This window comes from Lotus japonicus, chromosome 1 (genome assembly GCF_012489685.1).
Source record: "Lotus japonicus ecotype B-129 chromosome 1, LjGifu_v1.2".
In the NCBI taxonomy this organism is placed as follows: domain Eukaryota; kingdom Viridiplantae; phylum Streptophyta; class Magnoliopsida; order Fabales; family Fabaceae; genus Lotus; species Lotus japonicus.
This window is the reverse complement of record NC_080041.1, coordinates 122088939-122153590: the sequence shown is the minus strand read 5'-3', so window position 1 is coordinate 122153590 and position 64652 is coordinate 122088939. Positions and strand designations below refer to the sequence as shown.

General features: G+C 34.9%; 5 protein-coding genes across 20 annotated transcripts; 3 read left to right on the top strand and 2 right to left on the bottom strand.

Moving 5' to 3' along the window:
* The first annotated feature begins 13018 nt into the window (after positions 1 to 13018).
* On the top strand, positions 13019 to 14041 carry LOC130732574 (transcription factor RADIALIS-like). The gene is made up of 2 exons (XM_057584590.1): positions 13019 to 13302; positions 13722 to 14041. Exons 1-2 carry the CDS (start codon positions 13058 to 13060, stop codon positions 13744 to 13746), a joined length of 270 nt encoding a protein of 89 aa, XP_057440573.1. The 5' UTR covers positions 13019 to 13057; the 3' UTR covers positions 13747 to 14041.
* Positions 14042 to 17073: 3032 nt separating this feature from the next.
* On the top strand, positions 17074 to 21261 carry LOC130730051 (putative SWI/SNF-related matrix-associated actin-dependent regulator of chromatin subfamily A member 3-like 1). Its single transcript, XM_057581936.1, has 3 exons — positions 17074 to 18550; positions 18956 to 19250; positions 20367 to 21261. The coding sequence occupies exons 1-3, from the start codon at positions 17186 to 17188 to the stop codon at positions 21149 to 21151; spliced, it is 2445 nt and encodes an 814-aa protein (XP_057437919.1). The 5' UTR covers positions 17074 to 17185; the 3' UTR covers positions 21152 to 21261.
* A 9090-nt stretch (positions 21262 to 30351) lies between these two features.
* On the bottom strand, positions 30352 to 31132 carry LOC130722979 (uncharacterized). The gene is made up of 2 exons (XM_057573889.1): positions 31006 to 31132; positions 30352 to 30914 (listed from the first exon to the last, which is right to left on the bottom strand). The coding sequence occupies exons 1-2, from the start codon at positions 31130 to 31132 to the stop codon at positions 30352 to 30354; spliced, it is 690 nt and encodes a 229-aa protein (XP_057429872.1).
* An 11394-nt stretch (positions 31133 to 42526) lies between these two features.
* LOC130722967 (intracellular protein transport protein USO1-like) lies at positions 42527 to 50940 on the top strand. Its single transcript, XM_057573868.1, has 9 exons — positions 42527 to 42718; positions 44714 to 44769; positions 45169 to 45218; positions 45305 to 45411; positions 45532 to 45559; positions 46462 to 48296; positions 48389 to 48482; positions 50488 to 50678; positions 50767 to 50940. Exons 1-9 carry the CDS (start codon positions 42527 to 42529, stop codon positions 50938 to 50940), a joined length of 2727 nt encoding a protein of 908 aa, XP_057429851.1.
* Positions 50941 to 58118: 7178 nt separating this feature from the next.
* On the bottom strand, positions 58119 to 61500 carry LOC130730050 (uncharacterized). Of its 16 annotated transcripts, none has more exons than XM_057581934.1 (7): positions 61310 to 61490; positions 60997 to 61077; positions 60611 to 60720; positions 60468 to 60517; positions 59805 to 59872; positions 58753 to 58869; positions 58119 to 58510 (listed from the first exon to the last, which is right to left on the bottom strand). In XM_057581934.1, exons 3-7 carry the CDS (start codon positions 60658 to 60660, stop codon positions 58436 to 58438), a joined length of 360 nt encoding a protein of 119 aa, XP_057437917.1. In that variant the 5' UTR covers positions 60661 to 60720; positions 60997 to 61077; positions 61310 to 61490; the 3' UTR covers positions 58119 to 58435. The 16 variants fall into 16 exon arrangements, 5 of the variants coding, with proteins under 5 accessions (XP_057437917.1, XP_057437914.1, XP_057437916.1 ...); XM_057581931.1 differs by having other exon boundaries at positions 60479 to 60517; positions 60674 to 60720; XR_009016214.1 differs by having other exon boundaries at positions 60479 to 60517; positions 60611 to 61077; positions 61310 to 61494.
* Between the last annotated feature and the right edge of the window lie 3152 nt (positions 61501 to 64652).

Sequence of the window (64652 nt, the reverse complement as noted above, 5' to 3'; positions counted from 1 at the left end):
GAATAGACTTTGATGAAACCTTTGCTCCAGTGGCTAGGTTGGAATCCATAAGACTTTTGCTTGGTGTTGCTTGTCTTTTGAAGTTCAGATTATTCCAAATGGATGTTAAAAGTGCCTTTCTAAATGGTTATCTGAATGAGGAAGTTTATGTTGAACAACCAAAGGGATTCACAGATCCACATCATCCTGAACATGTCTACAAACTCAAGAAAGCCCTGTATGGATTAAAACAGGCCCCTAGAGCTTGGTATGAACGCCTTACAGAGTTTCTGGTGAGCAATGGTTATTGCAAGGGAGGAATAGACAAGACATTATTTGTGAAAAATGAAAGAGGAAAACTCATGATTGCACAGATATATGTTGATGATATTGTGTTTGGTGGGATGTCGAACTCGATGGTGGAACATTTTGTCCAACAAATGAAGTCAGAGTTTGAGATGAGCTTAGTTGGTGAATTGAACTACTTTCTGGGACTTCAGATCAAACAAATGGAAGACTCAATGTTTATTTCCCAGAGTAAGTATGCTAGGGGCATCGTCAAGAAATTTGGACTTGAAGAATCTGGACATAAAAGGACTCCTGCTGCTACACATATCAAGCTGTCTAAAGACAATCAGGGAGAGGATGTTGATCAAAGCTTATATAGAAGCATGATTGGAAGCTTGTTGTACCTCACTGCTAGCAGACCTGACATTACCTTTGCTGTTGGTGCTTGTGCAAGATATCAAGCTGCTCCAAAGACCAGTCATCTCTTACAAGTGAAAAGAATCATTAAGTACATAAATGGTACTTGTGACTATGGGATTCTTTATACAAATGATACTAATTCTTCCCTTGTAGGGTATTGTGATGCAGATTGGGCAGGGAGTGCTGATGATAGAAAGAGTACATCTGGAGGGTGTTTCTTCTTTGGAAACAACTTAATTTCTTGGTTTAGCAAGAAGCAAAACTGCGTGTCTTTATCCACAGCTGAAGCTGAATATATAGCTGCTGGAAGCAGTTGTACTCAGCTTATTTGGATGAAGCAGATGCTCAAGGAATACGAAGTTGAGCAAGATGTCATGACATTGTACTGTGACAATTTGAGTGCTATCAATATTGCCAAGAACCCTATACAACATAGCAGAACCAAACACATAGATATCAGACATCACTTCATCAGGGAATTAGTGGAGGATAAAATTGTTACTTTGGAACATGTCCCCACAGAGAGACAATTGGCTGACATCTTTACCAAACCCTTAGATGCTGCTACATTTGACAAATTAAGAGGAAATCTTGGGATTTGCCTCTTCGAAGAAGCATAGCAATTAAAGCCCCTTTTCTGTCTAACGGCTAGTTTCCTCGTAACTACCATTAACTGCCGTTGGGACATCATTGCTTCCTTCTCACTCAACTGCTATATAATCATCACCAATGACTTCATCACATTCTCACCACAAGTTGCCAATCTTGCTCTAACAATTTCTGATTCTCATCACTTACGTTTCTCTCAATTTCTTGTTTTTGTTCGTTTGCTTTACCAGTTCATCATGTCTTCAAGCAAGAAAGAGTCTGTGAAAGGAAAGATAGAGAGAACTGCTGGTGGTGCTAGGGTTATGGGTTTGCACACAAGTTCTTCCTCTCAATCTAAGAAGAACTCAAGAACTCCTTCCAAGAAGCACTACAAGTCTCGTGCAACCCCAATGCAAAACCCAGAAGCCCCTGTGCCTGAGGAAGTCTCCAATACTTCTGTCTCTGCAAATGTTGAAGACGATGTCGCGACATTGTCTGATAAGCCTGCCAAGGAAGTTTCACTCTCAAAGGATTCTTCCTCTTCATCCAAGAGTTCTGATTCCAAGGCTGCAAACTCAATGGATGTCTTGTCAGAGGAATCGATGAAGACCCCTCCCACTGTTCATGATGTCTCTGATGATGAAGATTCAGAGGATGTGCCTCTGGCAAGTGTTGCTGCCAGAATGCTTAAGCGAAGAAGAGCATCTGTTGAAGAAATCCCTGTTGTCAAGAAGAAGAAAACCAAGATCCCTACTGGATCTTCAAAATCAAGGGCAACCGATGCGTCACGGAAAGGCAAGCAGAAAGCTGTGGAATCATCAGGGAAGAAAGCCAAGAAGACTACTGGGAAAAAGCATAAAGGTTCCAGAATCGATTTGGAGACTGAATCAGATGTTGAAGGCGATGTCCTGGACATCACCGCCTCGGAGAAGAAAATGTTCTCTGGTAAGCGTATTCCCTCAGATATTCCTAATGTTCCTCTAGATAATGTGTCTATTCATGCTCCAGAAAATGCCTTCAAATGGAAATATGTCTATCAAAGACGTGTTGCTAAAGAAAGGGAGATTGATTCTGATGTGTTAGCCTGCAAAGAGATCATTGCCTTGATAGCAAAAGCAAGGTTGAGGCAGACTGTGATGAACATAGGAAAATGTTATGACAAGCTTGTAAAGGAATTTATTGTCAATCTCTCTGATGATGTTAATAATTCTGCCAGTCCTGAATTCAGGAAAGTGTTTGTCAGGGGTAAGTGTGTGAATTTCTCTCCTGCTATCATCAACCAAACCCTTGGAAGAAGTGTGGTTGAATTTGTTGAAGAAGAACTTTCTCTGGATACGGTTGCTGAGGAATTGACTGCTGGAAGTGTAAAGAAGTGGCCTGCTAAGAAGCTTCTGTCCACTGGGGTTCTGAGTGTGAAGTATGCTATTTTGAATAGGATTGGAGTGGTGAATTGGGTTCCCTCTAACCATACTTCTGCTGTTTCTGCTATGCTTGCCAAGCTTCTCTATCGCATTGGGACTGAAATTGCTTATGACTTTGGCAACTTTGTGTTTTCCCAAACTTTGAAGCATGCAGATACCTGTGCAGTGAAACTCCCCATCTCTTTTCCTTCTTTACTGACTGCTATCATTCTGAAACAACATCCTAATATCCTCACTGTTGATGATGTTCCTGTGCCTAAAGGCCCTCCCATCACCTTGGACCAACGGTTGTTCCTGGACCCTCATGTCCTGGACATTGATCTGCCATCCAGTAGGACATCTGTTCCTGCCTCTATGTCTGCCTCAGGCACTCACAGTGTCATTGCTGAACTTGAGGCCATTTCCAAGGAACTTCAAGAGACGATCAGGATTGCTGCTGCTAGGAAGATTAAGGTGGATGCTCTCATTCAAACTCTCAAGGAGGAAGCTGGTCAAGAGGGTGAGCATGCAGCTGATGCTGAGAGGGAAGGATCTGCAGAAAATGATGAGGAACACTCCTCTTCTTCTGGTGTTTAGTGCATTTCCTTGTTGATTTTTAGTTGGCCTTGGTTCAATTCTTTCCATCTTTGCCAAATTTGTGCTAAAAAGGGGGAGTAGTAGTAGAGTAGTAGTTTGTTGTGGTTGTTTTTTTTGAAGACTTGGTATTCTGGTTATGTTATGTAATAAGTATGCAGCTTTGTCAAGACAAGACCAGTTCAGGAGATATTTTAAGTTAAAGTGTTCAAGTGCTACAAGCTAGCTTCTGTTCAAGTAGTACCAAGTGTGCTTGCTTAGTTTGTACTGTGTTGCATATGGGTTCTATATACTTTATGCAGTGTTTATTTGGATGCATCTTTTGAGGGGGAGTTCCTCCATGTTTTGGCTGTTGTGGATGCATTGGTTTGAGGGGGAGTATTCCTGCTGCTGACTCTGATGATTTTGATATTTTTTCCCTCTCTGGTAGTGAAGTTGTTTTTAGTCAAAATTTGACAAAGGGGGAGATTGTTGTTCCTTTGTTGTCATCAATTTTGTAAAAAAAACAACCTGATGTCCTAGCCGATGTTGTGACATCTGCCTTGATGAAGGCCAGGACATCCGCCCCTGCTGGCATGCAAGTGGGTCCCTTGTGGTTATGCTTTATGGTATGATCTGTGCTTACTTGAAGGTCAAGTAACTGTGTGTTGGGAGCCAGTTGCGGGTTGTAATTGTTGAAGCAAATCTGTGATTAAAAAGATTTGTTTCTATTTTTACTTGTTGATCACTCATATCAGATCTTGAAAGATTCTCTGCTGATATGAGTTGGATCAAAGTGTTCTTCAGCCCAAATAAACCCTAGCCGCCTCTGCTGAAGTATATATATTGACAAAGACCTGAAGCTTGATGTTGATCGAGAGAATTACCTTGAAGATCAAGTGTTCTTAAGAGTGTAAGTTGTTCTTTGTCTTTGTTAGTTGTGAACTCGTCTTGCTCACTGATTCTATAAAGTGAGACTGAGTTCTGTGTTGTATTTGAGTGTCAAACAAACTCTGTGTTATTGTTGTTCACCAATCACTGTGGCAGTGATTGAGGAAAAGTGAGAGGGGCTCTCATACTTAGGCTGTGGTTCTAAGTAGAATACCACTGGGTAGAATAGGTTAAGAACAATGAACTTGATGTGTTCATGTGGGTCTGTAATACCTAGTTCTTGAGATAGTGGAATTCCTTTTCATTGGGCGAAAGCTAACCAGACGTAGGTGTAGTTTCACCGAACTGGGTTAACAACTTCCTGTGTCTTGTTTCCTTTTAGTTGTTTGTTGTTTCGTGTTCAGGTCTTTCAGTTGTATGATGTTCTAATCGATTGTCCCAGCATCGTGCAGGACATTTGTTCTAAGGGATCTAGAATTTCAAAATTTACTTAAAGTTGAACACAAGACCCAAGTACAAAATCATTATATCAACACACACACACACACATATATATATATATATATATATGAGAGTTTTAGTATTTTATATATTAGGTGGGTATCTATGAGTATGAATATCTCAATATATGTACTCATCTCATTAATAAATAGATAGTGAAAATATCTATTTAATAAATTCGTGGATATTTATGGGTGTCGGGTTATTTTACCCATAACAGATTTTTATCCACCAGTATTTATGGACGTGGGTTATTTTAACTTCTCTAAATGGAGCTTTTCAATTTAGGGATGCATGAAGGCATTTATGGTTAGGTCTTTGTTTTGTAGGCGTCGTGCAACTTTTACCGTTTTTCAATTTCAAATAGAGACCTTTCTTAGTGGTGTAGATTATAAGGTTTTCAAGAGGTTTGATTGTTGGGCTGAGTTTTTATCAGCTTTTTTGCTGACTTGATTACTATATATACCCTATTAGGAACAGTTGTTTCACAACTGAAACAACTCTATCTATTAATATACATATAATAATAATAATAATAATAATAATAATAATAATAACCACATTTTTATTTGATAGACAAATGTTAGTTGTTAGTAATGTTAGTAAATTAGTCTCTTCTTAGGGTTCGAACCCTTCACCCTTCACTCTTCATCCCACCCAACTCTTATGTCTCATAACTCTTACCACTTGAGCAAACCTAGACATATGTCAAAATGATTACTTTGATGTCAAAAAAGATATAATAACCACATTAACACACGTATCTCTTAATGATCAATCCTGTGAAATTAATTAAATCAACCAATTAATTGCATGTCTGGAATGACAATTAATCCCCTATGTTAACAAATGGGCTTTGCTCAAAGATGAGAAACCTTTTTTGTTTTTTTAAAAAAAACCTTTTTTATTTACTTGTTTTTACTTTTAACTATAAAAAATATAGCCATCTCATTAGATACGCTAGATATTGAAAATATGGTAGATACTCTTTGAATAAATATGAGTTCAACTTTCCTTCGGGGTAACAAAGGACCACTAGAAAGGAATTTTCCAATGATGGTGGAATAGTGCATATATTACAGTGTAATAGAGATAGAATGAGAGATAAGGATTCTATATATTGGTGATGAGGCAGATGTTCAACCATCAGTTTTTCTCAACGGTCCTTAAATTAATTAATTTCAGGATAAAACATGTATCAAGTTCTTTATATTAATTTCATCATGTTTTCCAATTATGTAGTGAGCATGTGTTTAAATTTTTTTAATTTAACAATTAAGTCTTATTGAATTTATCATTTATTTTTAAAAATAAAATTCATTTGTCATCGGTTAAACAGAGAACTTAACAAAATAGCTATAAAGAACTTGATCTAAGTTTTTTTCTCAATTTTAAATCAATGATATTCATTACTGATCATTACTGAGAATCCTCTTTCTATAAATAGTGTTTTATTTCTTATTCTAACCAAAGAAATTATGATATGTTAATAATAAAATGTATGATATATGACATTCTTAACCTTATAGAGTAGTGTTTAATAGACGTGATGTTATAGTCTGTTTGACATGTTGCATAGTATTAGTCTCGATAAAAATTCAATATTATACATCGTTTGATCATACACTATATAACTTATCATTTTATTTTCAAAAAAAAAACTTACCACTTCATTTATATTAATATAATCATATATTTTGTAAAATATTGAATAATAATAGTTAATATAAAAATGGGGATAATGTTCGTGGGTGGTGAAGATAGTGGTGGCAGCGACGGTGGTTGCAATGGTAGTGGTGGCGGCAACAGTGGTGAAGTTGATGGTGGTAATGGCGATGGATGGTGTTGGTGAAGAGTATTGTGGTGGTAACATTGTTGTAGGGTGGTGGCGGTTGTTTGGGTGGTGGTAGTGTTGGAAGGTGATGGTAATGATGATTGTGGTGGTGGTAGTGTCGGCGATAGCGATTGCGACGACAATGATGGTGGAAGTGGTGGTAGTGGAAATATATTAAATATTTTCATGCAACTTATACATCATACTTTTATCACACCTTATTCATCACTTATATGATGGATTGAATAATCTATCATTTTAATGTATAAGAGTTGATTGATGGATAAATTTATTCGATAAGTCCATAATGTATTGTATAAACTAATTATACCATGCCTAATACAGCGTACCAAACAAGCCCTTGAAAGCAAAATGAGTTTCAGATCGAGAACAATGTCGACCGCCACAACCTATAAAGTATGTAAAAAACAGGAAAAGAACATTTTCTGATAGCTTTTAACAGCTATCTAAACCACCACAAAGGTGCACGTATATTTTGCGAGGATTTCAAAACTCCCACAAAACTTAGCATAAACTTAGCTCATCACAATTCAAACAAATATTGACTTTCTAAAATATTGACTATTGAGCAATGGTCTTGGCTACTCCTGAAGAATATACTATACCAAAGCCTAAGCCTAGTTGCTAGGAAAAAAAAAGGTAATTCCATAGGGCTGGGGCATGTCTAAACCAAGTTGATACCTATGGCCATGGTATCTTACACCGACCTGTACAATTAATGCTTTTCTTTTCTAAGCTTTACAGTTATTCCAAATTCTGAATCCATAGAAGAAACACGTTACCAAAGAGCAAAGGCATTCGTTGGACGTATGACACTCCACAGCTTGTGTGGTGTAGAATGTTCAAATTTTTACAACAATTTAATTTCTACTTGTCTAATAGTAATAGCATATTTCAATATCCAATAAGTATCGGTGGTTAGAACTTAAAAGTAGCTGGTTGAGCTCATGAGATTAAATCTTGAAGTTGAAAGTTTAATCCTTACAAGACACACTTTTAGAGTGAATTTTGACATTTTCAACATTTAGGTTAAATAAAATTGTCTCAATAAATAATACATGTGGTTAAACCAAAATAACATGTTTCAATATATTTTTATTTCTTCATAACCAATTCTAAAATAAAATAAAAAGTGGCCAAGGCACATAATTGAAAACTAACAATTACAACAGGTGCATAAGGCTGGTTAATCTTAGCATAATATAATGTACTTAAGATTATGGCTCAATCTAGTTTCCATTAACTTCATCAACCTAGAATTGGGTGAATGGTCACTTTCATCCCTAAAGTTACAAGCGTCGGGCATATTAGTCCCTATTCTATGGAAATGTCGCCCGTAGTCCTTAATGTTGCAAAACGTCAAACACGTTAGTCCCTGGTTTGACTCCCGTTAGTGAACGTTAACGGAAATGATGATTTGACACGTTATGTGCCCCAGTGAAATTTCCACATGGATTTAATATTGGAGAAATTTTGAAAAAACTTAAAAACTTCAATTTAGTCCCTAAACAAAATTCTTAAATCAAAAAAACTTCAAATCTCTCCATCATCTTCTTCCTTAGAATTCCAGAAACATCTCCACCTCTGATGCATCTTCAACCTCCTCCTTCCATCTTCTTCAACCATACCCATAAAATTCATCCCCCTTATGAGGAGACATTAATTCGTTTCCCAACAGCTTCAAAGTAACTATCAAGAGCCACCTTCTGCAATATGTAAGAACAAGAAGGCTTAGGCTTAAAGGTTGGATTTTTAGGGCGAAAATGGGTAAAAAGTGAAATCCCTTTTAACCTGGAAGAGCGGGGAGTGGGATCTGAGGGTTGGAGTGACGACCCACTTCACTTCCCCTTCCTCCTCAATCTTTTTCTTTTACCCATTTTTCATTTCATTCGAATTGGTGAAATGGGTTTTTGTGCTAAATTGTTGTTTGTGGTGGTTAATGGTTCTTCCACTGTTTTCTCCCTTTTCAAGTTTTAATTCTTTCAGTTAGATTTGATGGTTATTGAAGGTGTATTTTCCTTATTGTTTTTAGAGGTGAATGAACTTTGATGGTGGGAAAAAAAACAGGGAAGGGGTGAGGCGAGAACGGTTGAGCAGACATGGTGGTGCACTGCTTCAAATGGAAGAAATGTCAAATCCTTCTTCACAATTCCTGGAACTTCAAGGCCAAATTTAAAAATTTTCTTTCTGGAATTGATTTTTTCTGGGCAAGATGTGAGGAGGAAGAAGATGATGGAGAGTTTGAAGCTTTTCTGATTCGGGGATTTTGGCCAGGGACTAAATTGAAGTTTTCTAAAAAATTTCCCCAATATTTAAATCCGTGTGGAAATTCCACAAGGGCACATAACGTGCCAAATCACCATTTCCGTTAACGTTCACTAACGGGAGCTCAACCGGGGACTAACGTGCTTGACGTTGTGCAACATCAGGGACTACGAGCGACATTTTCAAAGAATAGGGACTAATATGCCCAACACTTATAACTTTAGGGACGAAAGTAACCATTCACCCACCTAGAATTCTTTTCACAATCTCTGATGTAAAAGAGATTTACAATTGATGTTTTCCCTCCCAACACATTAAGCAAGCGAACATTGTAAATAAGTTTCCAACTGTGGTCCATATAGTCATAAAGAACTTCAACGATACTTTTATTTTTCAATCCATTGCAGGATATGTTTTTTTTTTGGTTGAAATTAATTACTTGTAGTCATTGCAAAGGAATTCCAAACACTGTCATACAATTAGCCATTCGAGAACAAGGTTCTGGTTTAATGTGTCTTTAGGTAAAGATTGCGTAGCCACTCGAGAGTCTACGGTGACTCGTGAATAAACTTTCATCTAAATTCATAAGAAGTATTTCATTCAGTTTTATCGTAATGTCCAAATGCAACAGGTGCCAACATGTATATAAACATAAATCATCTCAACTGAGGTTGTCAGACTCGCGAGTCCAGACTGACTCGATTTGGATTTGTAGATCAACTCAAGAGCCAAAAAATGAAAAACAAACTGCCATGGTGTATTAAGCGGTGGCGTGGCGATTCCAAACAACGACAGAAGATTCACACAACTGCACGACATTTCAAGCGGCGGCGCGCGCAAACTCATGCGGTAGCGTCCTCCTTCTCTCAAGGCGCGCAACTATTCTCCTCCAAACACAGCTAGGGTTCGCAAAAGTTAGAGAAGAGGAATCGATTTATGTGACGAAAAATATCCCGACGCCCAAAATACCCTTTTCAATTTGGGAATTAGGTCATATTGAAATTTTGCCCAAGCTCACAAACTCGGACTCTCACTCGCAAGTCTATCGATTCTGACCATGTTTGCTCGAGTCTGTGGGCGAGTCAGCTCGATTTCCACATATGAACGCCGGTACAATTGTACGAGTCAGCTCGCGAGTTTGACGCCACTAATCTTTACATTGCAAAGCTACAAGTGTTTCTAGAAATAAGGCTATTGATGGTTTCTGTCACTCACCTTGCTGTCTTTCTTTTTCCATGACCCACAGTCCCACACTATACATGAGTTAGAAAGATATGATTGTGGATGTTCTAAGTATAAAAGCCAAATAAATAAATAAAGGCTAGCTAGACTCAACCCATGTGCTTACTCAGAGGGGCAAAACTCCATATATGATATAGGTATCCTGTTTTCATAAACCTTGACAGAACTTGGCAGCTAAAGATAATTATCCATATACTATAACTAGTACTTAATGGTGAGTGGGCAATCCCTGAAGCCTATGTCTTATTAATTATTCTGCTTCATGACGCTAGCATGAGGTAACAATAGCAAAAGACAAAGCATTATACCACAGAGGATGTTCTTCAAATCATTTTTTGGTATTTTAGACATAAGAACAATTGAAGACTGATAAAGTATTATTAGATATTCCCTTTATCAAATTGCTTTCTCTCTTTTCACCTCACATGCAGATTCCTGTAAATGTTGTAATAAATTGAATTATTTGACCACTTGCATGGCACTTAATTTTCAGGTTACCTATAGTGGTGGTGTATTTAATTATATGTGGATCATTTACCTACATGGCCATGCTTGCTTCAAGGTTATATGGCTCTTACAAAATTGAAAGACAGTGCCTAAAATGCCACATATACTGAAGTTATTGTCATGGTTGGAAGACTGATTCACTTGCTTAAGTAACCTTTTGTGATAACATCTTGATAACCAACATTTTCATTTTGCCATCTAGTTATATATCAATCTAAAACTTTATCAGATTCCAAATTTCCAAGTCATCAGAAGAGGGGGAAGAGGGCTTCAACTGCTAGAAGAGTGGTGAGGAACCTATTTATAGCATGCTTAAGTGTTTATGCACGATGAAAAATAACTCGTAAAACTAAAATTACAATAAAAATAAGTAACTTTTCTTAACTTTTACGACTAATCATCATAGTTCATATTTTTGATATCACTGTGATTTTCTGCCCTATATTAAAAAACATTTCCTCATAATAACCTAAAAACTACATACAAAAGTTTCTACTCATAACTGATTCAAGCTTTAAAATCAATTGTATAAAACTTTTACTAAACCTGTTCTCAGGGTAAAAAGTAAATGAACAACTCAATAATTGTACGGACACAACTTGCCAGCTATAGTGTTGGAATGTTGTTAAGGACAAAGTACAGATACAATATCGCCAAGCAATGATGAAAACAAAAGGCCTTTCATATGCAATCGAACAGTGTGTTGTACAAGACACTGTGGATGTTTGTGCATGCGTGGTAGTGTTTGTACTAAAAAATAATAGGATTGTCTAGCTTATATCAACTATCTAGTATTAAAATCACATAACACGTGAATGAGTAATGTAATCGGAAATGATGTTCAGACATACACTTTTCACTTACATCATTTTAACACACAATTTAGTTGACTGTCGCTAATATTTGCTTAATAACTGTCACTGAAGTATGTGTTGATTGATTATCAGATATAAAACGTATGTCCATATATCATTACTCATCAAGCTAAGTTAGAGAACCACATAAATAATACCTAAACAAACTTACATACTCACATAGTCACATGTAAATCAATGGATATTTAACAATTTATCTCGCTCTAACTCTTTATTTAAAGGTCAGAATGATGCACTCAACTCTTGCAGTTTGTTTACCTGTCCTCGAGTGTACCTGCTATGGATTCAGTGGGTTGGAGCAGGACCCACTTAAGAGACCCTGCAAAGTAAGAGAATAAAATCAGGATAGGCTTTAGCTGACCTAGCAGATAGGGTGTTCTGTGTATGTTCTTGTGATCTGAGCCACAACCCAAATTTATTCTTTAATGACAGGTTTGGATTCATGTTTACAAACAAGTGTTAACGTTGGGATACACAATTGAAAATCATTGCGAATCAAAATTATCATATCATCTATTGGGATTTAACTTATTGTAATTTTTAACTATGGATCTAAACATGCACAAAATTGATTTTCTACTGAATTAAGTTTTGAGTATTTGGGTAGTTTCTTTCATAACTAATTCTAGCATGAACTCAATTTTGAAGTGAAGCTACAAATCTTCTTAACTTTTACAGTAAACCAACATGAGTTTCACAACATAATCAATTAAATTGGTTTACAGGTACTACTTTGTTGAACAGTTTATCAACAAGTAATGAGTTTTCATTACCTCTTAAATTCACAAGCTTGAAACTTGTAAAGGTGAAATCTTCACTTGATATTTATCCATATAAAGAAAAAGAGTGTGGGAAGTGGGCAGAGGGAAACAAAATAAGTTTTAAAAACTTTTGGGTGGTATATATTTCGTCATTAACTTGTTTTCACTTTTTGAAGATACTGATTCTCTAATATTGCTGCTCCTGCCCAACTTCTTGGGCCTGTTCTTTTCCGTGGTTCTTAAGAAGACAAATCATAATAATTTTACTTCATTTTTAGCAAGATTTTGAAGCCAACTGGCATCACCCCACTAAAGGATTCAAAATAATGTGTCTCTCAAGTGTGATACAAGTTGCAACATTCCAATTTAACCACTAACCATACAATAATAACACGAGTCTTCACTCATGTGTTACTTGGAAAAACTTGTTAGAAAGTCACCTATGACATACTACCCCAAAGCTAACACACTTAAAATCTGGACTCACGAAAAAAAGATACATTTTAGTATTATAAAAAGTATTTGTCAAAAACTTACAAGTTATCTTTAAAGCTCGAATCAGTAAGATTTTAACATCTCAATTAAGAATCAACATGTAAGTTTGTAAACTACTCACTCATGTATTATTTAATTTACATGTTAAATTTAATTGATGGAACAAGAAGTTAAAACAGCGTTTGGGACAGATGATCTTGATTCTCTCCACCTCACCCCTCCAACTTCTGATTATAAAAGGAGCCAACATTGCTACCTCTCTCAACATATCTCAGCTCTTCCTTGGAGTCTTCACCTTTAGACTCTCTCCAACCTTCTTATCATTATCACCCTTTGCTCTACTACTCCTTTGAAACCTTGGACCATTGTATACATTGATTCTCAAGCAAGAGTTATTATTATTCCTGTTTCTTAGCAATGGCATCAAGCTCAATGTCAGCATCTGGCTCATGGAGTGCTAAGGACAATAAAGCCTTTGAAAGAGCTCTAGCTGTTTATGACAAAGTTACCCCTGACCGCTGGTACAATGTTGCCCATGCTGTTGGTGGCAAAACTCCAGAGGAAGTGAAGAAGCACTATGAGCTACTTGTCCAGGATGTTAAGCAAATTGAGTCAGGGCAAGTTCCATTGCCAAATTACAAGAAAACTGGAGAGGAGAAAAGGTATCATAATCTCTCTCACACTAACACAGTATTAACCACCTCTAAATTGATAGCTAGCTTCATTTTCCTACATTGTTGAAAAGTCCCACACTGCTTAGATATATGATTAAAATAGTCTTTATAAAGGGTAGAGCAACTCTGCGACTAGAGCTAGCTTTTGCGAAGAGTTAAACATAAATTAAATTCTAATTCTGATATACGTGTTAAACAATGCTATCTCTCTATATCTGAATTTCATGCCTATATATGCTTGTTATGCACAATACCGATCAAAGGCTACTAAGAAAGTGCGAATAATCTTTCAACAAAAAGATGAAGTTCCTGAAGAAATAGTCAAATATACTTACTAACTCTGCAATCAACTTTTTATTTGATATTCCTGAATCCACTGTTTGATGTAAAATAAAATCCATTTGCAGGCTGAAGAACCTGAGTCTCCACTGATCACCAACTGCTATCAACATTCAAGAACTACACAGATTTTCTTATTCTCATCATCAAGCAACAATTTCGCCAGTATCCTCGTAGTTATGCCATACATAAGTGCTATTGCAAAAGCATTAGATTATTAGTCATAAGAATCATATTACCTGTGATTCCATTAATTACTTTCTTGTTGTTGAAGCAGCCTAGAAGAATCAACATCTGTTTCAATTCCTAGGCCTGAATAAAGTTGTAATTTGATGTGCTTAATTATGACAACTTTTGCCAGTTCTTAAACAACAGAGAGCAATTATTTTTCCTATAGGAATTTAATCACAATCATGCAGAAACAACTACTGGTGGTAAAATAATTATCAAAGATAAAGAGATACATAAAGTTTTTTTACAGGGCATTTGTAAATCACTGTGCTGAATATATCATATTGAAAACATAGTACATTTGTAATTGCTCCTACATGAACCTTATGAAATCAATGCCATTAACTCATTACAACCAAAATTGAAAAGAGGCGGGAAAATTTACTCTGAAGGTTAATTGTTTAAGGAACCAATCATATGTCACACCCTCCAGCCGTTTTTTTTTTTTTGATAGGCAAATGTTAGTGGTTAGTTGTTAGTAAGTTAGAAAATCCCTTCAAAGTTCCCTTCCAGGATTCGAACCCTGGACCTTCCCTTATGACCCTTAGCTCTTACCACTTGATCTAACCCTCGGGGACACACCCTCCAGCCGTAATGATGCCAATTCTACTGCTCTGGTTTGTGAGCATCCCAATGCGCTTCATAGTCTCTCCTAAGCATCAATGAAAAATTAGTAGATTTAAGTTTCATGATGTCTATCAATGAGACCTCAATCTCTCTAGCTAGGGGTAAAGGGTACCACCGGTTGCTGATATGATGTTCCTCTCTAACTGCTACTCATTAGTTGTGTGTGATGCTGGTTCCCTTATTGCTGCCCAGTAAGAACTACAATGTAAGCTCAGCCATTCTTGGATTACCTCACCTAGCTTTATACACACTACAAACAAATGCAATAATAAGCGTGGCTAATTTGGCGGTAATAATATTTTTTTGGACCGTTTTACTGACTGAATAAGCCATCAATAATTTCAAAATTTGAAATTGGCGCTTACCAATGACTTGAGGTCTAAAAAAAATGTATTACCGACACAAAAAAGTCGTTGGTTATTTCAAAATTTGAATTGCCACCTGCCAATAACTTGGTGGGCTATAAAAAATTTGAAAAACTATTACTAATGGTTTTACCGACAGAAAAAGTCGTCGGTAATTTCAAATTTTGAAAATACCGCCTATCAATAACTTGGCGGGCTTAAAAAATTTCAAAAAATTATTACCAACAAAAAATGTAGTTGGTAATGTCAAAATTTGAAATTGTCGCTAACTAGAAAGTTGACGAAAAAATTCAAAAATTAGTTACCGATTGCTCTACCAGCAGCCAAAACCGTTGGCAACGTATAAATATATCCTGAAAAAAGTCATCAGTAAGCTACCAACGGATGAAACTGTCGGTAACCTATAAATATCATCAAAAGGTCATCAATAAGGTATTGGCGGATAAAACTATTGGTAACCTATAAATACGAGTTTGCCGACCTTCTTCTTCAAAATTGTTGGTAAACTATAAATATGAGTTTGCAGACCTCCTCTTCCTCCTCCTCCTCCTTCTCGTCAGGAATATTAACGACGAGCCAAATAGCGACGGCTTTTTTGGTCATTGATAAGTAAGTATAACCAACAGTTTTTTGGGTTTACCGACGACTTTTAGCCATCGGTAAAAAACATTTTTCTTGTAGTGACACTTGAACATTTGCTACATTAGCACCTAACCCTCGTCCGCAAGCCATGATTCTTTGTCCAACTCTATTGTGATGCCGACCATGACCCTTTGAGGAGGGTATTGAGGCTGGGTAGCTGACTTAGCAGATTTTCCATATCTAATTATACTTCCTCCATTCCACAAAGTTTGTTGTTTTGGACCTTCTTTCAATATTTCAAAATGTTATTAATAATGAAAATTTTAATTTATGCTAGTCTCACCATTATATCACTAGCATCCTACTACTTATAACATCTCTAATGTTAGTTCTTAGTTCTTAACACTATTCATGTGGGCCCGTACTGGCACATGTGCTTAAGCAACTTTTTGCAGATTTTGCTCCAACCATGAGTTCTTAGTTCTTAGCACTGTTCATCCGATCTCACAATACCATTATATTAATATTTTTTATTTCTATATAATTTTGATTTATATTTAAATGCTAATTCAATACTTAAATTAGATGAATAGAGAGAAAAAGTTAATTTTTTATGCTAAGAACTCATTTAGTAAAACTTCTTATATAAGAACTTAGTTCTTATTTTTAAGAACTAAGAACTCCACGTCATCCCCTCTAGTTAGGGATGACACTCGTGCGGGGCGGGGGCGAGGAGTGCCTTCCCGCTCCTCGCCCCCACATCTTACTTCTGTCCCCGTTCCCATTCCCCGCGGCGGCGTGAATTTTCAACCCATCCCCATTCTCCATCTCCCCACGTGCCTCCGCGGGGGATCCCTAACATGTCATTAAAATTTTAAATAAGTATGCAAAATACACAAGTTTTTAAGCAATAAATTTAAAGACTATAAGTGATAATGTAAATATATCAAATTCAACATAAATATATGATCCAGTTTAAATAAAATTCATCACACAATGTGTGAAGTCTACAAAATGAATAATATGAACCGTAAATTACAACATTCAAACTCATAAAAATCTAAAGTCCAACACCAAAAGTATTCTCTCGAGCATTCAGCTCATCTAAAAAGTAAAGTTTGTATTGTAAGTAATTCAATATTTATAAGTGTATTATTGCATTTCAACTTATACTGGGCGGGAACTCCGCAGGGTGGGGAGAGTGATCCTCATCTTCGTCCCTAAATTCTTATCGGGGGTATTTCATCCTCGTTCCCATCCCCACAGGGAAAAATTCCTCAAGGTCGGGGAAGTTTCCACTGGGATTCCCATTTTCAAGTGGAAATTGTCATCCATACCTCCAGTGGTTAAGAAATCAGTTCTTAGTTATTAACTTTTAAAAAATAAGAACTAAGAACCTTGCATTGAAGATGTTTTTAGTAGTCTACAAGTCTTTTTCTCTATTCTACCATTTTTTTAAAAGAAAAAGAAAAAGAAAACCCACCAAAAAGAATGCACTAAATGAAAATGTTAATTTTGTTTTTGGAGGCATTTCTTTATGGGCTCCTCCACGACCACAAGCCATTAAAGAAAAAAACGCACACCAACAAGTAGTAGTAATGATTTGTAAGAAAAGTTTCGTCGGTTTCTTTTTACCCGCCCATACGCCGTCGTTTGAAACCGATTCAAATTACAAAACACAAACGGCACATTCAGAAATCAGAACTCAGAAGCAAATCAACTCTCTCATGGATTCCGAAGAGGACTCATCACAGCAGCAGCACCACCTTTCACAGTGGGACACCTACCTAGTCGGCTTCGTCACCGCCAACATCGTCGGCCTCAAATACTACGCCGGCACCATCAGCGGCCGCGAGTTCGTCGGCCTCATCCGTGAACCCCACAACGCCTACGACCCAAACGCCATCAAAGTCCTCAACACCCGCGCCCTCCAAGTCGGCCACATCGAACGCGCCGCCGCCGCTGTCCTCGCTCCTCTCATCGACTCCCACCTCATCACCGTCGAGGGAATCGTCCCTAACCCTCGCTCCGCCGCCAATAAATTCCGCATCCCCTGCCAGGTCCATGTCTTCGCTCACTCCTCCGCCTTCGCCGCCGTCACCGACGCCTTCGCCAACTCCCCTCTCCACCTCATTTCCCAATCTGATCCCTCCTTCACACTATCCGACTCTATTGCTGTCAAAGAAACCCGCGCTGAGAACAAGTTCAAATCGTTAGACGCTGTGTTCAAATTCGTCGAGGAGAATGTGAAGAATCGTGTTCTACAACCGCTGCAACCTCCGCCCAATGTGATTAAAACTGAGCTTCTGCAGCATCAGAAGGAAGCCCTAGGTTGGCTTGTTCACCGGGAAACCTCCGGCGATTTGCCGCCGTTTTGGGAGGAGAGGGATAATAGCTTCGTTAACGCGCTGACGAATTATCAGACCAACACGAGGCCAGAGCCTCTCCGTGGTGGGATTTTTGCTGATGCTATGGGGTTAGGGAAGACTCTAACATTGCTTTCATTGATTGGTTTGGATTTAGATAGAAGGGAGAATGCGAAACGGGGTAGGAAAAGAACTAGAAATGGAGGTAGTGGTAGTGGTAGTGGTAGTGGTAGTAGTTCAGAGGATATGGAGAGTGATGCAACATTGATTGTGTGCACTCCTTCTGCAATGTCTACTTGGGTAGCACAACTAGAAGAGCACACTTTGCGCGGGGCGTTGAAGACGTATATATATTATGGGGATAGGAGGACTGGAGATGCTGAGGAACTTAAGAAGTATGATGTGGTGCTGACTACTTACTCTACTTTGGCTAATGAATTGCGGTTGGCCGAGGCTCCGGTGAAGAGAGTAGTGTGGTGGAGAGTTGTTTTGGATGAAGCGCACACGATTAAGAATGTTAATGCTGGACAGAGTCAAGCTGTTATCGCGCTGAAGGCTAAACGGAGGTGGGCTGTAACGGGGACGCTGGTTCAAAATGGTTACTCTGATTTGTTTTCTCTTATGGCATTTCTGCGTTTTGAACCGTTTTCTATAAAGAACTATTGGCAGAGCTTGGTGCAAAGGCCTCTTAGTCAGGGCAATGCGAGAGGGTTAAATCGCTTGCAGGTATAATAAACTAACATGGCTGTTATTTTTGTTCTTTTTATTATGGTACTTGCAAGTGTACACTAGAGAATTACATGAATAACGGTTTTCTTTTGTTCGTTGATAGCGAGTTTGGAAAATTAATCTTCTCACATGTTAGCACAGAATCAATTCTAATTTTGAGAATCTTCTGGAGTAGCTTCTAAGCAATGGAGTCGATTGTGGTTTTCTAGAAGCAAAACCAAGCTTACACTGAGTTGAATGAGATTTTTGGTGCTTCATTTGCCAACCTCATGGGAAAATATTTTGATTGTTGTGATTCTTGTTCTCATGCTTCATTTCAGTGTTGATTACTAATTGTTCTAATGTGTTTCTTACATCTTATATTTTTCCGTAAGCTTATTGTTTTGCTTGCTTATTTTGTAGGTTTTGATGGCAGCGATTTCATTACGAAGAACAAAAGAGATGTCATCAGTGGGGCTGCCACTAAAAACCATAGAGACTCATCATATTGAACTTTCTGCTGAAGAACGTAAAATGTATGATGAGGCGAAGGAGGAAGCAGATGCGATTTTGTTACGTTATGGCAGTAGTGAGGGTCTAGTGTACAGTTATTCTGCTGTAATAAGTATGATTCTAAGACTTCGGCAAATCTGTACTGATTTTGCTTTGTGCCCTTCAGATTTCAAGTCGCATCTACTCCCTTCAAGTGATATTGAAGGTATATTATATTTCGCCTTTCATATCAGGATCATGTACATGCTTGATAGTATCTTCAAGACTTCAAGTGGATCCAATTAGGTTTCTCCTGCTTTCTTTGCCAGTTCCATAGTTCCTGTAGGCTGAATTTAGTTTCATTTCTTTTTATCAAATTCTCTCAGTTTTTTCTTCTTCTTTGTTTTGTATATGTTCTATAAATCAAAAAGTAACTAGGAAGTTGTAGCTCTACAACTCATATAGTTAGAAGTTTTTTAACATATGTTCTGCATGTCAATTCTTTGAACTTGAAAGGACTTCAATACATCTTGGCTTTTCTCTTCTCATTGTTTTGCATCTTTAAATCTGTCATTCATGTTTATGTTCCCTTAAAAAGAATTTTATAGATTATACACACTGCTTTTTAGTTCCCTGTTTTATTTCAATCTACTAGCGAAATCAGAAGCTATTCTCATAAAGTTCAATGACAAAACTATGAAATGTTATTCTTATTATATCTGCTAAGCACACATATTCTATATTGCGGGAAAATTTGTTATCCTTATATATTTTTGGTTTGGTTTGAACTTCGAATTCTAAAATACTTTCAGTACACTATATGAGCTTGAGGGTAACACCTGTTTCTTCATGTTAGCCTCATGTCCTAACTGTAGTCTTTTTAGCTAAAGGTCAAATACTTATGCCTTTCCATTTGCCTATTTACATTGTAGTGTTTTTCTTTGACTATCTAACTATCTGAGATTCTTTTCCTTACTTAGTCAATTCATTTTCTATTACATCTTTCATGCAGCATAGCTAATTTGCTACAGGTTTCATTTGTTATCATTTAATAGACTTGTGGTTCTTAAATCTTAATGCATTTAATATCATTCATCAAGATATCCAAAGCATAAATTGCCTTGAATTTTCATATGCACAATCCTTAGAACTTGCATTGCTACATTTCTGTTGTCAAATTGTGGTGCTAGAGAGGGACAGCATCTGCTGCAGACTTGTGCGGCTTTTGTCTCTAGATTGTTCTGAAAGCCAGTCTCTGGTTTGCCTAGGCACTGTGCTGCTGTTTTCTCAATTTTTTGATAAATTATTTTCCTCTAACCATACATGGTTGGTTTTTATGCAGATGTTTCCAAGAACCCTGAGTTGCTGCAAACATTAGTTAGAATTCTGCAAGATGGTGAAGATTTTGAATGTCCAATTTGTATATCTCCTCCAACTGATATAGTAATTACATGCTGTGCTCACATTTTCTGCCAACCTTGTATTCTGAAAACTCTACAACGCAGCAATCCCCGTTGTCCTCTTTGTCGTCGGTCCCTCTCCGAATCTGACTTGTTCTCAGCTCCTCCTGAATTGTCTAATGTCGATACCACTGAACTGTGCTCATCAGAAAAAGGGTTATCTACCAAAGCTTTTACTCTTATAAAACTTCTTACAGAGTCGAGAGATCAGGATCCAACTGCAAAATCAGTTGTATTTTCACAATTCAGTAAGTTGTTGCTGTTGTTGGAAGAACCTCTAAAAGCAGCTGGTTTCAAGACTTTGCGTCTCGATGGGACAATGAATGCTAAACAGAGAGCTAATGTTATTGAGCAGTTTCAAGGCTCAGAAAAGGATGGACCAATGGTTCTCCTTGCAAGTCTCAGAACTTCAAGTACAGGTATAAATCTCACTGCTGCGTCTAGAGTGTACTTAATGGAGCCATGGTGGAACACAGGAGTTGAGGAACAGGCAATCGATCGCGTTCACCGCATTGGACAGAAAGAGGCTGTGAAGGTTGTTAGATTGATAGCTCAGAACAGCATTGAAGAGAAAATTTTGATGTTACGAGAAAGGAAGCAAGCAAGAAAAGGTTTTGGGATGGGTATGGATATGGTAGTAGATGATCTGCGTTTCCTTTTGGAATAGTAGATGGTTTTAGTGTGAACCTGTGGGATAGTAGCAAATATAAATTTGCTAACTTGTTTTGGTACAGAGCTTTTGCTTTGGCATTACAGTAATTATTTAAAAAAATGTTACGCTCTTACCTTTTTATATATAAAATTATGTGTCGTTAGACATTTTTTTAGGTTTAACCACATTTTTTTTTTTGATAGGCAAAGCATAATATATTGAATAGAAGTACAAGGGGTACTTCAAACCTAATACAAAAGAGAGAAAGGAAAAGAGATAAGCAACAGAAATATGATGTTCAAGATCACAACCCATCTAAAAATAATCTAAGAGCCCCACCCACACCTTGAAGGGAGATTATAGATAGTATGCCTCATTAAAACCTTATCAGGATAAAACCCCCTTGGGAAAACCTGATAAGGAAAAAGAGTACAAATTAACTATAATCAAGGAAACCCTCCAAAGACAACAAACAAAAGGAGCAAGAAAGAAGATAAACCCAAACTACAAATCCAATCCAAAGCTGCCCAAAAAATGCCAACAACCAAACGCCTCCATCAAACAAATAAATATAGGTACTATCAACTGCTACCTTGCCACCAAACCCGCTCATCAGATATCATCAAGGCAAGATAGTGGGTTGTTTGTCCATTCATATTGACCATGAAGAAAATTCATAGTTTTGTACCTCAACCACTCCCAAGCTCTCATCCTTGCCACCTCAAAAACAGACCCTGGAACGAAAGCACCATCATTAAATTTTTTTTCATTCCTGCCCTTCCAGACATGCCATATCACTGCCAACCACACAGTAAAAAGACCAGCTTTTTTCGACGAGGGCCACAGCTCCGAGAACTGCATAAAGTGATCTTTTACTGTCGCAGGAGATACGAAGCACACTCCAAGCCAATCCAGAACCCTCGACCAAACTTGTTGGACGCAAGTGCAAGACAAAAATAAGTGGGTTACAGTTTCTTCATGGTCACCACACAAGGAGCAAAGAGGATCAGAAATTGGTATGTTTCTTCGCAACAAGTTATCCCGAGTTGGAAGCCGATTTAACAAAATCCTCCATCCCACTGATAGAATATTAGAAGGCGCGCCAATCCTCCACAACAGCTTAAAACAAGGCTCTTCCCGTTCCACATCAGAAACAAAAAGAGAATCAAAAGCAGATTTTACAGTATATATCCCGTCCCTTTCTCTAACCCACCACCAAGCATCTTTCCTTCCTCTAATTGGCCTATAAGACGAGATAATTCTCATCATTGTATCAAGATCAGAAGCATTTTGACCTGCCACCATTTCAGTCCAAATAAAATCCCACATCCATTTGTCATCAACCCATTTTCCCACATTCAGAAGAGACATACCTTTTTGTTCAGAAATATGAAAAAGATTAGGAAAATGGTCTTTAAAATTGTCCATGCCATGCCAATTATCTTCCCAGAATTGAGTCTTGTCTCCCTCGCCTAGTCTCCAACTCAACCCATTCACGAACCACAAACCAGCAGGTTCAACAACACAAGACTTCAATAAGTCCTTCCACCACGCAGATGCCCTTGAATTATGGCCCTTCCCATATTTTGCAAGCAAAACTCTGCACCACAGTTGATCATGCTCATGAAGCAACCTCCAGCGCCACTTGCCAAGTAATGCAACATTGAAGCAATCCAAGTCACGCACGCCTAGTCCTCCTTCAAATTTTGGTCTGCATATATTTGCCCAACTAACCCAAGAAATCTTCTTTTCCATCTCAGCTCCACCCCAAAGAAATCTCATCATGATTTGATTACATTTCTTAAGGACTCCTTTAGGCAACCTGAAAAAAGAAATATAATACAGGGGCAGAGCTGTTAGCACACTTTTAATCAAGCACAACCTTCCTCCAAAGGAAAGTTGCTTTCCCTTCCAAAAAGACAAGCGCTTCCTCAACTTTGCTAAGACAGGTTCCCAGGTTGACATCCGACGAGGGCTTCCCCCTATTGGCAGCCCAAGGTACACAAAGGGGAGAGTCATTACACGACAGTGAAGCAAGGCCGCATAGCGATCAGTAGCATCCTCCTGTAAACAGACACCAGCCAGCTTACTTTTGTGAAAATTTACCTTCATGCCAGAAGTCAGCTCGAAGCATCTCAACACACATTTTAAAACAAGCACATTTTGGACACACGCTTTGCCAATGAATAGCGCATCATCCGCAAACTGCAATAATGACAATTCCACTGGCTCCTCCTTACCAACCCTGAAAGGCAAAAAATTATTTGACGCTATTGCCTGTCTTAGGATTCCATTCAGACCTTCTGCCACAACTAGAAATAGAAAAGGGGCAAGTGGGTCACCCTGGCGCACCCCTTTCTCCATTTTGAATTCAGAAGTTGGGCTTCCATTCACAAGAACAGAAATAAAAGAAGAGTCCAGACAACCCACAACCCAACTCACCCACTTCTCACAGAAATTAAGCCTCCTCAACATATAGATCAGAAAGTTCCACCTGATGGAATCAAAAGCTTTCTCAAAATCCACCTTAAAAATTATTGTTGGAGCTTTTTTGAGCTTAGCTTCATGAACTACTTCATTTGCAATCAGAACGCTGTCCAGCATACTCCTCCCGCCCAAGAAAGCAAATTGATTGTCAGCTATCACCTTAGGGAGAACCTGCTTTATCCTTGCTGCCAGAATTTTAGTGACCACCTTATACAGACATCCAACCAAGGATATGGGCCTAAAGTCATTAAGGCTTTGGGGAGAATCTAATTTAGGAATCAATGCTATAAAAGAGGAATTTGTGCCCCTAGGCCACATACCTGATTCATGGAATTCATCCAGCATCTTCTTCAAATCATCTTTTAGCAGAGACCAATACTCCTTAATAAATTTGAAGTTGTACCCATCTTGAAGGTATGAAAAACGGTAGAAAGGGGGGGTTTGAATAACGTTTTCAGTATAAAACTTCCACCTTAAAGATTTTGACAAATCTTTCGAGAACTTAAGTGCTAAAGATAAGAGATAGAAAAGCACACAAGGATTTTATCCTGGTTCACTTGATAAATCACTCAAGCTACTCCAGTCCACCCGTTAAGGTGATTTCTTCCTTCTTAGAATGAAGGCAATCCACTAATCAGGTAAGAGTTACAACTGCACTTGAAACCTACAAGTGACTAACAATTACACTGACTTAGCTCACACTAAGATTCACTCTCTTAGTCTTCTCTAGGATCCGATCAACCTTGATCTCCTAAAGGAACTAAACAAACTGTTTATCAAAGAATTGTTTACAAGAGATTTGCTTCTAAAAAGCTAATAGTAAACTCAATGAATTTCAGATGAAAGAAAACTTAGAAGATTTTTGAATATGTCTTGCGTATGTGAATGCTTCTTTTGGTTTCTTTCAGTCTTCAGCCTCTTTATATACTCCAAGGATTAGGGTTGAGCGATGCATGGGAAATGCTACCGTTGGAGGGCAGTTCTGGAAAATCCAGCTTCTGCTGTGGCTGAGAACGTTAGGTAGGTCGTCAGGAAGGTACAGTAGCTTTTGTACTTGGATAGCGACGCGACCTTTAAACCTAGGAGACTTCTGATCAGGGGAATGCTTCATATTGGAACTTGTGAAGCCGGTTGATCAGAGTCAGAGGGAAAGCACAGATCCTCTGACCATTGTATCTTCTGATTCTGAACTCAGAGGGAAGAACATGGCCTTCAGAGTTTCTTGCTTCTGGACTTCAGAGTTTCCACTATTCAGCTTCTGGATCTTCAGAGTCTTCTACACCATCAGAACATCTGAGCCTTCAGTGTTTCTTGGTTATCAGACTTTCTGGATCTTCAGAACTTCTAGTGACTGAGTCCACATCAGAGTTTGTATAACTTCAGAACTTCTGAAGCTTTTCCACTGTTCATACTGAACATGGTGAATGTGAAAGCGTTGCTTGGGTCACTCTTTATACACAGTGCTTCTGATTTGTGTGAGATTGAGTTGAGGTCAGAACCTGCAAATAGCACACTCAGAAAAACACGTTAGAGTACCACAATTGTTCATATCAAAAGGTTAACTTGTAATCATCAAAACATAGAGTTGTACTACTAGATCAAAACTTGATCTTACACATCTGGCCCAGGACTTTTGTTTCCATCACACTCCCAAACGGCCTCTTTGATCTCCACCATCTCAAATTTAGCTGTCAGATAATTATTATCCCTTTCTGAGATACTATTAAAAGGAACCCCATCAAGATTGGGACAAGCCACATCTGCCTCCTTGAACCTCGATTCAAAAAACCTCTTAATCTCAGCCTTAACCACGCCAGGATCTTCCTCCCACCTCCCATTAATATTCAGCCCCTTCAAGGAATTCGTCCTACGCCTCCAATTAACCATACCATGAAAAAAGCTTGTGTTTGCATCGCCTTCCCTAAGCCACTTCACCCGCGATTTTTGACATAAAAGTGATTCATGAAGATTTCCAACTCGCCACAGTTCCTCTAGTAAAACAGTCCTTTCCAATAATTCAGCATCTTACAACTTTTGACTTTCTGCTTTTTGATCCAGCAAATTGATTCTCGTGGTCACCTCTTTCTTTTTTACAATCAGATCTCCAAACACCTCTAAATTCCCTTTTTTCAACAGGACTTTTAATTTTTTCAACTTCTCCTTGAGGATAACAGCACTCACACCATGAGCCACCAAGCCACCCCAACTATCTTCCACAAATTTTCGGAACCTAACATCCTTATGCCAACAATTTAATACCCGGAATGGTTTGGGTCCCCATTCCTGATAGGTTTAACCACATGATAAGGTTTATGTTACTGAGACAATCTTGTTCGATTGGAGCGCGGTAAATGCCAAAGATCTTTCTAAAAGTGTGCCTTAAGGACCAAACACTCGACTTTAGGGGTTAAAACAAAACTTTTAATCATGCAACAGACACCCATTGGATTATGTGTCATTGGACTGCATGAGTCTAAATTTTCTTGTTTATTTTTATTTTTTGAAAAATGTAATTAATTAGTATTCCAGACAAGGCAAGTGTACTTTTTGAGTGTTTTGGGTTGAGATCCGGCCAACCGACCTAAAGATAGAAGGTCCAAATATGTTAGTCAAATAGGTTGAGATTGGACTATACACTAAGGTAGCGTTTGGTAGACATGTGAGAAGGGAATGGGTTTGTTGTGTTTTTTTTTTCGAAAGTGAAAGTAAAAATATATTTGAGTAAATGAAAGGATATACACTCACCTCCAAAAGGATAAAAAAACCATCAAACACACAAACGAACCACAAAAATTAACCAACCCGGAGCAGCAAGGAAACAAAATCCCCACAAAGCCTATAGAAACCCACCTAAAAGCGCTCACAAACCCTCAAAAGCCCTAAAGATACCCAAGCTCCGATCAAAAACCAAAAAACTCCCTCCACTAAACTAAAGAGATTGACGCGCCATGATCTGAGCTGCAACCAAGACTTGGGCTGTTCCGTCTGAGCAATCGTACACCATACCTAGACGTTTCCCATCAGTAAGTGTTTGTTGTGTTTTTATGATGGAACGGAACTGGACAAAAAACTTGTGTAACAAGATATTTTGGTTCCAAGGAAAATGGTGGAACGAAACGAAACACCCTCTTAAAAATTTGACATGGTAAAAAATGCCTCTAATCTATATTTGAAATATTTTATATTCAAACAGTTTAAAATCGCTTATTAGAGTGAAAAGAACTTATTATATTAGTTGAAAAACTTAAAAAAAAAATGCTTTTAAAAAAATCACTTAAAAAAAAGCAATTATTTTTTCAAATGTAAAATCACTTTTTAAGCAATGACAAAAAAGTTAATTTAAGTCGTTTGTTTCAGCTTATTTTTAGAAAAATCGTTTTTCTTTGTTTATGTTTGTTTCAGCTTTTCAAAAGAGCATTACTTTACAAAAAGCTGAAAACAGATTAATTGGAAAAGCTACTTTAGAGTGCGTTTGTTTCGGCTTTTTTTAGAAAAATAAATTTTTTTTGTTTGTTTCATCTTTTCAAAAATCATTACTTTACAAAAATTTAAAAGAAAATTAATTGGAAAAACTACTTTAGAGTGCGTTTGTTTCGGCTTTTTTCAGAAAAATCACTTTTTTCGTTTTTATAGTTGTTTCAGCTTTTCAAAAAATCATTTTTTACAAAAAGTTGAAAGCATATTAATTGGAAAAGTTACTTTAAAGTACGTTTGTTTCAAAAAAAAATTAGAAAAATCACTTTATCAACTATTTCGTTTGATAATTCACTTTAAGGTACAAGCAATGCTTTTCTTTTGAGATAATAAACAATGAATGAAAAACAAACTTATACAATATTTAAATATATAAGTCATAAGAAAAACTAACAATAAGCAAACACAATTTCTCTCTCTCAAATCTCGGTAGTATATATAATATTATATGTGTACAAATTTATTTTCTAGGGACCTAAGACAATTGAGGGCCCTAAGGCCATCGCCTAAATTGTCTAAGGTCATACATGACCCTAACTACTACTCCCTCCGTTTCTAAATATAAAAACTATTCCAAAAAATTGCGCTTATTGAGAAAGCACTTAATGTGACTAATTAGTGTATTGATTTTTTAAAAATGCACACATTCTTCCCTATTTACCCTTTGCCATTTTCTCTCACTAATAAGCCAAAATGTCATAGTTAGTTGGATTAGTAGTAATTAATGGCAGGTGGTAACTTTGGAATTGAAACCATACAATTAATGTGAGGGGTAAATATGGAAGAGTACAAAATCTTTTACTAGATTATTGTAAGAGGTCTTATATTTAGGAACAAGAAAATTTTGAAACTAGGTCTTATAATTAGGAACGGATGGAGTATTAAATTAAAATGAATTCGTTGCTTATATTTTTAATTTAAATAGACTAATTAATAAAATATATTTAAATTTTAGTTATTTTTTTGGAACATCGGAAAGATAAATTGCACCCGTCAAGAATCGATCTCTGGACCTCCCGCTACCCAACTCATATGTCCATCAGATTCTACCACTTGGTCTATCATACGTGGACTTAGTTATTTTTTAAACATATATAGTCATTTATAAAAATAAACAATAATATACTCATTAACTTTTGAAATTAATGATTTATAAAAGGCTTAAATATACTATACTTGAGGTCCCTAAGATTGTAAGAGGAATCAAATTGAATCATGAAAAAAATTTATTTGAAACGTCATCTTGAAATTATTTTTTTAAATCAAATTTAGTCCTTTTACTCAATTTTGAGCTGTCAACGGTCCAGTTGCAAGTCAAGTCAGCTGAAAAAAGGCCATGCGAATTTTTTTATATCAGTTCAAGTCCCTATAAATTTTTGAAATTAAATTTTAGTCCTTATCTTTCAACCACCATCTTCTTTCTCTTCCACCTTTATCTTCTTCATCTTCCACTCCATCTTCTTCAAACCCAGAAAAATCTAGAAAGTTATCTATATATCTTCTTCAATTTATGAGGTATCAAGTAAGTTTCTTTTAAATCTAGAAACTAAATTGTAAAAAATGTTTATCTACATTCAATATTGTTTATATGACATCATGTCATTATCTTATCCACCTCAAACACGAGATATATATGATATAAGTCTACATTGCTCTTATCATATCATATCTTTATCCAACTCTATTATCGTGTCATATCTTATCTTATCCAGATCACCAACCTATTATGAATATCATTAATGCCGTTTTAATACTTAAATTTTTAATTAATTGATATCAAACAAAATATTTACATATCATTACTAAATTAATGAAATTTTTTGTTTTTATCTTATCATATCTTTATCCAACTCACTTATCGTATTATGTATTATCTTATTCAAATCACCCATCTATTATTAATATCATTAATGTCATTTTAATAGTTAATTTTTTTATTAATTAATATCAAATAAATATTTATATATTGACTAAATTAACGTAAATGCTTTTAATATTAAAAAAGTCAGACATTTAATATATAAAGTTTAATGGATATGCACTATCGATGTAAAACAGTTTTACACTAACAACCAATTACAACACATCACATAAGAGAAATAATAAGTTTCATTTTAAATTTTAATTAAAACAAAGATATATTTTACAACATGATAACATTCAATTGGATGATTGTGCAAATCTTTTTACACTGGCGGTGCATATCCTATAAATCTAATATATACTCACATCTTAAATTTAATATTTTACTAAAGTACCAATATAAAGTGTCCTTGAAGCATCATTGATGTAATTAAATGCAATTTTTCATTCACTATAAATTCATTAAGAGCCGTTTTATGTTTAGACAGTTCACCCTTAAGCTCTCTTCATTACACAAGGTTCATTGAACTATGCTATTATATTTAGCATTCAATTGACCCCGAAAAATAGCTTAAATGGTAAGAGCTATGGACATAAGGGTTGAGTGGGATGAAGGGTGAAGGGTTCGAACCCTGATGAGGACTAATTTACTAACAACTAACATTTGCCTATAAAAAAATATTTAGCATTTAATTGAAATTTTAAAAGATTTATTAAGTATATTAGGGAAAATGAAACAAATTATATGAATACTTAATTAAAATAAAATTAATATTAATAAAAAATGTATAGAATGAAATTGTTCAAGTTTTTTTTTTCCTTTTCACTTTGGTTCCATCTTTTTGGATGGAATATATATCAAGTGATATTGTAATTAATATCGTGCTTAATACCACCATAGCAACAAAAAAAATTGGTTACATAGCAACAAAATTTTATCTACTTAAGATAGAACAATCTATGCGCTTACTGGCAGTTAACATTATTTGATTCCCAAACACGTTTTAAATTGAAAAGAAAATTAACAGAACAAAAGCAATTTATTTCTTGTAATCACTATGAATTTAGTCCATGTACTTGTCAGTAAAGATAACTTCTTAAATCCATAAAATTCACGTACATAACTTTATGGACTAAGTCGTTAGTGAAGAAGGGTTTGAAAAGACTAAGTTGATTATCAACTAGAAAAATTAAGTTTGCATATGGAGAGGACAAAGATTTTATTCCATTCAATCATTCATATTCTTAATGCATAGCAAGACATACAAGGGATTATAGAGGGGTTGTTTTCACTCACACCTAGACGATCTCTTCTATCTCATTTTATTCACTTTCTCGTTTTATTTTTTCTTATTACATTTCTGATCATATCTCTTTTCTCTCCTTTATTCCTACCTTTTAAGAGTGAGCGACAAATCAAGCTCCTCTTCCTGAAGGCCTTCAAGAGGAGCACCTTGAAAAATTCTGTGAGCTTCACCCTCTACAAATGGTGGAACCTGATTAAGTTTCTGCAGATCCACCACATGGTTCAATCTTTGTGGAATTCCACCAACACCTCCACCCAGTAAAGGATTCACCCCGAATTGGGGTGATGCAGTGAAGGACGTGTTTGGCCCTGCATGGTTAGCATAACTACCTTGTCCAAGAGGCCCAGAAGACATGTCACTCCTAGGCCTGTGCATAAAACGCTTCAACATGGTTGCATAATCAAGATGATCAAGGGGTGATTTGAATTGGAATGAAGGATTTTTCATTGGAAATGCATTATCAGGAGCATGAGATTCAATCTCATAAGGCTTCAGGCTGAGATCTTTCCCCCATGTTAAGAGGGTTCTCTGATACTTGTGGGCGTAGCCATGTTGATGTCCCCCAAGAGCTTGAAAATTGGGAAACTTCATGTCGCAGTAATTGCAGGAGTATTGGCTCTCTTCAACATGTTTTGAAGAAGAATTACCTGAAAAACCTCAGATTTTTTTTAGATAAGCCAAATAGTATAAAAGTGAAGTACCAGGGGTATTTCAAATCAAGAGAAGTGGATGAATTACCTGAAACCTCATATGCCTTCAAGTGTTTGGAAGTGTTGTTGTAGCCAAGCCTCAGGGTCAGTAATTCCTCTCGATCCTCCATCTTACGCTTTAGCTTTTGGTCCACAAACAGTACTCTATCAGACATATTTGAACCCCACTCACTACCACAACAAAGAAATGGGTGAATTTTTGCAAATTTGAGTTGTGTAATTGTCTGAGTGTTGGAGAGGGTATTTATAATGAGAGATAAGTTATCATGACATCTTGTTTAAAAGGAAATACATATATTTTGAGAAACTTATTCCCACGTTGTATATGGCAGTAAACCTAAAAGGAAATGATGGAGTGGATAAAGTTAAGAATGAGCAAGAATACTAAAGGTTACAGCAAAGATTGTGGATATAATAAATAGTAGATGAAGACTACTATATATGCACTAATTTTTTCTAACTTAGAATTTATCTCATTCCTTCTCTTATAAGTGTACTGATGACACCTATTAAATGCAATAAAATATATATTTATAAATTCATTTTGATAAAAGTTTCATTCAATTAAAAAGAAACAGTTGGCATAAAAGCCATTACATTAGATTAGACCAAGCCAATGAATTCATAATCAAATTAATGTTAGTTTCAACAAATAATTAATGTCAAAGAAAGAAAATAAGTATCAGGTTGAAAACTTGGGATGAATAAAAAATTATTATCATTGTGAATTTATAGCTATAATAAATAGAGTTTAATTTCTATGCACCGACGGTGTACAGTTTTTTTACACCATCAACCAATCAGATTTCAAGGATGTGAGAAGATCTCTCTTTTTATTTAATTTCATTAATTGACGTGACACATCCTTGAAATCTGATTGGTTGACGGTGTAAAAAAACTTTACACCGTCGGTGCATCAAACTTTTTCTCTAATAAATTATAGGGTTTACAAACGAAATATATAGAAAAGTTGAATCCAATTAGCAATAACAAGAACTTGACCTTTTACTTATAGTTGTTGTACGTGAATAACTGGATTAATAACGTAATATAATAGTAACTTAGTTTTTTTTTTCTTCATCGGAAAGGTTACAAAAGACAACTGACACCTAATAGATACTGAGCTTGTCTCTCAACATGAGAGTTTCAAGCTCCACAAAGGGAGAAACTAGACTCCTAACTCCAGGCGGAAGAGATCTAACAGCTAATTTGGCCATGCAATCAGCTGAGGCATTACACTCTCTAGGAATCAGTCTAATTGAGATAAACCAGTCCCTATTACACCAGTCTTTATTTCTCTTGCTTCTGGAAAATACATCTGTGTTTCCCTGTCTTCCGGCACTGCGAGGAGGTCACTGCAATCAACTTCACATCTCACATTGCGGTAGCCTTTTTCCCAAGCTAGCTTCATGCCTTGTATTAGGGTTCGCGCCTCTACTGTTAGAGCGTTCCCACTTGTTTCATGGCTCATGATAGCGAATCTGCAAGTGTACAGATTGCTCGAAGTAATAAAAAGATCGAACCACAAGGATTGCGTAGTTTATACTCTAAATTAACTAAACTTAGAATGATAGGACGTAAAAATAAAAATACAAATAAAGAGATGATTGATTTTTCGTAAGTAACTTAACTGCAATAAAATTAAAGAAAGCAAATAACACTTTTGAAATGAATTCAATTTAAAAGCGCGCTAGGGATCCTGATTTCATTAACCTTCTCCCTATGTATCTCCCCAATCAGTTATAATTATGTATCAAATTAAGTTTCAAGGTGCTAAGCCTAATTATCCACTTATCAATTCCTTGCATAAGTGTCTCTTCCAATTAATTAGTTATAGCTAATTCCTTAGTACCTAATCCTAATTAATCAGAGATAAAAATTCAATTTAGATCAGGCAAACACAAACAATTTGTTACCCTTATCCCTAAGGTGTAAAGACCCTTGCTCAATTTCTCCCCAAATCCCTAAATTCTACCAATTTTCCAATTGCATAGAAAATAGTACGACAAACTATTGCAATAGAAAGTATCAATCAAAATAGAGGAGAAATTCAAGAACTAAAATAGAAATCATAATCATAACTGAAACTTGGTTCAAAACATAGTTTAAAGGAAAACTAGATCAATCACCCTAACACAAAAGGAGTTTAGCCTGACATAGTCATGGAAACAAATCAAAATTCAAGCCAAACCTCAAAATCTTGACAAAGAACCAAGTAAGCTCTAAGCAAAAACCCAAAAACGCAGCTCTCCAAGTTCTAACGTGAAAAAGTGTCTAAATTAGGTTTAAAACGCACTTAAATAGAGTTTGACAGATATTTCGCGCAAAACTGGCGCAGAATTTTCCAGCAGCTACTTCCTTGGCGCGTCTGCGCGAAACGCAACAGGAAATTGGTGCAGAACTGGCGCAAAGAAATCCAGATTGCTCCAGACTTCGAGATTCTTGGCTCTCTCCCTTGATTTGCTCATTGATTCCACATCTTCTCCTAAAATAACAATAATAATAAAGGAAAACAATTAAAAACTAATAATAGAGATTAACTAGAAGATAGAGTAAGATACCGAATTCAAATAACTTGATTAAATCCTAATGAAATCTATAAAAATAACATAAAAAATATAGAAAAATACTAAAACTAAATGAAAACATTAAAATGCATGAACTAAGCCTAAAGTGTCCTAAAATGACCGAAATATCCTAAAAACTATATTAAACTACATATAAATAAACCAGGAAAATAGCCTTAAATCTCGGGTCATCAGCTCACAAAACCTCATGCCCATTGGCCTTCATGATCACTTAAGAGCCCTCTGCCTCTCATCGTGTTCTCGTTTTCCCGATAATTGCCATCTGTGTTTAATTTCAGAACCCCCAACAGCGGCGGTTCCCACCTTGTAGCTATCAACGTTCCTCTGTCCTTGGAGCTGCGGCTGTATAGAACAAAACTATCATGCTCATGACACATTTTCCGCCATGCTGTCTCTAGGTTCCAGGGCTGATCATCAAATATCCAATTGTTTCTCCACTTCCAGTTTCCTAATAATTCTGAGAGAAACCTCAAACTATGGACACTCTTAGCCATTGATTGCAACCAGTTTTCCAGGTTAGAGTTGTTAAATCCATGCCAAGATAGAGCCTCCGTGCGTAGCCAAATTTAAGGCATAGCTAAGTTACTATTGGATTTGGGTAAATCAACAGGGCCCACAGAGACCTTTAGTTTACGAGGAATCAAGATCCTACTATGTGGTGTTCGTTGGTTAAGGTGTTGCTCTGGGTGGTTTCCGAAATGGTATGCGCTTCGACTGTGCTTGTTGTTTCATTTCCTCTCGAAGATCATTGAGGCGACGGTTCTTATATGGCCTATGCATGTTGGCTTCTTGCCGGTTTTGGTTGTCGGTTGTCTGTGGCGGCTTCTCCTGGGGGGTTTTGAGGCAATTTGGAGGTTAATTGTGTTGGAGTTTTTTGTCAATGTTATACTCGTCTGGTCGCGGTGTTTTTTCTAGCTTTCTTTTTATCCTATTTTGTTTCAAATTCTTTAAACTTTGGGTCTCAGCTCTATGGCGATTGTTGGGTGTTGCGGTTCAGTTTTGCGCTTTGCATATTTAACTGGGTTGATTTTCTATCTTGTCGTGCGACTGGTAGGACCCAGTTCGATTGAGCCTACTATTGTTTTCGACTTGAATAGAGACCGCTCCTAGTTGTGTTCGGTTTAGCGTTGTTTGTGGGGTTATTAGAGTTTTTTGAGGGAATTTACTGTACGTGTCTGTGTTTATGCCAGCTTTCGTTGGCTTCGTCTCGTTGGCTTCGTAACTATATCCTTATTAAGAGAGGTTGTTTATCAACATTATCTATTTATGTATATAGTACGTATATGGGTCCCTTTAGGGTAGGTAAGTAAAAAACTTACCCTTTAGGTTTTGTGGGTTTTAGTATTATGTAATTTAATTTAAATTCAAATTTATTTATGTATAAACAACTCAATTTTATTTTATTGGAAGTGTGTTAATTACAAAAATATCCTTACCTAATGTTTCTCTCCAACCCTTATTTTGCCACTACTGTCCATCGTCGCCCCCCACCATCTCTACAAGACTACAACCGTTGTTGCCGCCACCACCTCTGCAACTACCGCCACACCGCAGACCCACCATCAAGTGTTTGTTCTTCTTTCTACTTCTTTTGATCATCAAAATCTGAGCAAGGGCGAAAATGAGTGGGGTTCGAGCTTCAAAGCAGACATGGTTTTTCACCTGTTACTGATTCTCTCGTCGCGAAACTCATGTTTGTTTCTCTGGGAATTGAATTTGACCCACCACACTTCTTCTTACTTTCTGAATTTATGTTGAGATGCGATTTTGCTCTGTTGTGGTTGTGAATTTGAGGACCAGTTTGCATCTCATTCCAGAAAAGCTCCCCTGGAAAAAGACTACATGATGATCCATCAGGAAAAAGACGTTGAAATCATATTGTTTAGGTGCACCCAGACATAAAACTATAGAACCGCAACACCTAATAAATACCTTTCCTGCATGCTAATTGCAGGACAAACCCAAACATTTGCATCTCATTACCAAAATAATTGAGCAAAGTCCACCAATATCACATAAGGATACCTAAAATAAGTAATTTAGGACAAGCTAAAGTACTACATGATGATCCATCAGGAAAAAGACGTTGAAATCAGATTGTTTAGGTGCACCCAAACATAAAACTATAGAACCGCAACACCTAATAAATACCTTTCTTGTGTACTGTTGAGAGATTTTTTCTACACTAATACTACTTTTAAAATCCTCAAGACTCAATTGTAGTATAGCATAGGGCTTTGTCGTATCCGCAGGAAATTGATAATACTACGCCGTTCAATAGTTTTAGTAACTTAAGTAATGGGGTTTCATAAGATTTTGAGAGGATTTTTGTAACAAACAGAAAATATAAACAAAGCAAAACAAAATAGAAAACAATAGGGCAGAGAAACTGTTGGGATTCTATGCATATGATTCATCTACACCAGTTCAATCATACGTCATCGATGTCTCGCATGAGTGGATAGCAATAACTCTCTAATCTTAAACATTGATGTCTCACATGATTAAGAAAGAAAGTTATCTTAAAGTTTAGATGTTCAATGACTAACAAACCTAACTCTATGTCTAGCAATTAGGATTATTAGGTGATTTACTCTATCTCAGACTCAAAACGATATAGCTCTCGCTCTCACGTCGAATCAAGCAATATGTTTTAGGTGCGCAAACTAAAACATAACATAAAGATCAAGAGTAAATCACTAAATCATAAACAAAGGAACATGATAGTATATAAACTGAATCAAATAGAACACATAGAGATTTATCAACTACATCTAACCCCAACAAGAGAGATTAGCTATCCATTTCCATGGATAACTTTACAAACATGGAAAAGAAGGGAGATGAACTGAAGACTCTGCGATGTCTCGCCGTCGAATATGGCACCCAAGCCTCCTCTCCAAGTGCTCCTAGCTTTCTCCCCTGTTTCTAAGGTATGGAAGTGAAGAGAAATGAAGAAAAGATGGTAAAATTCGAACTCCCATGGTTCTGCCCTGTTTCAGACTATTTATAGACTTTAAACCGTCTTAATTTCGCTCGAGCGAGATTCGCGTTCGCTTGAGCGAGTAGCTTTCTTCATGTCTGGGTTTCCTCCAAGATTCGCGTTCGCTTGAGCGAAATAGCATCTCGCTGGAGCGAGATCTTCCCTGGAACTTTGGCTTGAGCGAATTTTTTTTGGCTTGAGCGAGTTCTTTGCTCTAAAATGGATTTCTTCACCCTCTTGTTGCTTTTCTTCAGTGAAATCTTAATGGAAATTCTTTAACATCCATTCCTACATCAAAAATAGGGATTAGAATCTAAATTCAACATAAAAGCTATACTAAGTCTAATTATTTACTAAACTACACTGTTGAGGGTTAATTAATATGAAATTCCACACTTTTATCAAAGATAAGCGCCCAGGATAATATGGAAAACTAGGCAAATTTGGCACTTATCACATACTAATTGCAGGACAAACCCAAAACTACATCAACAAGGACCCAAACCTGATTCAAACAACAAATGACCAATAAGAAGGGGCATCTGCCAACAAAAGTCAAATAACCCGACAAAAACATATCATTAGAGAGGACGCTAATCAACACGGTATATCAATCAGAAAGAGAAAGTATAAAAACTTACCGAATATAATGGATGTGGAAGGACTACCTCCCGCGTGCTCTGACACACCCGGACCAGCGCACTAGGCAATGAGATCAGAGCGAAGCCTCAGCCACCCAAACCCAAAAATCCAGATCCGCTGACGATAACCCCAATTTGCACTGCTGGTCCAGGTCCGCTAATCTTGACCTTGAGAAGCACTCCAAAATTACCGGTTGAACCACACATTTGGCCATTACTCTACCCAGCAACACCTCGCGAACAAAACCGGAATAATCGACAAGTTTTCCGCCAACACCAAAGTTGCAAGAAGGTGGAGGAGAAGAATCATCTATAAGCACCCTGAAGACACCAGAACCAGATCTAAAAAAAGCATATACGGAGCACTGATAAGAGAGAGAGAAAGAGAGATAGAGAGAGGTAAATTCTACCGTCAAAACCCAATCCTGAGACAAATAACATGATCTCGACGCCAAAATCCTGAAAGTGGAATGACGATCGAGCAGCTCTACCGCAACCACCTTCGCTCTAAGCCAACCACAAATATAACCACCACCATAACAACAGACGACTAGTAAAGGATAGATGAACAGGGAAGAGCAAAAATGGGAACCCGAGAATCAGATCTGGTAAGAGGAAAGTAACTCTCAAAACAAGAGGGAGAAGAAAGGAGAAATAAGGAACAATGAGCTTAGGGGTTGTCGCTGTCTCAGAAGTTGAGATGCAGTGACCACCAAAACATGGTTGGAGTAGGAGCGAGGTTGAGAGAGTTTAGAGAGATAGAAAATCTAGTCATATGAATATTTCTTTATTGAATTGATATATGACTAATACATCAAAACTCATTGACAAGAAGTTTCATAGGGTTGGTAAGAACTACGTGGATTGAATATCTTTGGTGGAGGATAGCTTTGGAATATTGATAAAGGGTGGACTTCTGTTAGACCACTTACAATGGATGTTTAAAATGTTTGTTGAGTTTTGTTTAGGGGTTGCAATGGGTGTGAAACTTTGTTGAGAGTGATTGGGAGGAGAGAGAAACGGGTAAAATGTTGAGGAAGCTCAACATTGTTGAGCCTGCTGCTGCACGCCACGCGTCAGCGTCTGGATGGCCTCTCCCAGGCGCGTGGGCCACACGGCCAGACAAGGCGCGTGACGCGCCTGGGAGGAGAGAGGGAAATTATTTTTTTTTGCTGCAGCCGCCACGTGTCACGTTTCTGTTGGCTGTCCGGATTTCTTTTATCCTTATCTTTTGAACTCAATTATTTCATCAAAAAAAAAATTTTCTGAAAAAAAAAATATACCAAAATTCATGATTTTTTTTCTCTATAAATAGAGACTTGGTTCGTTTGATTTGGACACAGAAAAAAAAAACCAAGTTTTTTCACTCTCTTAAAACAATAATTGTAATTTTATGTAAATAATAAAAACAATAATATAAAATTAAATAAAAATATGAAATAAAAAGTGGTGGGGTAGGGTGAGTGGTGGGGTAGGGTGTTGAGAGAGAAAACCATTGGAGTGGGTAATTGTTGAGAGTTTGTTGAATTGGAGAGAGAAGATGATGTAGAGTGTTGGGAAGAGAAAAAGTAGAATAAAAAAGGGGTAAACAAAACTTTTGTTGTTTAACCATTGTGAATGGTCTTAGATAAATCTCTAGAGGGCCCAAGGTATCCATGAAATTTCACGAAATATAACATAAGTGTACGGTTGTTATGGGGGATGGTGAGTTTTTTATATATAGTATCCTAGTAGATTGTTATCGTCTCATACTTCCTTTCTTCCCAAGCTCCTCCCCCTTCATCTTCCTCTTCTTCCCACTATTTACCCTACCTAATTGCTAATGCATCTTTTCCTTCCCTTTCCTCCAACTTTCAAATGAAATGTCGTTCTTCTTGTTTGAAGGTTTGATCATGAAATTTGAATCAAGAGCATAAAATATTCTCCTTGTTTCTCTTCCTCTTCCTCTTATTATTGTCTCTAGTGTCATGATTCCCGATGCCACCGTTGATATGACTTTGAGTGTGATTGGATGTGTCAGACACGAGAGCAGGTTATGAAGGCTTTCTACGAAGGTTTTGCTATTTAAGAAATTAATTACATAAGTGGCAGTGTTGACACTCTTTTCCGTCACTTTTCAAAATAACATGCTAAAAATGCTAGAAGAGGTTTCACAAATGGGTGAGAATAAGAAACAGAAAACCCCTTCACTCAAACTTTTGTTCCTCTGAGAATTAGATTTTGGTATCCTTCTTGCCTTCAAAGGTGGTGTGCGGCCTAGCTTGGCTTTGTAGGCGTGACGGAGTAGCACCTTCATGACAGGGTGTACTTTTAGAAGAAACTTAAATGTTAAAGTCAACTAGAGAGCAAGGAGAGACTCTTAAATTCTTAGAAGAACTCAGAGTTTAGTGAGAATGAATAGTGTATTAAGAACAATCACACTTGTATTTATATGCTTGGGATTCGACCTCATTGTCTCTTTAGGTTTATGGAAAGTTCTTGTGATTGGTATTCCGAGTGCAAGGTTGGCTCTAGGGTGGCTTATTGGATAGTTTTGAGGTCGCACGACCTTAGTCGGGGAAGATTATTTCTTTACTTAGTCATAACAAGTATGCTCGTATTGTTTCAACTCGGCTGTAAGACCTTCTGGGCTGAGCAAGATGCTATTGGGCCTTTTAGGTTGGTTGGAACACCTTTTGCACCCCTTCGTTCACACATTCAAATTCGTTGGTTGAAGAAATCATATTCTCCTCCTCTCATCGAAAACGACATTGTGACCTCGCTCTTTTTCTCTGTTTCCAATAAAAATGTGGTCATCCCATGTTGGAGCTTCCCCTAGTCACCAAATCCAACCACAATCATGTCCCTCTCAACCAGACTCTCATCGGCCATCAACCACCAACCCATTTAATGTCATGAAGGTAAAATTAGGTTTTTGATTTTTTTTGCAACTAAGGCCACATAGGATTAAAGTGCACACATAAGATGCTTTGTCATACATTACGATGATCTGTTAAAAGTGTTAGGTGGAGCTTCGTTAGTCACGTTAGCATTTTTGTAAATGAAGTCCACGCGAGGTATCAAAGTTACCCTATTTTTCAAGTTCATGGGTTGAAAATGAAGGATTTTGAAATGAGGGGACTAAAACCATAATCTCCTATTTTGTAGGACTAAAAACATATTTAAGCCTCTTCTTCAAGCGTGACATGTGTCTTATTTGAAATTTTGTTAATATCAATTTTTTTTTTTTTGATAAGCTTGTTAGTATCAAACTAATTTTTTTTGTTTTTTTTAACTAGATTTTTTATTCTTTTTTTAATAAAGTCATTACATATACTTTTTCTGCGATAAGCATTTTGAATAATATTATATATATTTTTTGAAATTAATATTAACACATATTTTAATTAAATTTTTAAAAAATAATAATTTAAAATATATAGATATCATTAATACTTAAAATTTTCAATTAATTAATATCAGCCAAAATAAAATACTTTTTCATAACCTTCAAAAAAAATATTTTTTCAAATCAAAATATATCTACTTTGACATATTTTGTATTTTATTTTAATAAATTAATTATATTTTACCTTTATATATGGGGATATTCATTTTTAATTATTTTATAAATTACATTTTTCAAAAACATTTATTTAAGAATATTATAGATATCATTGATACTTTTTTTTTTCTGTTACATCATTTATATTTTTTAGTAACTAAAGTTTACAATTAATTACTATTAGAAAAAGATAAAATACTTTTTAATATCAAAAAAGATAATTGTTTTGTCACAAATATTAAATTATATTTACTTTTACTTGAATTTTTATTCTTATTTTAATAAAGTCATTATAGTTTATCTTTTTGGCAATATGAAATTTAAATTCTTATATTAAATTGATATTAAACAATATTAATTAAATTTTCCAAAAATTAATATTTTGAGTAATTTTTTATAGCATTAATAGTTTTGTTAATATTAAAATTAATATTTTTTTGACAGCAACAAGAACTTTATAGAATAATATTAAAATTAATTTACCTTTGACTTGATTTTGTATTCTTATTTTAATAAAGTCATTAAAGTTTATCTTTTTGGTGATATGTATTTTGAACTCTTATATTTAATTAATATGGAAAAATATTAACTACATATTTAAAAAAAGTAATAATTTAAGTACTTTTTAATATCATTAATTAATACTTTTTTAGTTATAAAATCAATTTATTTGACAGACTTATAAAATTAATTTACCTTTGACATGATCTTGTATTATTATTTTAATACATTCATTTTTTAATACAGTTTAGCTTTTTCGGTGATATGAATTTTGAATTATTATATTAAAAAAATTTAATTTTTTGATATTAATATTAAATAATATTAAAAAATTACTAACCAGAAAAAAAATAATTAAAAAAATTAAGAACTTAATTATTCTTTTTAATGCTTTTTTAAAACTTAAAAGTTTAAATTAATTAATTATTACCAGAAAAAAATTTGCAAATTATGAATAAAAAATAAAATGTATTTCAATAATTAAAAAGTAAGACATTTAATAAATATTAATATTTTAACCTTTTTTAATATATTTGATAAAGCACAAAAGTATGATGCAACGACACAATTGTTAATTTAATATTATAATTTCTTACATCCTTAATATTTTTTAATAATTTTTTTTCAAGTAATTACTATATATCAGAAAAATAAAATATTTTCTAATATTAAATATATTTAATATTAAATATATATATATATATATTTACTTTGACTTGAATTTGTATTCTTATGTTAATCAAGTCATTATAGTCTATATTTTTGGCAATATGCATTTTGAATTCTTCTAGAAAATTAATATTTAACAAATATTAATTATATTTCTCAAAAAATAAATAATTCAAGTATTTTGTGTATATTATTAATACTTTTTTAATAATAAAATTAATTTAACTTTGACTTGATTTTGTTTTCTTATTTTAATTTCTTCAAGCTAGTTTTTTTAAATCATTTCTTGATAAATGCTCATCTAGGATCACATGGCACCATATCATCAAATGAACAATTCTAGAGGGGCATAGGGTGAATAAAACCATCCAAAACTGTGGTTTTTGTTATATATTTGGTCGATCTAATCACTATTTCGCACATAAAATTCTTGCCAATTCTCATCACATTCGATCTCTCCCAATCGGTACAAACCCCACATAGCACCTTTTAGCTCTCATTTGCTAGCTAACCTTCTTTTCGATCCCTTTTCACTTCTTGAGAAAATTATCTTGTGATTCACCAATTGCTTTGTTTTTTTTAATTTATCAGGTTGATGCTTGTTTTGATTTTAAATGAGCATGATGGAAATGGATGATCAGAATTCTAGTGGTGATGAGAGTACTGAGTATGTTGTAAATGGATATCGGAGTGAAAAAGAGCCTAACATGGAGGGAACAGTTGAATTGTTTGAGAGGAATATAGAGGAAGAGCAAAACTGCATCGATCATATTATGGAGATCAAGACCCTCCTTCAAAACAATGACATATATGTGGTTAGTCTCATCACTTATTGATTATTTTATTGAAGTGCTAATTCAAATAATTCAATTTTGGTGCTGGATCTGGGTTTTTTTGTTGTTGCTGAAATTCCATATTATTTTAAGGGACTGCATACCCTAACATTTTTTAAGGCATTGAACAACGTATCCTATCAAAGATGGACCAGAACAATTAAGATTTTGTGTCGGAAATCAACGATCACTTTTTTACTTGAAATTCTATTGAAAAACTATATTGCTGCACGGCGCCTAATTAGGGTTAAATACCCATATTTTGAAATTAAAAATATTTGCACACTTATGATGGAGTAATTTTTTTTTTTGACAGCTATGATGGAGTAATTTAGCATTTAGGGTTAGACACCACAATATTTAAAAAAAATTATCTAGCCTTACAATGTGCATAATTATTTAATGTTAACATATATCAAATAAACATAGGATAAACTATATGCTTAAATAAATAGGATAAACTAAATGCTAAAGTATATTCAACTTTGATTTTGTCCCTGGTTGCTTATCTCTTTATCAAATATTTTTTTTCAAGAGAAAGAGTATTAGTATATATTAAATATTAATATATTTGGATTTCAAAAAATATATATATTAACACTCAATTTTCTCTTTCATCTCATATCCTCTCTCACTTTCACTTTTTATATCTCTCACTTCATTACTTATTATGCAAGTTGAGTGTGTGCATATTCTGTGTGATAAAACAATTTTTCAAAATATAGATAATGATTGTATCAGAAAAGTGACAAAAACATACCCATTCAACTTTTATATACATTGATCACTTTATTTACTATTTCATTTTGATCTCATTTTCTCTTCCTGTATCTCTATTTTTTTCTTATCACAACATAAATTATATCATTCTGATTCTCTCCTTTCTTACTTTCATATATTTTCCACATAAATTGGAGTTGTTCTAGTCATCTATATATGAAAGTTCTCTTCTTTCTATCCTTACTTTCTTTCATACATTTTCATTAACTTGGACTAATTTGTGCTTTTTTTCATTTTGTTTTGATAGAGCGAGAACGAAATCAAAGATTCGTTACTCATGCTCACATATATTGTATGCTCTATTGAGCATCTACGGGTAAGAATACTTACTTCTTGCTTGCTTATGTGAACTACTGTAATTCCCATTTTTGTTTTATTTTTCAGTCAACTTAATGTTCTCTTTTGTAGCATTCTAATAAGAAGTTCCAATTCGATACTACAAATAATAGACACACAATATATATAACACCTACATTTTCTCTCAATCATTCATGTTGAATCTAATTAACTTCCCTTGTTGTCCATGGAACTTTGTCTCCTTCAGGCAACAAATATTGGACGGACAGTAAGAGATCTTGAAAAGCATTGGTCGAGGATGGTTAAGGAACACGCAACCATGGTTATTGAGTATGAACCTTGTGCCCTTGCTCGCTAGTAAATGCTTTTAGTTCCATTTTAGATAGTTCCAATGTCTCTTCTCATTTTCATAGTAGTATATACAATGTGCATTACTATTAACCAGGATATTTTGCATGTATGTATCTACTCAATTGCGTTGGGTAGCACTTATTATGTCTCAACCTTTTGGCAGAGTTGTATGCATGTTATATATGATGTGATGTATCATGTATGTGACACCTAGGATATAGAGTGAAAAATGAGTTTGATGAATGTAATCCTTAGTGTCTATGTATCATAATTAATGTTTATAATCGTTATATTTCCTTGGCACCCATGCAATTTTACTTTTTTTTAAACACATTTTTTTATTAGATGAATGATCGATAATACAAACAGTATTCACCAAAGTGAGCATAATTTTTAGAAAGCAATTTTACTTATGAGAAAAGGAAAAAGTTCTCTACTTAAGGCGCGGGTTCCCTCTCTGTTTTGTCCCTGTTTCGCCTTGGAGCTGGATACTATTTTGGCAGATTGAGATTGTAGATCCTGTACTCTGCCTTGGCTTTTTGCCTTTAGGATCCTAAGGCTGTTTTTTTCCTCTGGTTTTTCGATTCCCAGTTGCAAGTTGCAGGGTATGTGGGGGGTTAAAACCATTGTTTGGGTTCTCTTTGCTTTTTCCCTTTGTTTTCTGGTTGTTTTATTTCCTCTTCTTCTCTTGTACAAGGGTTTAGCACCCCTTAGTGCTTCTATTATTCATTCATTCTTTTTGGCCTCCCAAAAATATAACTTATGAGAAAGGGAAGAAGGACTAAATGAATACAAAGGATCTTGGTCTAATATTTAGATAGCATTGCATTGAAGTATATTTTAAGATCATGGTGCATGTAAAATTAAATCATGTCCAATTAACTAAGCTGAACTTAGTTATTGCTTGACAACCTGAAATTAAAAATGCATTCAAAACCCCACTCTGCAACCCCCCCCCCCCCCCCTTTTCTATGCATTAAATTCCCCTTTTCTTATTACTGCAGGTATTTTAAGAATGTGATAGCGGAACGAGTTGATCTGGAAGCTGAGCTAGGTTAGCTATTCACCAAAACAGAATTTGAAAAAATGATTATATTTTGAAGTAGAAGCCAAAGTGACTAACATTATTAATTTATACAGCAAGGAAACAAGACCCTAACCCTTTAGCTAATGGTAAAGTGCTTTATAATATTCCAATGGATGAAAGATGCCCCATGAGTACAATACCTCCATCTGAAATAGATACGGTAAATGAATATTTATTATTTATATATCTTGTTGTATTTTCATGATTAATTGATCACTGAATGAATTTCTTTTTCCATTTTTGTGGTGCTCTGCTGAATTTCATGTGATCTGGATGGCAGTTCTTTGATGATTTGGATGATGATGGAAGTAAGTTACTTATAACATATCTTTCTGCTAATTTTAGTATTGTTATAACCTCTTTTGATTAATGAACTTACGAGCTTTACCTCAAAAACTATATTTGAATCAACTTATCTTTTATTAGAATCAATTTTGATATAAAAACTGATTCATAAGCTACTTACATAAGTTTCTCACTAGAAATGAAGTGTGTTTATTTAAAATAAAAAATAAAAAGGTATTTACCTCTCTAAAAAAAATAAGTTTTTAGAGATTTTTACAAAATGTATAAGTTGGTTAGTGATTGATTACACTAATAAAAAAAATTCTCCCTAATCTAAGAGGATAACTTTTTATAAGCTTATTCTACTAATCTGTTTTTAGTTTTTTTTTTTGACAGAATAATCTGTTTTTAGTTATTCTTACAAGAATAATCATTTCAATAAGCAGAGACAAACAGCTAAAAAATTTGGAAAAAATATTCAATCTCAATTCATGTGCACCATGACACTAATCACTCATAATATTCACCACTTTTTTCTTTTCCTTCAGGTCATGCCATATTGCATAGCATATATATCAGCACTTATCTCTCTTTTTTTATATTTATGTTGTAATTGGCTTTCTCTTCCATCTGTTACTTTACTTTTCTTGCTTCTTTCTCCCCCTGTTTGGAGTGTTTCACTCTGTTCTGTTTCTCTTTTGGCCTTGTGCCTTGTTTCAGCTAAAAATTTGGAAAAAATATTCAATCTCAATTTCAAAAAATATTTTTTAATTAAAAAAAATTCTAAAGAAAAAACCTGAAACAAATACACTTATTTATTTTACTCTTAGAAGTAGAATTTTCAAATATATCTTATATTTTTGGTTTCCATTACTTCTAGTTGAATTGAAACTCATTAAAATTGTATATCCTTCATGCAATGCAGATCTTAAAATTCCCATCCCTGAAGGACAGAGTAATTTGATGGATAGGGGTGAAGGGTTAACATCCATCAGCGCCATCTTAAGAAGAAAAGAACAACTGATCCAAGAACTGATTTATAACAATCACGAAGACAAGAAGGAAAACCAAATGTTGCAAAAGAAGAGAAAACTTGTCAAAAAGAAGTTACCAGCAGCTGTCCGTGCCACAAATAAGCGCCAAATGCTTACAAGATGGAGGAGACCATCTGATACTCAAGATGCCTTACGCAGGTTTGGACAAAGAAGACAACAAGTAGGTGCTATTGAGAATCATCGTGTGATTGTGAAGAACAATATTGAGAAGGAAAAGGAAGCTGACGTTCTTGAGAATCATCGTGTGATTGTGAAGAACATTATTGAGAAGGAAAAGGAAGCTGATGTTGTTGAGAATCATGGTGTGATTGTGAAGAACATTGAGAAGGAAAAGGAGGGTGGTGTTGTTGAGAATCGGGTGAAGAACATTGAGAAAAAAAATGAAGTTGATTTTGTTGAGCATGGGATGAAGAACATTAAGAAGCAAAATGAAGTTGATGTTGAGAACCGCATGAAGAACATTAAGAAGAAAAATGAGGTTGATGTTGTTGAGAATCGGGTGAAGAACATTGAGAAGAAAAATGAAGTTGATGTTGTTGAGAATCGGGTGAAGAACATTGATAAGAAAAATGAAGTTGATATTGTTGGGAATCGGGTGAAGAACATTGAGAAGAAAAATGAAGTTGATATTGTTGAGAATAGCATGAAGAACATTCAGAAGCAAAATAAAGTTGATGTTGTTGAGAGTCGGGAGAAGAACATTGAGAAGAAGAAAAATGAAGTTGATATAGTTGAGAATCGCATGAAAAGCATTAAGAAGCAAAATGAAGTTGAAGTTGAGAATCGCATGAAGACCAAGAACATTGAGAAGGAAAAGGAAGATAATGAAGTTGAGAATAGCAAGAAGAACATTGAAAAGGAAAAGGAAGTTGATGTTGAAAATCATTTTAAGAACATCATGAAGGAGAAGAATTTTGATGTTGAAAATCCTTTGAAGAGCTTTAAGCAATGCAAGGAAATTGTTGATGGAAATCCTTTGAAGAACTTTAAAAATGACAAGAAAATTGATGTTGAAATTCCTATGAAGGACATGAAAAAGGACATTGGTGGAAGTCACTTGAAGAACTTTAAGCGGGACAAGAAATATGATTTTGAAAATCATTTGAAGGAAATGAAGAAAGACAAAAAGAACGATTTTGAAAATCCTGTCAAGGACAAGAAAATTGATGTTGAAAGACACTTGAAGAACTTTAAGCAGGACAAGAAAACGGATTTTGTAAATCCTTTGAAGAAAATGAAGAAGGACGTGGAGATTGATGTTGAATGTCCTCTGAAGAACTTTATTAAGGACAGGAAATTTGATGTTCAGAGTCAGAGGAATGACATTAAGAAGAAGGAAAAGAGAATAGATGCTGCAAATCATGTTATTGGGATCAAGAGGCACAAGGAAATAGATGGAGAAAATCATATGTTGGGGATCAAGAGGCACAAGAAAATGGATGTTGAAAATCATGTGAGTGAAATCAAGAGGAGAGACAACCAGGTTGCTGTTGAAAATCATGTGAGTGACATCAGGAAGGAAAAGAAAATAAATGATGGCAATCATGTGAAGAACATAGAAAGGAGGGAGAAGCAAAGAGAGGTTGAGAGTCTGATGATGAATAACCAGAATGTCAAGAAGATAGATGCTGAAAATCAAAGAGTTTTCATCAATAAGATCAAGCAGGAAGCTCCTGATGAAAGTTCAAATGCTGCTCTTAGACATGTAAGTACATTTATAACACTGTTGTTGTTTATCAGCTTATGTAATTGTTTTCTTAGTTATTTGATTTAAGTAATGTCCATTTCTTTCCATAGCCAACCCGGCCATCAAATGATGCTGAAGATATTGATGAGAAATTTGAAGCTTCAAAGAGAAAGCTTGCTCAAGCAATCAAAGATCATGAAAGGGGTTAGTAGCTCACAGTTTTATCTTCTTTTTTCCTTATCTTTTTCTTTTGAATTCTAGTAAGTTCTTTCAATCAATCAGCTTTAAAAAGTGTGCAATACTGGTACATCACTAGTAACTTACTGAGCTATGTTCATAACTATGTGTAATAAAACTTTGTAACTTATCACTAAATTATAACAGGACAAATTACAAACTTTGATGGTAAATTATAAGTACCATAAAAACTAGTTAAAAATTACTTTCTTGTATCATTTCTACTTTCTTGTTTCTGAGGAACTAAGATTGGTTCAATTTCTATTTCAACAGATAGAAGGAAAACAGAGTTTATTCCAGAGAATCCTAACGGGGAATGCAGAAGAAGTTCATCTGGCCGGAGGTACAATTAGCAAAATTGAAGATGGCTCAACCATGGCCACAAAGTAGACTTTGCTGGAATGAAAGATAACAATCTCGTAGGGTTGGAATGCTCAATTGCTACCTCAAACTAACTAGATTGAGTCTATGTTGAGGAGGACTCACTCGTTTATTTCTCTATGTGCCCTTGGTCTGAATTTTGAAGCTTCAATATAGGTGTGAACAGAAGCAGGTCCCTGTGGGGTGATATCTACAGGGATTTTAGGGGGGCTCTTTTGGTAACTATGTTTTTTTTTTAAACTTCTTTTGGTAACTATGTTGGGATTGAATAGTTGGCATGTTGGAAACTTAGTTCAACTTAAGGCTCTGTTTTATTATGTGTTGTATTGGTTTTTGTGTTCTTTATAATGGGTTTGGCCGTTTGGGCGTTGGGAACTCCTTTTGCTCCCATTAATTATTAACTTATAAAAAAATTGCCTTGCTAAATTTTCTTGAATTGTTATAATATTAACATCACTTTCACTCTTTCAAAAAAAAAAAAAAATCACTTTCACATTAAAATTTTATAGCTCAAACTTTTATCTCATTATATACTTGTAGTGCTGTTAATTTGTTAGATTTTTTCCATTCACATTCACTTTTTCATTCCCCTAATAACCCATATCTTTTGACTCAATTCTCTCTTTTATGCGACTTTCATTTTGTTTTTAAACTTTACTACTTGCTAAGACCGGATTACATTCATTGTCCACTTCACACATGGTATAACCTTAGCACACTCATTGGGTTTGCATTCTTCCATTTATAACCTTCATTCTTATTCTTTTCAAAAAAAAAAATTAACCTTCAGTCTTATTCTTTTCAAAAAAAAAAAACAAAAACCTTCATTCTTACCCCACTTCTCTCTCTTATTCTTTTCTCACTCTAAAAGTGGCGTGTGTGTGATACTGTGATGTGAACAAACGATTTTTGATAAAATAATGCTACAATTGTCTAGAAATTATTAATTTTGTATCTTTTTTTTTATGGAATTCATTTTGTATCTTGTCATATAAATTATTCTTATGTTTAAATTATGGATTGATAATGAGATAAATATACATAGTATTTAGTTAAATTTTTACTCTAATTTAAAAATCATGATTTTTTCCTCTTAATATTTTTAAGTATTTAATTTTTTACCCTATAAACTTTTGTTAATTTTTTTACCATGTCAATTTATATATGATTTAACTTGTTCTTATAAATTTGTCACTACTAGTAAGTAGCACATAGCACGTGCAATGCACAGGTTTTTAAACAAAAATATCATATTTTTGTACTTTTTTATTATTTTAATTTTAAATAATTCTATATTAAATTGATGGTAAAGTTAATTAATAAATTAATTTACGATATAATATATAACAATATTTATACATTTATATATTTATAATATACAATGATATATTAACCTTTTGATAAATTTTCAAAGGAAAAATTAATATATCCAAAATAAAGAATTTAGTAAAAAAAATTCAATAAGTTCGTATGGTATGAAGTTTTTTTTTCTATGAAAGAATGGTATGAATTTAGATTTAAAAGAAAAGTATTTGAAAAGTATAGCAGCATAAAAATATTTAAAAATATTATGGACCATCTGATACTCAAGATGCCTTACACGGGTTTGGACAAAGAAGAAAACAAGTAGGTGCTGATGAGAATCATCGCGTGATTGTAAAGAACAATATTGAGAGGGAAATTGACGTTGATGTTGTTGAGAATCATCACGTGATGGTGAAGAACATTGAGAAGGATCGAGAGGTTGATATTTTTCACAATCAGGTGAAGAATATTGAGAAGGTAAAGGGAGTTGAAATTGTTGAGAATCGCATGAAGAACATTAAGAGGAAAAATGAAATTGATCGATATTGTTGAGAATCGGATGAAGAACATTGAGAAGAAACATGAAGTTGATATTGTTAAGAATCACATGAAGAACATTAAGAAGCAAAATGAAGTTGATGTTGAGAATGGTATGAAGAAAAAGAACATTGAGAAGGGAAAGGAAGATGATGTTGTTGAGAATCAAGTGAAGAACATTGCGAAGATAAAAGGGAGTTGATATTGTTGAGAATTGCTTGAAGAATATTAAGAAGCAAGATGAAGTTGATGTCGTTGAGAATCAGGTAAAGAAATTGAGAAGAAAAATAAAGTTTATGTTGTAGAGAATCGCATGAAGAACATTAAGATGCAAACTGAAGTTGATGTTTAGAATCGCATGAAGAACAAGAACATCAATCAATATATATATTAGAAAAGAACAACTTCTAACATGACGTGTCGCTCTCACAGGCCAAGTTAGTGACGTGTCGCTCCCAGATTAATTTTCACCTAATATTTTACATGTAAGTCATGTAAGCTCTTTCTCCTTGGCCCCACTTGCCACATGTGCCCTGATTTTTCCTTACCTTATTTCTCCTTAGTAAAAAAAATACATTTTTAAATTTTAGATTTGATTAGGATTTAGGTTTTTTATTTCTTGATTTTATCTTAATTTATTTTTGATTTATTTTTAGAGTATTAATTAATTTTTATGGTATATTTATTGAATTTTCGGATTTTTAATTAATTCCGGATTTTATGAGTTTTTATTGTGATTTGCTAGATTTTGATAGTTTTTATCTATTTTTATTTAGTACATTTTTTAATTTTAGATTTGATTAGGATTTATGTTGTTTATTTTTGTATTTTATCTTAATTTATATTATTATTTATTTTTAGAGCATTAATTATTTTTTATGGTATTTTTATTGAATTTTCGGATTTTTAATTAATTCCAGATTTTATGAGTTTTTATTGTGATTTGCTAGATTTTGATAGTTTTTATATATATTTATTTAGTATATTTTTAAATTTTAGATTTGATTAGGATTTATGTTGTTTATTTCATGATTTTATCTTAATACAAAATCTGTGATAAGTGATTTAAATCAATAATACATCTCATCAGCAAAAACCCTCTTAAAACCCTGCCTACCTCCACTATCTCCTCCATGGAATTCATCTCCTCCATGCAATTTTCATCTCATCTCTCCACTGAACGGAACCACCCCACAAAATCGTCTCATCTCTCAACGGAACCACTTTGCCATCGATTTGCAATCGCATCCCTCGATTTGCTGCCTTGGACTGATTGGGAAGGTTGCTGATGGAGGTTTCAAATTATTTTCTTCCTTTACTTGCATAATATGTTGTGGTTTTTTTCAATTTTATTTTACTTTACCTTTAACTTTCATTCACTCATGTTTGACTTCAAGGTCAATTTCGTTCATCACTTGCCATGCTAATTTCAAATTCTTTTCTTCAGGTTTTTTTTTTTATAGATATTCCACCAAAAGAGATTCTTTGGAAGCCATGAATGGTGAGTCCATTTTATATTCTATATGGAATTTTGCAATATTTTGATTTGTTTTTTATGTTTTCTGATTCTCCTTTGTATGTGATTCTATTTTATTCGTTTTTCTTAATTTGCATCTAAAATTTGTGTTCTATGTTATAGAAGGTGAAACATTGATCTGTGTATGTTTTGATTAACCTAATCATTGTCAGTGAAGTGGATTGAGGGAGTGAAAGAATTGAGGGGAGATAAAGGAGATGTTAATTTTAAATGAAAAGTTCATTGGTCTAGCTAAAATTAACAGTAAGTTTAAAGAGACACATTTGACTAAAATTATCGAAAACATAAATACTATTGTACTAAAGAATTACTATTATATCACAATGATCATTAATTCTTTTGAATTTTCAAACTTTTTATTTGTTAATTGGTTTAATGATATTTTTTTATTACACATGATTCATCACTTTTTATATATAACCATGTGATATTATTCATAAACAAGTTTATAGAGTTTTTTTACCGTGTCTTGCACACACAATCATATTCAAGTGATTTCTTCCCAATGAGATTCCCAGTTTTTAATTTTCTATTGTACTTGCTCAATGCATCATGCTCAATCATATCCAGATTTATCTACCAAAGATTTCTTCAACGCATACCTTTCATAAGTTATTCAATCAAAATTGGTGTTTTTGATCTTAACATTGCTGCATGTCATTCAACCTTATGCCGCACATCTTCTTAAAAAGTTCAAACAACGCTAATCTCATTTTGCAATGTTGTTACGTATTAACCTTTTTCTTCTTCCTTCCCTTTTTAATTGTCTTTTTTTCTTCTTGCAACGATTTGAGCACAATTTGCTTCATTCTGCAAGGTATGTTGTTGGAAAATCTGCAAGTGTACAGAAACCTCCGGGTTTTAAAATATCGAACCATAGGGATTGTGAGTGAGAATTGTGGATTTAAGCTTAAAGTTTGCAAGTTTTGAAAACAGTAAAATTCTGAAATTGATTTTGGTTGTTGATGACAAAAGGTTTGCAAAAGAGCAATATTGAAAATGTTGAAAATAACAATTGATGGAAATGCCTCGGGTTGTTGATCATCTAATCCACTCTAACAATTGATGGAAATACAATAGACATATTCCTCAGCTATACTAAACGCCAAGTTTTAATTAATCATGGATGAGATTTTACTGCTTATCTTTGTTCGCTCAAGCTATACTATTGAGGTTAGACTTTTAAAACTGATGCTATCTTTTCTAATATGCTAAACGTCTAAACCAATGTTCTAACAATAAATTGATTTCCTTGGCTTCCCTGGAAACATTTGACATGAATTTATCCGTAGGTACAGAACGACAATGAGGTGCATACCTCTTTCTGACTACACTCTCTGATTCTCAGCTAGCTGAAGATGAAACATGATTGATGACTCAAGATCTTATCTTGCCCTCATTTCAAGTAAGCCACGAAACATGTGAGACCAGTACTCATGGAGGTTTTTCTCAGCCCATTATATGTATATATAATATATTCACCAGATAAGAGATAGAGATGTGTGTTTGGTGTTGCACTACTATGATGCATATGTATATATTCACCAGATAAGAGATAGAGATGTGTGTTTGGTGTTGCACTACTGTGATGCATATATAGTTTTACTGACTTAGTTCATCAATTCTACATCTATCTATCATCATTACATATATTAAAAGTCACTTTTCGAAGGCAATATTAGATTTTATAATTAATCATTGTTTTACTATGGTTCAATTAATCAAACTTTAGTGTGATTGGAAGTCTTGCTTGCATGAGTGTGTAATTATCACATTACGATTTAGTATCAGCATATGTTTTTGATTTGGTTATTGTACTTTCAACAACAGTGCTACATAAAGCAAAGAGTTGTTTTAGCCGTTCAACAAATATAATGGGTCTAAAATTTCTAGAGGGGTTTTCTTCCATTCATCTTCTTTAGTAGCATGTGATTAGTTTCCCCTTACAAATAGATCTGATTGGTTATGGAAACCACTGGAAGGTCATAGCCAAAAAGTGGCTTCAATTCATTCTTTGGCTTTCATATCTGTCTGCAAATTTGATTGCTATCTTTGCACTATCATAGCTAGATTGATGTTGCACATATTGCTATTATGTTTGGTGGTCTTTAGTCTATCCTACTCTAACATGTCTATCAATCTCACTTCATAAGTTCTTGATTTTCTGTTACTTAGAATGCATATACGGCTGGAAGCTGCTGATTTGGAAGCAAGTTTCATTTGAATTAGCATGAGTTCATATTAATTCATGTTAAAGTTGGACAACAATCAGGAATAGCACCTAGGATTGCTGCTGATTTGGAAGCAAGTTTCATTTGATGTAAATGGAAATTTTTCTTTCTTATGAGATTGGACTTTTAACCCTTATCCACATCATTCGAAATTTCCATTACTATTATTTTCGACACTTATGTCACTGACAAATAATAATTAGGTTCTGATGTAATGTATATTCTTTGTAATGGAGAATTAAGTAGTTGTTTTTAAGAGTCTTTTATATATAATTCAGATGCAAACAGTATGCACTCAGCTATAACTTGAGCACTAGAGCAAGTAAAGGGAGCATACTACGACTGCTTTACTATTCCGAATTTTTTTATCGTAAAAATGCTCCGGTAAGTACAACAAGCTCAAAAGCATAATAGCATGATGAAACTACTAGATATTATTAATGAACCAAACCTTTCAGTTCCAAACTGTCAATAGAAATTTGTTCTAAAGTACGCCTATTAGTACTACTATAAGAGCAAAGCAACATGCTTCTTATATTGGGAGATAGACAAAAGCAGAGGTTGCCTTAGTAAGCTTTCTCACCTGGATCAACAGAAAAAGCAACTGAAACTCGATCGATGAAAGTTGGAATGACAAGGTTTACTCTTAAAGTCTTCGGCAGGAGGAGGATACAAGAGATCGACCTTGAAGCAAGCAAGGTATGGTGGGTGTCATCATCTTCATCGATATTACCCACCAGATAGACTTGAGAAAAGACTTTCAGGCATCCTGAGAGTAAGGAGAAGCTGGATCTAAATGTATTAGAAAGAGCCTAAAAGCTTTTATATATAGGAAGAATATTTTACATGAAAATGCTTCTACATAAAAATAAATGTTAATAAGATTTCACCGGAATTTTATTTTGTTACAAGAAAAACATAATATAATATAGTTTGATGTTAATTTTTTACTACATAATAATATAGTCCACTTTAATTTTTTTGTACAAATTATTATAGGAGTTAAATTCTCCTACGGGAAGAAATATATTTTAACAAGAAAGTACCTTCATTAAGTATTAATTAATGTATCAAATACAATAACAAATTTCGCGGTACATTCTTTTTTTCTAAGATTAAAATGTGTTCTGAATGCTTTATTGGTGATTCTTCATATCTATAATTTATGTTATTGTCTTTAGGCTCATGAAGAATGTGAAACGACTTCATGTTGATATGGGTCAAACTTAGTTTATTTTATTGTGTAAAAAATGAACTCGCATAATCCCGTACATAAAGAATATTTTCTCTTTTTTTTCATTGTAAATTAAATCAGCTATTGTTTATTAGCCATCATTAAACCACATCCCCTAATATGTTTTGCATAATTTGAGATTTGGTTAACCAATTATTTTATTAGTTATTTAATTGTACGAAGTTCAATCTATGCATCAAGGGTTTTAATTTAAGACTTTTTGTCCACTTTACTCATCATTTCATACTCTTCTATTTCATCAGTTGTTTATTATATTTTTAATGATCAAGGTATTAATTGACCTATAAAATATAATAGATGTATTCCCCGTGCAACGCGCGGGTAAAAAACACTAGTTGAGAAGGAAAAGGAACATGATGTTGAAAATACTTTTAAGAACATCATGAAGGAAAAGAAATTTAATGTTGAAAATCCTTTGATGAACTTTAAGCAGTACAAGAAAAATGATGATAGAAATCTTTTGAAGAACTTTAAAATTGACAAGAAAATTGATGTGAATGACATGTAAGATAAGCTTACAAGAAGGAGGAGATCATCTGATACTCAAGATGCCATACGCAGGTTTAGACAAAGAGGATAATAAGTAGGTGTTGTTGAGAATTATTGCGTGATTGTGAAGAACAATATTGAGAAGGAGAAGGACGTTGATGTTGTTGAGAATTATTGTGTGATTGTGAAGAACATTAAAAAGCAAAATGAAGTTGTTTTTAAGAATCATGAAGAAATTGAAAAGAAAAAAGTTGATATTGTTGAGAATTGCATGTAAAAATTAAGAAGCAAAATGAAGCTGATGTTGAGAATCGCATGAAGAAACTAACATTAGGTTATGTTGTAAACCGTATGTGAACAGTTATTAGGTTCTGTACGGTTTTCACGACATTGATGAAGGGATTTCTAACTAACAAGTTCACGTCAGGTTTACATAGCCCCTCCATTTTCATCCCTCATCCAAACAACTTTAAACAGTGTTTTCCCCTTACTTTCCCTGCTGACTTTTCCTTTCTAGGCCTACTCCCTTGATCCAAATGAAGTGTTAATGAAAGTTAAAAGGGGAGTGATAGCTGAAAGGGTATCTAGTGGGCTTGATTTTTTGGATCCATCCAATATTGTCCCGGTCTCGTAACTCTTCTTTTTTAGTCAAACGGTCTTGTAACTCTTCTTTACGCTTTTTTGTTTTTTTTTGTGTTATAGAGTCATGTTATGTTGGGCTGTAGTGCATAAAAATGAGTAAAATTAAACCACAGTTCACCTAAAATTAAACTATTAATTTTTGAACCAGCACCTCAATCAGCTTAATGATCGGTTTGATTGTAACAACACTTTAACCTGGTGAGATAATCCCGTGAAATTTTCATCAAGTGAACGAAGCAGAGTGATAAAGTTATGAACGAAGGAAAAATTCTAAACTCAATCTCTGAATTAGTATCAAAGAGAACATCACTCTTTCCTTCATGCACAGTTTTCTTATGTATAAAAGCTTGTCTCCAACCGTTCAATCTAATCAAATTTAATTAGATTTGAAGTATTTCTACACCCGTTATTGTTGCGGATTTAAAAATGCTCTGAGGGTTTAATATTTCTTAATACGTCACTTTATATCCATACATACATAACATAATCAATGAGAGATTTTTTCAAAAAAAAGAAAGATGTAATGATTGATTAGAAATAAGAAAATATTAAAAAAAGAGTGGATAGAAAGATTGGGAAAATTAGTTGTAGAAATACAATAGTATTGATTCCTAATTGGCAAATGTGAAAAGTAGTTGTAGTAGTATACTCATATTTTCCGATGTACCAAAAAAAATTATATATACTCATAATATACGTTATCTAAATCAAAGAGGATAGGTAGGTTGTTAAGCATATGGTTTATCTTTCTGTTCAACACCATAATGAACACGTGTCATTTGGGGCAGCTATCCTTAATTCTGGTGCCACGATAAGAACTGAGCAACCATGATAGTGCATACTGCATAGAAAGATGGGTGTGATGGGCTCAGAATTGTTTAAGGTAAGGACTCCCATGTCGGCACACACGTGGCGCAGGAACAGTGCCTTCTCTCTCTGTGCTTGTCGCCATTTACCACACTAGGATTATACCCGTGCGATGCACGGGAAGACAATTTTACAATTTGGTAATATAAATTAAACAATTTACATAGTGTAACTGATATCTTTACCACTTTATAAATGCATATTAATCATTTTAATATGTATCGCACGCGCACACACACATATAGCCTTTTTACGCACACACATATAGCCTTTTTACGGTGTTATTATAATTATTTTACAATAATGTTACTATTTTTAGTTTATGCTGCAAAACTCAACCTACACCAATGAATTTAGAATTTTTATCAACAGTGAAAAATTAGAATTTAAGCAAATCTATGGAGGTGATTTTAGTATTCGGTGTTCAGGTATCACGAAGGAGTACCCAACAATGTCATTATTTTTTGCTTTTCCATTCCACCTTTTAAACATGGAAATTTCCATCGAGTTTCAATAATCTATGTGAAAATACATGTGAAAAAAGAGAGGAAGTTATACAATTGATTGTTTAGGTAATCCACCGATAACAACTTTCAAATCCTCAAACTTTCACGGCTTCATGATTGATGTAGATGGGAAGCAGTAATTTGACTTATATCAGAATTCCTTGATGATGTCAGAGGCAATATCCTAACTGGTGACCAATTTCTTGAGATTTTTTGATACTCATTAAATGACATCTATTCATTCCCTGTAACAATTTAGAACACCAAAAATTAAAACACAAGAAGAATATAAGGACTCCATTTTAATTGTAACCAATTTAAGAACACCATCATAACTGACTTGTAGGTGTGTTTTCATCTTCATAATAGTGAAACTGATTGTTGAATGAATAAGTTAGCTTCAAGAGCTGGATTCCATGGGCATATTTTTTTAGTTCAAAGTAACAGCTAGAAGAGAAAGGGTAAAAAATTACTCAACTAAACTTACATTTTCACCAGCAAGTTTAAAATTTTTCTTCCTCTCTTCACCATATTTGTCCTTTCCTATGCAATCCATGTAACTTATGGCACCAAGACTTGAAGCATCCACTGTAAGAAGCATCCACTATAAGAGGCAAATTTAAAATGGTAAGTTATTTCACAACCACATCAGATTTAGCTCACAACCAAAAAGGAATGGACATACCACAAAGAGGTCTGCTCAAAATGCTTTTAGTTCAATGAGAAGCAACCATTGGAATATGTGTGCATTTAAGTTTCTGGAAGATAAAATTGACTGCTAGTGCTAACATTGGCAAAGACAATGAGAGAAAGAAAAACCCAGTAGATGAAGGGTTTGCATGCAGTTGGAAACTCATCTCTAATGGTGATACATTCAAATCTTCATAGGAGTTAACATTTCAACATTAGATGCAAAAGATATTTAATTAAAGATTAGAAGGAGTTAAAAATCAAATCAATCACTGCAAAACTATAGCATCAATTGTAATTTCCTGAACAATTAAAATTAATCATAAACCTCTAGATTTTATATTATGTTGGTCCTAGTATCAAGTACTTTAGCACTAAATAGACCGGTGAAATTTAAATACAGGAACTGATTTGATGGACAAAACACAACCTTTAACATGGATCACATTACTAATTATTAATTACTAATTTTACTAAAAACAACCTTCAATCATATAACATGAAATGGTACAAATCAGATCCACTTTCATCAAGAAAAGTGAAGAAAGAAAACCAATGCCACACAAATCAGCTCATAAAAAAGCCAGGAAAAGATCATAAAACTAAAGGAAGCACTCTTGTTCTCATAATACTAAAGGAAGCACTCTTGTTCTGCAGATAGAAATAAAAACAAATGATAAAATAGTCAATTGTAACTGTCTAAAGTACGAATTCTCATTCTGTTCATTTGATGCTCTCATTCTAACAATGTTCTGTATATTCTCAACCAAAATCCAGAAAAAGAATGAATTTCACCACCTAATAATCAGGAATTAAGGTAATTTTGTAAGAATTAAAGCATTAACTCACCCATAAGACAAAGTCCACCTCTCTTGGAGACCTGGTTGCTTCAATTGGCTTCCGGCAAGTAATGAGCTCTAATAAAACCACTCCAAAAGCATAAACATTAGAGAATGATATCAAATGGAAGATGGAGATTTAACATAAATTTATATTAAACATCATAGAGAATCTGTAAATGTAGCTAAATAGCACACATTTCAAACACCAATAAAAATAACACATTCTACTCATATAGGATGAAATCAGAATATGAAAAAAATTGCAATTTCGTTATTGAAGATAAGCATCACCTAGACATCACAATAAAAAGTTTCCATATTCAAAGTACATTAAGATAGAATATTGAGAGACAACAACTTATATTCATCAGATCATCTCACATGAATTGCTTCTGAAGACATAGAAACAGAGCCCCATTTCAGGCCAACAAAATACAGTCCTAATTCCTAAACAATAAAAACAAAAGAGTCTGAAGCCCTTGCACTGGCAGTCCCCTTGGATTTCCCATTGGGAGGAAGGAGTCAACAGAACAGGGGTAAGGAAAACTAATAAAGGAACTGGATGAACACCCAAGGATGAGCAACCTCACAATCAAAGGGACAATTTTTAAGCACAGGATCAACAAACAATAGAGTCCAGCAAGATTTGGAAGTTATCGAATCAAACAACCTGGAAAGCACCTTGAGTAGCTGAGGAAAATGAAAATATCTTCCAAGGATCTGAAAATTGAAATGCAAGAAGGAAAATGAAACTAATGCTCATACATGGATTAGAATATTCATATTTATTCAACATTCAAGCACTAACTATACTCTTGTCCAATTAGAAGGAAAAACACCCCTTGAGAAATACTCTTTTCCATGGAGATCACATACTACATGCAAAATAAGCATTGAACTTCAATAAGCACTTAATCTCCCGTCAATAGAGCAGGTGATAGAACTACTGAAGGAACAACCACAAATCATTCGGTTTATTATACTATAGTTTCAGCTGTTATATTTTACAATGAGGTTGAAGAGTGGAATCAAGAAAAATTGCAACATCAATAAACCTTTGCAGAACTTGAGACCTAGAATACCCACTTTCTTTGTTTGCAGAGCCACCACCAGAACAGAGACATCACTCCTTCAAAGGAACACTCCTCCACACCGGCGCCATTGTCCCCACCAAATTAAAAACGGATTAACTGAACAGTGCGGCAGAAAGAGTGGGAACTGGTTGATCAATGAACATATGAACATGACAATGGTTCATAAATTCGGGCATGCATCAAGTTCTGCAAACACCACCCATGACTCAGATCCAAAATTCGAATAAGTAAATCAAATTAGAGAAAAATATGGTTCGGAAGCAGGACAAAAGACTGGAACACGGTTCAATTTATAGAAACACTCTCAGCATTCATTCGAGTTCCAATTCAAATTCAAAATCAAAAAGAGAAATTTGACACATCAAATCAGAACAGCTGTAAAGAAAATAGGGGATGCATTAGGGTATAGGAAAAATACCTGTAAAGTGATGTCCATAGGGACGAGCAGAGTAGAGGAAAACGCATAGCTCAGGGAAGGGTAGCTGCAGAACGCCGTTGAAAACGAAAAAGCAGTAGAGGGAGATTGCAGAGTCTACACGGTAGAAGCAGAAAAGGGTCGAGCGTGCGGATAAGGGGAAAGGGAAAGATTGATTTCTGCTAACCTAACCTATGGAAACAAAACCTAACATTCAACCAAAGAAGCCCAAATAAGAAATAGGCCCAACTATCTAACAACAGCAAAAAAAAAATGGTGCACTATGAACAGTGAAATTGCACCTTGCATTTTAATTTAGTAGATTCCACTCGTTTACGGGTCAGAATCAGAATCCACAAACCATTATGCATGCTTTCCATTTTCCACCACCAGTGCAAAGTCTAATTCTGCCACGTGCTTATACAGTTGTTTTACTATTCCAATTTCCAACAAATAAATGTTCTAATTCATTTTTTATGATATTCCATTTAATTTTATGTTTAAGATTGTTCTTCGTTCCACTTGGCCTTCTTTACTTTCTTAGCCTATCAAAGAAACAGAGGATTCTCTACAAGAAAGAGCTCAAAGCACCTCTGATTTTGGTGCAGTGGGATGTAGGCTCAGTACATTGGGCTGTAAGGACTATCTATGAAAAGTACATGCAAATCACACTACATGATGCTTAAGTTAAATTTTAGATTAAAGAGGAAAACTTAAAATCTTAGAAGAATATTCAACGAATAAAAATGAGTAAAATTTTTGTAATTAAACAATCAAACTTCTATTAATAGCGTGTGATATGAGGTGCAGTTGAAACACTTAACCTTAGTGAAGTCGATCATGAATGACTTCAGAGTCATGGTCATGTCTGGACAGCCTTGGCGTCGTTGGCTCTAATTTGCGAGAACCCTAACCCCAGACTAACCAGGAAGGGGTAGGAGAAGGGGGAACAGCGAACGTGTCGGGGATGAGCTTGGTGGGTGGTAACTTGAGCTGGAACAACGATGATGTTTGATCCCTAAGCCGGAAAGAACCCAAGGGGTGGGGACCTACAAAAACTCTCTGATGCTAAAGTCAGAAGGGTTCTTGCAGTTGATCCTCTAAAACTCTAAGTAATGGTGATATATATATTAAAAGCTTACCTTGGCCCTGGTAGGGAGGGCTCCCTTTTATACCTATCTGAGGGATAGGGTATTCTCAGGCAGGGTCATGAGTACCTAGGTCCTAGGGAGCTCCCCGCCATTGGATCCCACTAGCGTCACTGCTAAGGGTCAGGGATCCCTAGTAACTTGTAGCTACACCTCGAGCCTTTGTCCTAGCTTTCTGCAGCAGGGGTCTTAGGGTCTGTGATGAGATGGTTGAGGTGATTCACATCTCATCCTCGGTAGGTCGCAGTCTTCTAAAGGATGTCGGGTCTGTCTCGTCCGGAGGGTGGGTCATCCATTGTAGTCGCTCGGGAGGGGTGTGCATTCATCCTTTCTCGTTCCCATAACAGTAGTCCCCTAGCTCTTGTCCACTAAAGTAGTGGAGCTTGAACTGAGGGTGTGATTGTCCTTTTCGGTTTCCAGAACAATAGTCTCCTAGTTCTGGGTGGAGCTTGAACTAAGGGTGTTGTCGTCCTTTCCGATTCCCAGAACAGTAATCCCCTAATTTTGGTCCACTAAGGCAATGAAGTTTAAAATAAATAAATAAAAACTCGTTATTTTAGGGAAAATATCTTAGATTTTATGGGTAATGATATATACACACCTCTGTTTTTATACACTTCATTTCTACCTCTTTTTATTTTTATCTCTCATCTTATCATCTATCACATTTTATACTTTCTCACTCTTACTTTTTCTTTTCTTCCTATCTCTCTCTTCCTCCACCTCATTCCACTTCATTTTGAGGTGTGAATAAATAATTATTGATATTCAGTGCATGTGAATTTAACGCGTCTTTCATATTTCACCCCTTGACTCATACCACGTTTTCTTCTTTATGCAAGACCATTGACTCGCTTAACCTGCGCCGTCGGATTTCCACAGTTGACATTTGACAACGTAAAATATTTTACCGGAAGCATTCATTTCCGGTCTAGTCTTCTTCTTGAACCCTCACCGTGTAGGCCCTTTTGTTTCTGACATTTGCAGATACACTGTAAGAACGTCGCATGTTAACATTGCCCCTCCTCCCTCGCTTTCTGTGTCTCGTTGAACAAGAAGCAAGTACCTAACATTAATTACGGTTGTTTGTTTTTGTTTTAATTGTGATTCACGTTTCTGTCGTGCCATTTAAATACACACCGCGTCATGACTAAAAATATCATGTGTATTTGTCATGACATTGTAGTATTTGCTATGATTAGTCCATACAATGTCATGTGTATTTGTCTAAACCAACTTAAACTTCTCTTTTTGTGTTAAACTTAAACTTTGTTTACGTATAGAAAGAAGTAGGACAAAGAGGTTTTAAAAAGAAAGAGAAATAGATCTTTAATTAGGTTTTGTGAATAGAGAAAATAAAAGTAGTGATTACTGATAAAGGTAGTAGATGATTTTCAATTGTGCGTTAGCTGGAAGTAATATCTTATTTATTTATTTTGCCTGAAATGATAAAATTCTCGATCTCATTTGACAAGAAACAAGCCTTTCTTATATAAAAAAATTGTTCTATATGAAGGCAAAATCGGTATATCTAAAAAGTAAAAAAAAAAAAGGCACTTCTCATGCATTATTAGTGGAAGAGTTTTCTTCGGATAGGTACGTACCACTTATTTTTTTATTTTATCTTCTTATTTTTCATAATGATTGGTGGTTGATTCAAATGGTATATATTTAATTTCTCCTTAAGTAATGTTTTCGAGTGTTGTGAATAAAAAAATCTCGCTAAAAAAATTAACTCCATCATCATATGAATATTCCCAACTCAAATAAAATTGTCTCAGTAAATAATACTTGAAAATACAATTGAAATTTATATTTCCTTCAAAATGTCTTACCTACACTTTAGAAACAAAGTAAACAAAAGACAAGCCATGACTTTTTTTCGCATGTAGAATTCTACTTTGAATCATTATTTTTTAGCCAAATGATTTGTAGAGTTCTGTTAGCACCCAAAAAATTGTGACGGTTAGTAAGGTAGTTGAAGTGTTTCACTAGCCAGCGTCAGTGCTGACCAAATACTAAATGTAGTCTCAAAAAAGAATTCAAAGTAAGTTCTTTTACCCTAATAAATATTTAGAGAGAAAAAAAATCAGGGGCCTTTTTTACTTAGTAAAATAAAAAATTGGGGGCCTAAAGCTTGTTTGGGTAGCTTTACCCTTAGGCCGGCCCTGACTAGCGTGATAAGTATAACAGACGGG

Bases quoted from the DNA above. Each gene is read 5' to 3' on its own strand.
- LOC130730050 (XM_057581931.1), bottom strand. From the start codon at position 61,067: ATGCCCGAATTTATGAACCATTGTCATGTTCATATGTTCATTGATCAA. The intron at 60,721-60,996 runs ACTGTTCAGTTA...CCTGCTCTATTG, and splicing joins GTTCCCACTCTTTCTGCCGC to ACGGGAGATTAAGTGCTTAT. The intron at 58,511-58,752 runs GTAAGTTTAGTT...AAATTGTTACAG, and splicing joins TTAAACTTGCTGGTGAAAAT to GGAATGAATAGATGTCATTT.
- LOC130722967 (XM_057573868.1), top strand. From the start codon at position 42,527: ATGGAAATGGATGATCAGAATTCTAGTGGTGATGAGAGTACTGAGTAT. The intron at 48,483-50,487 runs GTTAGTAGCTCA...CTGATACTCAAG, and splicing joins AATCAAAGATCATGAAAGGG to ATGCCTTACACGGGTTTGGA. The intron at 50,679-50,766 runs GTAAAGGGAGTT...AATCGGATGAAG, and splicing joins AGGTGAAGAATATTGAGAAG to AACATTGAGAAGAAACATGA.
- LOC130730051 (XM_057581936.1), top strand. From the start codon at position 17,186: ATGGATTCCGAAGAGGACTCATCACAGCAGCAGCACCACCTTTCACAG. The intron at 18,551-18,955 runs GTATAATAAACT...CTTATTTTGTAG, and splicing joins GAGGGTTAAATCGCTTGCAG to GTTTTGATGGCAGCGATTTC. The intron at 19,251-20,366 runs GTATATTATATT...GTTTTTATGCAG, and splicing joins CCCTTCAAGTGATATTGAAG to ATGTTTCCAAGAACCCTGAG.
- LOC130732574 (XM_057584590.1), top strand. From the start codon at position 13,058: ATGGCATCAAGCTCAATGTCAGCATCTGGCTCATGGAGTGCTAAGGAC. The intron at 13,303-13,721 runs GTATCATAATCT...ATCCATTTGCAG, and splicing joins AAAACTGGAGAGGAGAAAAG to GCTGAAGAACCTGAGTCTCC.
- LOC130722979 (XM_057573889.1), bottom strand. From the start codon at position 31,132: ATGTCTGATAGAGTACTGTTTGTGGACCAAAAGCTAAAGCGTAAGATG. The intron at 30,915-31,005 runs GTAATTCATCCA...GAGGTTTTTCAG, and splicing joins GAAGGCATATGAGGTTTCAG to GTAATTCTTCTTCAAAACAT.